The following is a 72,089-nucleotide window of genomic DNA, read 5'->3' as shown; positions in this document are numbered from 1 at the left end:
TTGTCAGTGTAATGCAAGACGGATTAAATACTCTACATATGTTGCTTAGTTCCCAAACGCAGATATCATGCCTTAGTTGATGACAGTAAGTTACTGCGGAATAAAGCTCCCTGTTTGTATCGGCCTTTCATTTTTTTTACTTTACAAAAATTTGTGAAGTATTGCAGCGCTAGTAAAGTCTTCTTCTTTGTGCCTTACAAAGAAATTTGGCAGGCTCAAGTGTAGCTGACGTCTGCACAATGCGAAACATTCACGATTTGTAGAGAATGGTTGCATGTATAATGTAAATGTTGGTCGCGAACACTTATGTAGATATTTATAGCTGTAGTGTAATAAGTCAGGAAAACGTTTGTAATGGCAAGATTGAAAGCAAACTAAGCTCCAGGGGCACATACGTAGGCAATGACACATACTCAGAAGCATGTACCCAATCGCCCCTGTGGCACATCATTTTAGACTGCACTGTCACCGGGATCAGCCTACCAAGACGGCGAAATATACCCCTCACAATGACTTCGCACTAGTTCTCCGAACTAAAAAAAGTTGCTGTACATGGACAGTAATGCTTCGCATTAAAACAGTTCTATAGAGACACTGCGACGTGAAAAACTAAGAGCAGCTTCAGTCGTGAAGCAACTCCTGAAGGTCGATAAACATTTGCAAATGTAATCTTCAGCCACAGTGATGCTACTGCGGACTTATGATTTGGAGTAATTTTTGGAGCACCAGAAATGTCATTTTGGTGCACTTTGGAGCAGGCATTTTGGTATTTGGGAGGAGCTTGGAGCAGCTGATTTTTCACATCCTTATCCTTAAGTATTTCGAAAAAGCGAGTGGCAATATACATTCAAAACCTGAATAATTCTTATGTTCTTACGAGAACCTTGGTAAACATTTCCATCCATTGCAGCTCTTGTGGCAAAAAAAACTCCAAGGAGCACTAACATTACTTCACTCAATAATGCAAAAATAAAGGCAGTCATAGGAATAACCTCTGCAGCCTTTTTTTTCAACACAAGCAACAAACACAGAATACTGGATCAACAAAATTATATTTTATGAAATAACACTGTAAATACAATGGGGTGATTGTCGAAATGTGGAACTACTGCCCCTATCTTAGAGTATGGATGGTAATAAAATATGGCACCTTAAATCACATATAGCACTCTTGTTCATATGCAGGCTCAACACACGAATTTCTGAAACTGCTGCAGCTTTTTGTTGTCTGCAAGTCTTCTCATGTTCTCAGCAAGAGCAGCATTTGCCTCGCCCAGAAGAACTTGGTCGCATTCAATATCCTCCTTGTTTTTGTTATCCAGGCCTCCTTTGATGAGACCCTGTGCTCGCTGGAGCATTGCTTTCGATGACTCTAGGCGCCTTTCTAGGCAATGTTTCTCTTCTTCATGCTTGACTTTCTTATGAATGACCGAGTCAGCCGAGGCGGTCCGTTTCCGTCTTTCCTTATCCTCAGCCTCCAGCTGAAGGCGATCCAAGTATTTTTTGTGTGAATGTTTGGCAGCATTTATCAGTTATTGTATTACGGGAACCTGGGAAACATCACTGTCAAAACGTTTCAGGTAGCTCTTGACATGTCTGATGCCATTGAGGGTTACAATTCCAAGGTTTGTACGATTGTCTATGATGCGCTTGTTCTCACTAAATCCCCGTTCACACTCGGCATTTCCATGTGGCAGGGAGAGCAATGCACGTATAAATACAGAGAGCAATGGATACTGACCATCAGCGAGCACATCAGCCCAATAGCTGTCAATGCTGCTGTTGCTGGAAGCAGCACCTTCATCCATTGGCTTACAGTGAAGAGAATGCTACTCATCCACTAGAGATGTTACCTGCTTGCTGTTTATCATATGGGGCACACTTGCAACAACATATTTTATGGATTTAACAGTATCTTCTATTGTTAAAGGCAGGGCAGGATCTAGGAAACCCAAATGAAGAAGCAGCTTGTCGAGTGGCAGCTGCTTTAAAAGGTGTCGCACTGTTGCAATGTAATATGCTCGAGCCCGAACCCTGAACAATTTTTTTTCCTTCAGGACTCCAACTGTGCATCTCTTGCTCAGTGTCAGATCCTATCTCTAGAGCCTGTTTCAGCCCTGTAGGAGCAGCCACGTCCAGGCATTTAAGCTCGGCAGCAGTCGAATTTTGGTAGGCGTCATGTCTCATGAAGCGACTCAACAACTTCTTTAAAAGACTGACGGACTCGGAGTGCACAATGTGTGTAAGGGGTTCTTGCCTTTGGAAAAGTGCTTGAAACCTAGTGAACAGCTCAGCTGTGTTCCTCAAGAAGAGCATCTTTGCGAGCAATTGCTGCTGCCAATCGTCTTTGAAGTGCAGCACTTGACGGCCTGTTGTCAGCCGCATTGTGAAAATATGCCTTCAGTGCATCATATTGCTGGAGCACATGCTCTAGGCTGCACTGAAATGTAAGCCACATGTTGTTCACATGTCTTAGAAAAATGTGTTCTGGAATACCAAGCTCCTTTTGCTGATTGTTAAATTGTGAAGACCGAACAGCATGTTTAAAAAAAAGTACACACCCATCACTAACAACTTCACATCTGCACCAAAAGCTGTAAGGCCTGTGCCAAAAGCATTGTGCACCTTGTTGAGGTTGCACTCTCCAATGTCCAGAATATTTCGGTGAACAGCATCTTTCAGTTTCTTCTTCACACTTTCATTGTGTTGGGGCTGTCACTGAAGAAGCAGAGTAGCTTTTCCTTGGGAAGCGCTCTTATACTCCTTTCGACACAGCCAACTATTATATCTTCTGTCGCACGACCCAGGTTATAGGACTCCAGGTGTTCGATGACAACTTTCTGCTGCTTCCTTGAAAAGTAACGCACAAGCACGTCCAGTTGTTCAACTCTTTGTTCGGGTTTTGGGGTCTCATCGATTTGAATAGAGTTAGTACACTTCTGGCCAGCTAAGTTCCTCAATGACTTTCTTCTTGAAGTGCAGCCCTAAGCCATCTGAAATCATGTAGGATACTTTTGTCCTTCCACAAGAAAACCTTCCTGGTATTTGAGAGTCATGAAACATTGGAGGAAAGATCTTCGCTGCCACGTCCGCGTAAGAAAATGGAATTCCTTTAACTGCCAAGGACATCGCAAATAATGCTTCAGCTCGAATAACACTGTCATTCAATGTGCTGACTCCAGTACTTTTACTGAAGCTGATTGTAGACTGAAGAGACTTCGGTCGGTTCACCTTCCTATCAGCATCGCAGTGCTTTTTTCTAGCTGTTAGGTGCATCTGGGATGAGGCATGTCTTTACAGCAGACGTCCCATGCTGTGCACAGGAGATCAACAGGTCGCATATGACACACTTAGCTTCAAAGCTTTTCTGACCCCTTTGGCACCAGGACTTGGCAACGTTGCGATTGCTGTCCGCTTCCTCCAGCACAGACTCTTTGAAGCTCGTGAGTCTAGCTGCAGTGAAGAAAAAGAAGCTACTTGGTTACAGGCCGCTTGAAATCCGGAGCATTTGTAGCAATAGCATGTATTGGTCAACTTCACGAAGTAAGCACCACACTTTTGTTGCAGTTCACATGTATTTTAATTAAGTCAATAGTAAGTATGGTGCTATGGACGTTCTGGCAAGCATGGACAGATCACTGAAAGGACTGGCTGTCATTGCAGTGGCGTAACGAAGAGGGCAGCAAAGGCATCGCGTTTCCTCTCACTTCAACACAGCTCCGAATCTTTAAAAATGAGATTTGCAGCACTACACGCAAGGAAAGGTACCATTCGTCCTGGCTCCTGATTTTGCAGCAGAGCTGAATATCTCTAGGCTTCCGTGCATTTTTGTCGTCCTAAAGCGAAAACTGTTGGCCGATGCCGGAGGTAGTAAAAATCATGTTAGGTGCAGAAAGCTTCAAGCATTTTGCACTTAATAATAGTAATAATAATAAGCCAGACAAGATCGAATTGCTTTACCGAGCTCATGCTAGAAAAATTTGGTTTGAAGTGCCACACCAATTCAAGTCACTGAACCACTCAACAGCAGCAGTCTGAGATTTAAATTTGGCCAAGAAACTAAGGTTTTAACCGAGCCAAGCAGTGTACATCTCAGTAATCACAAAGTTATCATATACCAGCAATGAATTAGCACCCCGGGTACCAGGGTTCAATTCTTTCCCAAACTGCGAAATGTTCTTTCGAAAACCATGATTTGGCTTAGTTTGCAGAAGCCTCCTTGAGAAAAAAATATTGCATCGACTCACGTCATAATGTAAAAGATGCCGTTTGAACGCATCGCGAAAGTCGCATCGCGTGCTCTTACGATGCGACTCTTCATGACGTCATGTTATGACGTCACCACTTGGTTACATGGCTTTTGTTACCATTCGTGTTCACGTAGGACGGCAGACGCCGGATTTTTCGACTCATGCGCCAAATCTTTCGCATTAATAATGAGAGTGAATACGCGTACCCTTGTCTAACCATGAGTCGTATGCTGCACCATCACTAGTCATCCACCTTCGCTGAGTGGAATGGCCAGGGGGGTGAATCTTCCTATACCCCCTATTGGTTCTCCTCAGTCGACGCTAGCGCCATGGCGCACTTCAGTTAGGCCCTAGCGGATGGATGACGGTACTACGGTGGCGAAAAAAAAGTGGCGCGATTTTGTTTTACCCTCCCCTTTTCACTATTGACCCTTTTCGCGGCGATCTCGTGGGCGCTGCCATGTTTGATCACGTGGTGATGCGCCCATTGCTTGCCTCAACTGCCTCCGTTGCCTCCTTGTTTACAATGGAAGTGTATGACGCCGGCGCGGCTTTCTGTTTTCGGAGATATCGTAGACGGTGACTAGGTGGACGACACGAAGCTTTGATCACAGCTTCAGAGAACATGCAAAGGCGCTTTCGGAGCTGATTAAGCTATGTCCAAACGGCGCAAGCAGCGTATATGCGGTGCGTGTTCTAAAAGCGGGTCTAAATATGTATTTCAAGCTATCAAGCTTTCCGATTATGAATTCAGTCAGGATTAGTGTGTTTTGCTCGTTGTTCTTTATTCGGCAAATATTTTGAAGCAGTGGACCTCTTCGATTATGCAATCCCGAACTGTCCGCAAACCGTCCGCGGCTTCCGGTTTGACTAGCCCTGAGAAAAGAGCGCGTCACAGTCACGTGATCCAGCTGTCGGGGACTGTCCGAGATTTCGGTCGAAGCATCGCGACCGAAAGTCACTCTCCTGGCTGCTGTCGTCCGCTCTTTGCTACTCGTAGATAGCCCCCTACCCAGCGTTTTTATTAGCGTGGCCTCCGCAATGATGCAGTCTCAGAGGCGTACGCGTCGCCGACGCAACCATGAAGCTAGCACAGTGTAATCGTAGCCTGGGCGCGTAGAACGTTTTCGCAAAGCGCAGTTTATTATGTCGATCGCGCTAGCCAGCTCATTGCCTGAGAAATTTAAGTGGAATTCCCACACGGACGTAAGAAAAATCGTGGTGGTGGTGAAATATATTTATTGGCCCCAAAATTGCTGTGGAGAGACTCCGAAATCATGGTCGTGCTACGTCACTGTTCATACAGAAAGCACCCGCCTACATCCTCAAAGCTCGCGAGACCGTCTGCTAATTAAAGGCCCGACGCATGAGGGAGCGCGTGTACACCGTCTACTAATCCTGCGCGTCAAAAATCAAACGCTCGAACTTGGTAGCAGAAGGGATCAACATATATGTCAACAGCAATCCGCGAATATCACCCCAGCTACCGGCATGAAATAGCCACATGTAATATATGATTCCTTGCACGTACGCTAGTTTCACTTACCTGAAAAGCAAAATTTACCTGCCATGAGCATGACAGATTTCGTGAAACACAGTAAGAAAAGCAAGCATGTGCGCCTGATCGCTGTGCTTCTTTCTTAAAAAAAAACGCGAAGACTAAAGCTACAGCAATTAGACGGCTCGTAAAAAACTTGCATGATGGCACACAAAGCACCGATGTAACAGAAGCGATAACTCAATGCACAGTAGTTGCCGTCTGGAGCGCGCAAAGTACGCAGAAGCACACGGAATCTTTCACAACATGGCGTCAAACACCACGCGCGCTGCCGTCGTCTGCTAGCTACTTGCGCTTGTCCGAGCAAACATCTGCTGGCAGCTCCAACAGTCCGCGGGCTGTCCGGAACTTCCGGTCCGTGAAAAAACGAACGCGCTTCTGACAACATTCGGACTAGTGGGCGGAGCTTCGGAAGCTGTCCGAGCAAAATCGAATGCGGCACAGCAGTCCCAAGCAGTCCGGGACTGTCAGGGACTGATAATCGAAGAGGCCCAGTGGCTAGTCAGTTTCTGACTCCGTGAAGTTCCTCGGTGCGGCCACTATCTGATTATTTCCTGTCTAATCGCTCGCGGGTGTGCTCAGTTCCGATAGATTTGTTCTTGCTGCGCACAAGGCTTGAAACATAGCTGTTTTTACATTGTAATACCTTGTAGCAAATATATATTACAGCTAGTAACTCGCTTACTCTTGTGGACCGTGACGAAACATTCAGCTTCGACCATTCGTGCGCCATAGGTGTAGTCGGTCATTTATTGTGCTTATGTAGTGCGCATATATTCAAGTGTGCGCCCATTCACTTATTCTTCATACGTCGGCGATATAGTGGGCGTAAGTTTTCCTGCCGTTGGGACAGATGTGTATAGATAACGTGCGCGAAACTTACTATGACAGGAAGCGGCACTACTCCCTTTGTCATTTTTTAACGAGTGGTACTCACTCTTTCCGTAGTTCTGGGGATGAAGCCGTTTCTTTGAAAGTTAGCGATACAAAGCTGGCGGATGAGCAAATTTCTGTATCTTCGAGGAAAGCCGTACATCACGAAGTGCCGGTAACACGTTCGGACAGTTGCAGCAGCGGTCGGCGAACTTGGCCACACAGATTCATTCTATTCCTTAACATGCTAGTCACTATTTTTGCAGCCAACGTCTTCAATCCACATCATTCAATCTAGCATGATTGGAGCACAGTGTGTTAGCGAAAAATCATTTGCATATCCGACAGCTGATCGCACTGAAGCAAGGTAGAAGCGGTAATGGTTTTGTATTCGTGCGCGGTCGCTGGGGAGAGGTATGGCGCGCCGCCGTGAGCGCCATCTCGTTTCTCTAAAACAAACTGCTCCGCGAAAAGGGTCAGTAGCACTTTTTTTCTTCCTTTTTTATGATAACGTTGTTCCGCTCGTTTCTCCTTTCCCTCTTGGCTTTCCTACTCTATCCCATGCCCTCACGGTGGAAGAATATTTAGGTGTTGACACTGCGCGCGAGCGAGCGTCCAGATTATGTTCGGCCGCGCGCGGGCGCACCGAGTAGCTCTGCTGCGAGCAGATAGATGGTGCCGCGGCCAGCGGTCCCAGCTTAGCGGCGCCGGCGGCTTGGCATTCCTCCGCCTCCGCTAAATTTTCGTTGATAGTGGAGTGAGTAAATCTCAAAGCGCGAAAAAAAAATCGTTATTTCACATTACACTGATAAGTGTACCAGGCTTCACTGGCATGATGGTTCCTTGTGCAGGGCGTGGATGACGTGAACACGGATCAATCGGGCAGCACTCAAAGCCTAATGAAGTTACCCTCTCGCGCACCGTTTGTTTCGTCCGGTCTAGCCGCTCATCCGAGCATAAAAAAATGAATGTGTTAGCCCACGTGCTACCCCTCGATCAGAAGAGAATAGTGACTGCACCAGAAAATGTATTTCATGCTTATCGCTGCTTCCATTCACACTCAGAAAACCGTTCAGTCATCGTTGCGCGAATTCAATGTGGCCGCGATATAAATTAAGAAATGAAACGGCGCAAGCTTGCGATATGCAATGCAATAGAGCAAAGTGGCTGTTCATGGCTAGAACTTAAGATGAGAATGCACATCAGCTATGTAAAAACTCTTACAAATGGGAATTTAATAGGCGGGAAGAAGGCAGGCGTCTATCTTGAATTAGAGCATCACTACCACAATTTACTGATGAAAACCTGAGCAAATGCCTTTTTATTCCAATTCCACTTGACATAGACCGTGTATATTATTCATTGGGCTTTCGTCAATTGAGGACTGAGTGGCTCTTGCAAGATCTAAAAAAAGAGGTGACTTTCTTTTTTCTTAAATTGCATATGAGAATGTGCCAATGTAAACGTGTTTCACAATGCATGCTACAGCCTGTCCACAAATACACTTACACCCACCACACAATAATCCCATAGACTTTTTTTTTGCATAGACACAATACGAAAAAACTTTTGCATGAAGCAGCTCGATAATTTTAATAGGGGATAACCATCCCAGAAGCTTGCGGTCTCATACACTCCCACAATGGAAAACATTGTATAAAAACGTGCAAGCGTGTAATATACACCGCACGTGCATTGTAAAAAAAAATTCAGTAGCCAGGATGGAACAAATTTGAAAATCAGGAACATATCTCCACAGAAAGCAGCAGTATTTTACAGGGTGCACAAACATTTCAAAGTATGCAAATGTCACATAGCTGGACAGAACCATAGTAACGTTGTTGCCGTCCCTTGGAGATACTCAGTTATTTTTTACATTCCGCCTAATTAGATAATTAGTCTTGTTTATTGATCAACTTCTCAATTATTATAGCTAGATTAAAAGTGTTAATGAGAAAATTGTTGAGAAACATGAAAGACTCCCGATACAGCTTTCTATTGCTCAATACGCGCTACGTAGAAGTGTTTTTCCGAGCATGAAAGAAGCTCACGAATACACGCAAAGTGCCTCGAGCGGCCAGTCGAGCGGCAATATTGCTGTATTCGCGGGTTTCGTTCACGCTTGGAAAACACTTTTATGTATTACGTATTGAGCAACAGAAAGTTATAGTGGGAGTTTTCCATGCTGCTGTACAATTCTCTCGTTCACACTTTTTATCCAATTATAGCATTAAAAAGTTGATTATTCAATTGTGAAAATGATTATGTAATTGAGCGGAATAAAAAATAATCTGAGTATCTCCAAGCGACGGCAGACAACATTACCTTGGTTCTGTCCAGCTACGTGACATTTGCATATTTTTAAATCTTGGTGCATGATAGTAAACCACCCAGTATATATCTTGTACATGCAGCAAAATTTGCACAAACTACTGTGGCACACAGGAGGTTCTATCTTCCGCAGCGGCTTTCGAGGTTTATTTGACCGTACGAGGTTCTTTGGACAGTTTGGAAATAAGGTGGGAATCCTTTTATCGAGCGCTCCGCGTAATATGCCATCGATATCGTATCCTCTGAAACATGGCTGGTGCAAACATGGCCGGTAGGCGTTAGAGTTTGGTCTACCCTCAGATTTGCACGGCGTCACTGCTCTAGACGACCGCTGTCGGACGGTGCTTTGAATAAAGGCACACTCTCCGCACAAGTCAGGTATCCAGAATTGCAGTTAGGAACGAAGCACTTTCCAGCCATTTCAAACGCCCCTCAGAAGGCCGCTGCCACCTTCGTCGAGGGCCCGTGGCGACAATACGCAAGCACAAGCTCATGAAACGAACGCGAACAAATATCGTGCCTTCAAAACAGCGCAACCGCACAGCAAGCAGGAAGACGAAGCAGCGGCAGCACGCGCCTTCCCGCAGAGGCTGGGACCGCATACCGCAGCGCCCTCTACGACGGCGCCGAACCAGCTGCAACCAAGCCGAACATAATTTGGACGCGAGCGAGCGGCGCTTTCGCGCGCGTTGGGGGGAGAGTGTCAGCACCTCTTCTTAAAGGGCAACTCCGGCGATTTTTCGATGTCAACGGATGTCGATGAAATTCGCTGGGTCTGTTCCTCTGAATACCTCCGCCATGTCCTAAAAAAGCAGGCTTGTGAGTTGCACAGATTTTTTACAAATGAATTTAATTTATTGCCTCGAGCCCCCTACATTACCTCCTCCTCAGTTATAGGCCACATTGTGTATGACGTCAGGAATAGTCCACGCAGAGCATGCCGGGATCATGCAGACGACAGCGACGAGAGCGTGCAGGAGTCGACGATCGTGAGCTAGTGCTTGGCGTGAGATGTTGCTGTCGCGAGAAGTTGTATTCCCTGTGGATGGGCAAGTAATGCGGGGTGGCAAGCGGTGTTGCGTTGTTGGCTGCACGAACTTCAGCCCTCGCCATCCGCAAACACAGTTTGAGCCGATGCCGATCGCGTTCAGCCGAGGTTAAGCTTATCACAGTGGCCGAGTTCGTGCGTCTGCTGCTGGCGGACCAGACCCACTGATATGAAGCTAATTAAGCTATTAGGATGAGGAAAGCTGCTTCTGCACAGTTTTGACCATACGGATTTGAAATAAACCATTCCTCATTTCGTACAGTGCACACAAAAAGCTAGAAGCGACAACACGACGCGCAATCAACATCCGTATACGTTGCCGTTCTCGAATGCGGCCAGTCGCATGCACTCGCCGGCGCTTCCCTAAATGAATTGTGACTACGCAAATCCATGGGTGTATTATTGCCTATTGTTATGCTGACTAATTATTTAGCTTACGAGGTGCACTGTTTGCCTCGTATCCCAAATGGGCAGCAAGCGGAGGCCCCTTCGATACAGCATGCGTAAACAACCGTCTCGTTCAGCTGCCAACGATGTCATACTTCACGACATCGGCGTTTCTGCGAGAAAACTATACATTCTCTAAATGAACGATCATACGTGCAATGTCCTAATCTATGTCTACTTTAAGGAGCACTAATTGTGTGCATGAAGAGAATACGAAGAATGATAAGCAGGCTGCACAACGCTTGCCTACTACGGTCTCCCGCTCGCTGTTTCCGAAGGTGTGTGGTCGCACGTATCAGCGCGACCCAGAGTGATGTAACGGTGCTTACATGCACGAAATCTACGTGTTTTGAGATGTTCTGACATTAATTGATGTCACCGATGAGCGGCTATCTCAAGCGAACGACGTACGAGTGGCCGCTGTATCTGCAGATGTAAACAAATGCACCGGTCGGTGCTTTGGACTGTCAGCGGCGTTGTTGTGGGATACAAATGCGGAAAGTCGTGCTCCACATTTTACAGTGAGCATGCGAAGCGGTTCCCTGAGAGGGGTAAAACACCTAAAATAGCAAGCAGCGCGTATATCAGTGGTAGGGCTATCCCTTGGTCTTCATGTCGCAGCGCGATATGTTGCGCATGGGTGCTGGCTCTAGTGGTGGAGGACGGCGATTCGTGGCTATTGAATTCGTCTGAATCATAACTGTCACTGTTTGACAGATCCGAATAGGTGGTGCAGCTTGCAATGTAACCCGAAGGTCCCCGAAAGTCCGGCGCGGTCACGAATAAGCTCAGCGTCTGCTCTTCGCCGGTTTTGTTCGCCCCGCGGGCGAGACCGGCATGCGTTGCGCGCCTTCCCCGCCGGGGATACATTCGTGACGTCACACGCAGAGGTTCGCTCGGCTGCTTGCTCAGGTTTCGGTTTCGTTTTTGCGCTTTTCTGCTTATTAAAAATTATTTTCGAATTTGCGGAACAATTCTCCTATCAGGTGCGTCACAGAAGGGTCTCGGGAAGCTAAATATTTTATTAGCTCGACATGGTCAAAAAATCGCCGGAGTTGCCCTTTAAAGCCCCTATATAAAAAAGTAGCGACACTCTCCTCCTCCACCTTCCCTCCTCCTCGATTCTCCTCTCTTTCGCGCTCACTCCGCGACCGTGGCGCCGCCTACACCGCTCGAGCGTAGCAGACGACCTTTCGCAGAGTGAATGCGCGCTTAGCAAGGCGGTGCGTTTGAGCGTTCGCGTTTGCTTTCTAGCTTCGAGTAACTTCGTGTACAGCATAGAATTTCTGTAAGGAGGGTTATATAAATTCAGTGACGGCAGGTTTTCGTTTATTCCTGTTTTGAAAACTTCTTTTAAGTACCTAAACGAGCGCCAACGCCGTACCATGGCGACTCCGAATGTATCGCGTGCGCTACAATTAGGTACGTAACATTTGTCAAGCGCGTGTCGCAAGATCTTGTTGCGAATTTGTGTAAATAATAAGTTTGTGATCGACTGTCAACATCTTGGCGTCCAGCAAGCCCTCGGTAACCTAAATAATCCGCACCGTCCATACCATGTGAATTCGCGACGCGTATCAGATGACGTAAAAAGGCTGATAGAGGACACAAACAATCGCTGCTCTGAAGGTTCGATGGGGCATTACAAGCTACAAAGCTGCCTACATGCGTGCTTGCCAATCTTATAAGCACGCGCCAAGGCTCGGGGTGGGCGCTGGTCCTATTATGTTTCTAGTGCCTCATACTCGACAGAATTTTGCGCGGCCGGTCATCCAGTCGGGACTCTGCGTACATAGAAAATGAAATCACTTTTTTAGCATTCGCTCGCGAAGCGGGAAGGCGGTAATAGCGCTTCACTCAGTCTCAAACTAGAGCATAGTGAGCTTACATTCAGTAAATTATTTTTTCAGGTTTGTGACTTGTCACGTTAGCTCGTCCGTTCACGAAGTGACGTACTTGTCGCGAACAGAGTTGCATTAAGGTACATGCTTTGGGAACGGTTGCGAGTGGGTGACCGCACGTTTTCTTTGCGAGTGCTCCACCGCCGCTTCTTAAAATTCACACACTTTAAAGCTCACGCGAATTAGCATGTATGTGCGTCTCAAAGCCTTTGATGCTGTCATTTGGCGACGAACGCACCCTGTAACTTGATTTTGGTAGAGTGCGCACGTTTTTCATCGGTGCCTTTGTATCGCTTATCAACCGCGCTACACTCTAAAAAAAAAAGGAGTGACCCTTGCTCCTTTAAAGGAGGAACGGCGATGTCCCCTATGTTCGTCTTTAAATGGAGGAACTTTCCTCCCTCATGGCTGGGAGCCACTGTTACTCCCTTTCCAAAACCAACATGGCCGACTCCAGGCAAGTGAAGCCAGCAACACGACTATAGGCTTAACAACTAGGATTGAAGCTACTAGGGGCACCAATACAAGGCTTCGAGATTCGCACGCACTGAGCAATGGTCTCGGAGGCTACATGCAATAAAAGATTTTAAAAATTGTATGTACAAAAAGATTTTTCCCACACGCGAAACATGTGTGAACGTATTATTATAATATTATGACACACATTTCTTATATAACATTCTATTAATTCGCAGACATATAATATAACACTTAATTAATTGAGCTTACACTGGTCATTCACCTAGAGCAGTATTCGAATGTACACATACGCATTCAATTCATAGAGCACTTGACAATCAACACACGCACATAGTCACACTGTCCGGTTTATATAATACACATGGTCATATTAACAAGCATACATAGACATTTTTTACACACACGTAATCAATCAGATTCATTGACACAACAATTCATAGAGCACTGACAGAACCAACTCGCACACATTCGCATATAACGACACGGTTCACCTTTTTTTTTTTTTTACATGCCTTGTGTACCTGCGTGCGATCTTATATAGTCACGAAATGAGACCCCCCAATTGTGCCGGAATGCAAATCAGTTTTCTGCCAAGTTAAACAATTGCTGGTAAGACAAAGCTAAACGTATTAGGTGGTATTACAGGTGCAGGCAATGCACACAGACCTTTTAATATAAAGATGCAGAATTTTGAACGGTTTAATTACAGGGTTTTAATGTAGTCCCGTGGCTACGGCGTTGCGACGCTAGCCACCCTACCGCTGGGCTCGAGGACGTGACGGCCGCTTTTAGGCAGGAAGTAAAAACGCTCGTACAGTGCATTGAATGCACGTTTAAAGACCTCGAAAATACATTACAGAACTAACCGTTTTGTCTCGCAACATAGTTGGGCGCAACACGGCTAGTTAATCATGTATCACCGAGGCCACCACAGCCTCACTAGTGTGCAGGTGGCGCCGTTGTCATTCCTCCGTCTACAACGTGCTTGTTGGATGTGCGAGCGTTTGATCGTGTGTTTTTGTGTTTGCGGTAATGAAATGTGACGTAGTTAGCTTCAATAATAGTGCGAGAAGATAGCATGTGTCTTGCTGCAAACTCGCCGTATGCGTGGCGCGCCAGGCAAATGTGGACCAACGATTTTCGTGCCGGGTAGTGCGTTGCCTTTGTGTCATGGTTGCGGAAAGTTGGGTGCATGGCGCAAAGAAAGCATGCGAATTATTAGCGTGCCTGAGCTCGTCCACTACGCAGCGGCATGTATGCTGCGACAGCGTCTCCTTTATTTTTAGAAAAATAGAGGAGGCGCTGGCTGGGACTAACATCGTCGATGCAGCACCGGCAACTTGGAGAGCGCTTTTAGACCGCGTCGTACCGTTTGAAAGGTAAGTAATCGTGCTTGCTAACTACACGCGTATTGTGCGTGCTCCCCATGTGTGCACAGAATGCGTGAACGTAGGAAATGGTACTCCCACGACAACAGTAATACCTGTGCTGATGCTTGCTGAGCGCCGGTTGGCAGAATTTAGTTATGCGAGTTTATTGCCTCAATGCGAAATTGAAAATCTTGATAAGCGTCTTCTTCCGATGAGAAATATTACGTTCGGAAATAATCATGATCATCATGTGCACCTGTGCTTTTCTGCTGAAGTTGCATAATAGCGACCCATGTGCTTCACCGATTCTTACTGCAATCCCGTTTCCTCGCTTATAAATGCTTCGACGTCGTAAATAATCTGCTTATGAGGTTTTCGGTTTACGAGCAGTTTATGAGAAAAAAATCACAGCTTGCTACTAGTACAGCTTACTTTTTAAGACAAGGTTTGTTGACATAACTTATACGCAACTAAACATGACAGGAAAGTTGCTTATGAAAGAAAAAAGAAATGAATTGTTGTGTAAACAAAATTGGCAATTGTGTCATTTATGGTTGGCTCTGGCGTCTGTATTTATTTTCAGAAGTCATGCAGGTTATAGAAGCAATTAAGTCGCGTCTTTTGATGTGCTGAACTTCCACTTCGATGATGTACATATAAAGGTCCAGTGCTTGTTCCAGTTAGCCATGTATTCTAAAAGGAATAAAAAATTGAATTGTGAAAATGTCATTCTCAAATGCAGTAACGCATGACACTGAAAAAAGTGGACAAAGTTTTTTTCAAACCGAATATGATGTAGCATGGTGCATGAAAAACAAATCAGATCACTTGGCCTTTGTTTTGAACCACGTAAACAACATATAGTTAAATAGCTGTAGAATAATATGTTACAATTTGCATACAAACTTGACAAGAGACTACAGTTGCTTTCAAATTCCGCCCCCACCGCAATCGGCCACAGGAACCAGAGTCGAAGCCGCGACCATAAGGAAATAAAGCACCATAGCCACTGCGGCTATAAATTTCAGTGGCGATCGATTTCGGGATACTATCGGTCACTTTCTGCACCGCTTTCATTACACGTACGCGTTTCCACATATTTATTTTTTGTTAACGCAACTTAATAGGCACTTTCGCACTAATAATAATCGCACGACAGCCGCATGTACCGCGAGAATAAAGAAAAGAAATATCCTTAAGCATTATCCCCTACATGAGCAAGAAGATCTAGATTACCAATACATTTTAAGGTCTTGCTTGCATCTCGGTGCAGTAAATACTGTCTAACAGGACTGCGTCTAAAATGTATATAGCCTATTGCTGAGAGCAATTCGTATGCGCATACCAATGATCGAGAATAAAATAACTTGCCTGTTTTGCGATCAACCTTCCTCCACCGACGTTCATGATATCGCATGCGCATCGTTGCGCGATGAAGTATCCACGCAGCACATTGAAGGCACTCAAACACAGTCAGTGGGTGAAGTGATCGCCTATGGTGCTCGTAGAGATGGAACCGATCGGTCGCAGCCGATGAAATCGCAATGCGCTACACGGGATCACGGCGCAACTCATTTTCAGGTCCCGGGGTGCTCGCGCTAAGGGAGGAAAGTTCCTCCATTTACGATTGCCGCAAGAGGGCGCAGCGCGTGAACCTTGCTCGAAGGAGGAACTCGCTGGCCTGAAGGAGGAACAGAGCCCGTTGCTCCCTTCTCACTCCCTTTTTTTTTAGAGTGTATACCACATCTGAACCCATACTGCGATGCGGCTATAGCAGAACTGACATTTAAGAACTTAGATGATCTTGTGACAATAATCTTTATTGCGACAGAAATTATGAGGACACTCCAGGCATTAATTCGCGTTAAATGTTGTGTGATTCATTTGTAGACTGCAGGAATGCGACATTCGATTTCGTGGCGGAGCCACAGCGTTGAATGCTCGTGGTTTAAAGTGCTTATACAACCTTGAGACTTCCGTAAATTTTTGTGAAATACTTCAGCCTTTGACTACATTTTGCGACCAGCGCGGTTACCTGAATTTGACTTTTTCGTTTTAATGCGACAGATTTCGCCGAAATTGGCTCAACGATTAACTAGAATGTGATCATTTTAATGAAAAAAAAGTCTTGCTTTAAAGACAGTTTGCAGATTGTTATTGGTGCCTGGCGCAAATGCGCAGTTGCACTAGAAGTGCCTGGTGCAACTGCGTGGTGCTGCATCTTCACACCGCTCTGTACGTCAGCGCTATTTGCAAGGGTGCTTCGATAGCAGCAACGAAGAGATGCTGCATCAGGCCCCACACCTGTGTCCCTATTGTGGGGATGCGCGACTCTCACGCGGCCCCTGATGTTGTTTTCCTCACATGGCTCCCGTCTCCTGTAATCCGGCTTCGCCGCGTGGCTTTACGGTGGCGGCGGTCGGTATGGTTGCGGCGTATTGCGAGAGATGGCGCGGTTGTTGCGCTGCTAACGCCACCTAACGTCGGGGTTTCTTGGGCGCAAAAAGGGAGAAGGCTGCGCCTCTTTGGTTTGGGGTCAGCGTGCGGGGCGGACGTTCTGCGCGTGCTCCGACACGCTCTCTGCGAGACCGTCTCACGAGGCCTCGGAGCGGGGCACCGGAATGGACGAACACAATGATTGTTCGAACGCGCCACCGTTCGTGTGACCCTACACGCGAGCGACTATATAGGCGTTGTTGTCCAGCATGGGGCGAGCATATTCGCTCGCTATCCGGTCGCGGTGCGTCGGACTTCCTCGATTTGTCGGGCGCCCATTTGAATGTTCTATGGGCATTAATTCGGCTAGGACGCATTAGTGTATGAAATGTGCAATAAATACCCCTTTGATTGTTTGCACTACTGTGTTGTCGTTCCTTTGTCCCAAGAGCACGTGTGAGACCCCACACTGTATATGCCACATATGCAGTAACATGACTATGTACTAAGTAGAGACCTCATATTTGACGCAGTGCCACTCCTTTTTTGTACGGATCTCTGACTAGAATCAGGCATTATACCAACCTGCGGAGCATGGTATCCGTGAATGCCAGCAGCTGAGCCCGCCTACTCCGCTCTCTCCTTTTGTAAGGGGCAATTTTAACTTAAGTAGGGTAGAAACTTGGGCCGGTTGCTGTAGCATAGTTCAAATTGTAGAAGGCCAGCGCTCATACGAAGTACACAGAAAAGTACGCGATTGGAATTGCTGAAAAATTTTGTGACCGCTTCAATCGTGATTTGTCCCTTAAAGTCATCTCTCAGCATACAACAAATGTGAGGCTTCTAGGAGGGTTCAAAGTTTGTTCGCTTCTTGAACGCAGGAGTGGGTATATAGAAGGGGCCTCTCACCAGCTGCTTGCGTGTGACCGGTGCCATATCGTGGAGCATGACGAGCGGCAGGGACACTGGCAGGATGGTGTTCACCGAGGCGCCCACCGCCACCGGCAGACCGAAGTAGAGGGCGTCGTGCTCCGCGTCCGTGGACTGCGAAGATGCCGCATTTATCGACAGGCGCGATATGTTGATTCGGTAAGAAACGGAGAGAGAGAGGGAAAAAACTTACGCGACAGTTACGAGTGTGTAACGTTTAATAAGCGTTAGCTATGGTGCGGGCTCGGCGTTTGCGCGCTTCCGATCTCGAGCTGGTCGAATCGCTTGAATGGGATAGTATAACGAATGGGCTTATCGTACAATCATCTGTACTACCCCGACCTATGTGGCGCTGGCCGACTCTGTTCTCTGCCGAATCACGCAATGAAGCAACGAACGTCACCCGGATATCCTCGGCGCAAAACAGCAACAACAACAAACAAGCAGGCAAACAACCAAACAAACAATTAAGTCTTCAAACGCATGATTATTTTATTAAGCCAAGCTTTTTGTGCCTGCTTTCACGGTGTTTGGCACGTTTGCTCTGTTGGTTGCTCGCCGAGTAAAATAAATCGATCTCAAAGGCAATGTAATTCGCGGTTGGTTGGGTCGCGTGGTGGGCGTATCCATCTTGTCGATTTGCCTGACAGACTCCTGTAATCGCTAGGCTACAAACGGGTTTCAGAAGGTGTACAATTTTATAGCATTTAATTAACCGCTACACGAGAGCGTTGCTTCACACAGATGTCGTGAAGCAAAGCGCCACGTGTCTGTTGGATCTGCATTCTTTTTTTCTGGGGATTAGAGGGTTTTCTGGGGAACTTTTCTGGCGAACTCAGGCGTATTCGTGGCTACGTTTTTCCCCCTGCAGCGCTGCCTTATCGAACTAGGCGATTCATTCGATTCGCCCTGAATTTCGCGAAATGTACAGTTTGCGCCACTTCAGTATTTACTCTGTGCTCACGCTGAGCAGGAGCAAGCGGCGGGCCGCGGCTGCTTTTTAATTTCATCGCACTAAAGCGGCAGCTTTCTTTTTAAGGTTTCGGGGACTTTCTCTGAAGCCCGGAAAATCGTATACGGTAACGCGTCGCAAACAACTTAGAGTGGTGTTTGCAAATGTGCTCTAGAAACATTGCGGCCAGCAAGTTAATAATTACAAAAAGTTAGTGAAATAATATATAGTGTTCACTAAATTATTAAGAACACACAACAAAAGAAGTGCTGGAGACTTCTTCTGGAGGTTTCTAACAACATATATGCGATTGGTTCCATCCGCACAGAGAACTTCGCTTCTTAAAAAAATAAGAAAGAAAGCTTGTTCCGTGTTAGATGGAACGCCTGGCATGTGCAGTTTATCTCTGTACAATCGATAAGAGCTTAAAGCGCACTGACAAGGTTGATGACGATGGGCAAGATGGCGTTGCACAGCGCGGCCGCGGTCATGAACTCGGCCATGAGCGACGAGGCGACGGTGAGGAGCACCTGCTTCACCAGGTCTGACTGCTGGCTCCAGAACTGGTTGTCGAACGCCACCTTGGCCAGGCCCGTGGTCTGAGCACGAGGAATCGGGGGTATACAAAACCTCGTTTATCCGTTCCCGTTTGATACGTCTTTCTCGGCTATCACGCTCCTAAACACCGGTCCCCTTTAGTTCGCACAGAGTCATGTGTGTTATCTGCCGTTTATTGCGTTTCCCTTCCCGGTTGCTGCGTCCAGAAACTGCGAAGGCACATCACCAACGCGGTATAGTCAGTCGGCGGCGCTTTTTCTTAAATTTTTAATTTATTCACTCTCTAGCTCAATACATTACAGGGAGGAGGGTAAAACATACAAAAAAAAGAAACAACCGGCTAATATAGTTATACAATGGTGCCAGTAATGACAGTTTTGAAGGCATTTGTATCTGTGATTGAGGCAATGGCGGCGGGATTGTGGTTCCAATCGGAGCTTGTGGCGGGAACAAATGAGTTAAAGTAGAAATTGCTGTGGCATTGAGGTACACAGACTTTCGAACGGTGGTCGATGCGTTCGGAAATATATATGGGTGGTAAAAAATGTGAGTCACGTATAGGACAGAGTTAAAGTGATAAATTTTATGGAAAGGGCAGAGACGGGAAATTTTACGACGAAGTGACAGACCAAACAAACTGAGAGATGATTTCATTAGGGTGACCCTAGCTGTTCGTGAATAGTTCGATAAAATAAAGCGTGCAGAGAGATATTGGATTACTTCTATAGAAAGGAGGATGGAATTAACATGGGGATCCCAAATAGAAGACGCATATTCCAATTTAGGACGCACTAGTGTTTTATAAAGTAGGAGTTTTAAACTGCTAGGAGCAAGTGAGAAATTACGCGTTAAGTAACCAAGTGATCGAATTGCGCTATTGATGATGGCTTACGTTAACCGATCCTTCGATATTCGGGGTGATTATTTTTTTAATGTTTCTCGAAGTTTTAAAATATCACCTGTAGCAGGCATCATAATTCTTGTCATTGAGCTAGATTATTCAAAGAGGCGGACATTACTAGCACGAGAAATCGAAACACATATTCAGCTCATTAAAAATAGTTACCTTCCTAATTAATTACTTTTCGGCACATATTGAAATTTACGAATTGTAGCGGGTGAGCTTACAAGGCGTATCCCCTTGGAGTGGATATCCAGAATGGCACCAGTTTGGAGGTATGTGCCATGAAACCCACCGTAAAAATGCTGTTATACGCTTAATTAAAAAAGAAAAAGAAGCTGTTTTATACATTGAATCACAAAAGTAACTCTAACGCTAATGTACTTTGTCCCACACTTTGGGAAATACAATCTCGACACTGGTGTCATTCTTATATATAATCATGAGCATATAAATATGGCTTTATAACAAAATCGATCTCCTCGGTAAACCTTGCCTCGTATATATATATATATATATATATATATATATATATATATATATATATATATATATTACTCTAAATGAAGGCCGGACCCCGGCCGAAACGTCAGTAAAGTCCTGTTATTTTTCCCCCGCTTTTGACATCCCTTAATCCCTAACGCTAACGCCGCATCAAAAGTGTGCACCGACTCACCTCGGCGACTCGCGTGATGACCGATGCGGCGCCGTAGACGACGATGACCCCCCACGGCAGCCGGCTCGCGACCGACGCGAGGCACTGCGAAGCGTCGAAATCGGGCGTCTCGTCACCGTCCACGTCCACCTTGGCCCGAAACTGACTCGGGCTCGGCCTCGCGGCTCGACTTCCGGCTCGGGGCAGCGCCGCCGACGCCAGCAGGACGATTGCGCCGAGAAAGCACGTGCTCAGGTCCCTGCGTGGCAGGCACGGGTCTGTGTACTCACTCGCACTCACATGCACTCGTTTCACAGGCCGGATTGTGAGTATGACTGAGGGACGAAGGACTGCCAGTATGAACGTCAGTGAGTGACTGCTGGAGTGTCCCGAATAAACGTGAGTGTAAATGTGAGTTAGCGGCAGTGAATGCGAGTTTAAAAAAATAATGAAAAGAAGAAGAAGAAAATAGATGCTAAGCGCATATTTTGATATCCTGTAAGGTAGGCTTCACCAGTAACTGTCGTGCATTAGGCGAAGTATCAACTTGAGAACGAACGAACGAAAGAAAGAAAGGAAGGTAGAAATGAACACTCACTGTCTTTGTACGAATCTGCATCCGAGTATAGTTCCAGAGTATCCAATCCAAAACAGTATATTTAGTAGTTCGAAGAACCTGCAGCACAAGAAGACGGCGATATATAGCAGACGTAAACGCGGTTGCCCTGTGTTCGTTAGCCTAGTGTGACCATCACATCAACCGTTCAGTATGAATGTTTTTTTTTTTGTAATGTAAAGTTAGAAGAATGGCTCTTTGTAATTTACCCAAACATTCCTGATGAGGTGCGCCACTTTGATTAGAGCACACTCGGGAAAAACCGCGCATCGAAGGCTGACAAGTGACAACTAGCGAAAAATATTATAGCAGAGAGAGAAAGACGAGAAGCGAAACTTTGGGGTTATATTCGGTTTATTTGCCCAACAGTTGTGGTCGGTGGACTACCCTTTTTCATATATATATTTTCTGGCAAAGAGATGTGGCCATCTTGGAAGGTTACGTTAATCGTCTTAAAGGAACACTAGGTAGCAATATATATAAATGAGCTGAGAGAATGGTAAAGCTTGCTTTCAAAACTAATTTTCTCATTTATCTTGTGGAAAAATGTTGATTATTACTGGCAGAAAAATGAAGTCCAAGCTTTTGCTTCTTGAATTTGTAGGTTCGCCAGCGCGTGTCGCCCCTCGAGGAAAGCTGCGTAAGCGCGTATAGTCGCTCCATGGCGTGACGCGTGCGGCATGCCTGAGTGAACGCTGATGAGATAGGGTGCCTCATTGAGCACTTCCTTCCCCGCTAGGCGGGCGAGGAGGACATCGAGGCACCCTAGGAGGGTGCACCACGCGCGATCATGGCCACACCCTGCGCGCCCTTTAATCTCGGAGACCATACGGCTCTATTCTCCCGTTTACCACCGTCAATGCGACGCTCAGGACAGTACCAGATCTCTCGGCGAAAGAACACGGCTCTCTCGCAGGAAACGGTAGGTGCAGACGACCTCAAAAGTTTGCGTGAGACAGGATTTGCGGAAAAGCTGAATTCCCGCTAAACCTTGACACACAGCCTCGAATTCAAAGTTCCAGTCTGTGGTAGTTCTTTTTTTTTTTTTTTGCGAGCTACGCAAAGATCCATTAAATTAAAACCACCATGTCTTAACAGAGCAACAACTCATATTTGCCGTGGGAACCGTGTCTCGCTATCTCTTGTCGGTTGACAGCACACACTAAACGCAGTTGCTTTGGAAATTTTGGTTGTTGTTGATATCGATGGGAGTAATATTGGCTGCAGCAAACTATCGGTAACTGCGGCGGCAGCTGTCATGTGACAGCACATGTATACTATACATGTATATATACCACGACGTTGGTCAAGAAGTTAAGTGTGTAATGATTCTGTGAATATTAATGACACTGATGGCATTGATGACGCACAAAACAAATCATTCGGGTCCCACGCGGCTGTTACCCGTATTTCAGCTAAAGAGTACCGGTTATTTCGAAAAATGTGAAAGTGCGCTTATTTTAGAAGAAGTCGCAGCGTTTATAGAGGAGTAGCGTACCGCGATTATGACGACACGGCGCCACGCACCGTTCGAGGCTCCTGCCTCGAGCCATCAAAACTGGAACCGGCACTGGATTAGCCATCGCAATGGCGATCTAAGTATTTAGTCATCAGCAACCTTTTTTATGGTGTTGATTGTTTGTATCCTAGATACTTTCGTGGAAAAAAATGTAATCCACACGACAGTATAAGCCACGTAGCTACGTGTACAAAGGAAACCCCTACGGTTTTCTCAGAAGCTTCATAATTGAAGAAGCTTTACAATTGAATAAAAGTTCGTTTTAGTCTGGGAATCGAACCTTGGACCAAGGCGTTAAGACAACTGGAAAGGTCGACTAATTCGCCTTCGGTCTGCCATTTCCAGCCTTTTGGTTAGCTCAGATGGTAGAGTGACCGCCATGGAAAGGTGTTGGTCCCGTATTCGATACCTGACCAGGACGAATTTTTCTGCAACGACAACACTTTCTGAGAAGCCAGTGTCGATTTCCTTTGTAGCTAATTGGTAGTTTGCCTCTCATGATGTCTCGAAATGGTAATTGTACCTTTCACGAAGCATCCTTCATCTTAGCATTCCAGCACCACTGATTTACATAGTTTCTGTACCAATCACGGCGAGTCACGCACTCTCTGCAGTGTATCGGCTTTTGGCCTCTGTTAATGAATACCTTCCGTGGCCCGCCAGATAACTCGTCGCCCAGTCACGTGGCATGAAAGGTCAGCTTAGCACCTTTAATTATAGCATCGATTAAATGAGTGCCCCCCCCCCCTCCCCCCTCTCTCCGCCTATGGTACGTTCGATTGGTTCGTACTGCACTTCAACTCTGTTTGCAGCGAGCCCTTTTAAGATTCGGAGCCAAATAAAGCCTGCTCCAGCCGAACGTGTTAGCTGCTCCTAAAGCAATCGGTGAAGCCACGTGATCGATCGAGTGTCTGTCGGATCCCAGGTTGAAAGTGGGAACGCTTCCGAGTACTCTGACCTGGCGCAGCGCTCTAAATGAACCAGGCGAATTTACTTCAAGAGCTCGATTTCAAACTGCTGCATGTAAACCGCACCGCGAGAGCGCTCTGGAGCGGTCTAGAACGGTAGAAAATGACCAGTCAAATGTACAATTATTGTCAGTTTTGATGTTTTTTTCTTTCGATCGAGGCTATGTTGTTGTTTTGCCTTATTCGCCTGGGTCCGCAGTGGTTACGGTTCACATGCACCATGGGTTGGGCGTTAAAGTCGCATTACTGAGGCGGCTGTGTATACGGATAGACAATGAGCTCGCCTTTCGTGATAGCTGCATTCAGAGCCTACCTCATAAAATTTGTGTAGGGTTTTGTTATTCAATTTTTTTCTTTCGATCGAGGCTATGTTGTTGTTTTGCCTTATTCGCCTGGGTCCGCAGTGGTTACGGTTCACATGCACATGGGTTGGGCGTTAAAGTCGCATTACTGAGCGGCTGTGTATACGGATAGACAATGAGCTCGCCTTTCGTGATAGCTGCATTCAGAGCCTACCTCATAAAATTTGTGTAGGGTTTTGTTATTCAAGTAATAATTGCAATATATGTCTGGAATTAGATAGGGTCTATGTCTGGGAATTAGATTAGCCGCCACACAGCCAGAAGTGCTAGCACAAGACGAACCTTTGAAGAGCGTTCCAACTTCTTCAACGGCGAAAGCTGCGCTAAATGCTCAAGTTGCGTGCGGATAAAGCATGGGTGCGAACGAAAGAACACTTGCCTGCATTTTTCCAGTCTGTTCAGCCTCAGCCTGGCGTAGCAGCAGATTATCTCCTCTGCTTGGGCGTTGAGCTGGTTATCACTAAGAGAAAGAAAAAAGAACAAAGACAGCGCTTGTATGCATTGCATCTGCAGGCATTCCCGCTAAATTTAATACAAGCGCCAGTCAATATAATTCAAGCACCATATAAATTATTCCAACTGCCAGTCACTTTAATCCAAGCGCCACTCAGTTTAATCCAAGCACCACTGAATTTGATCCAAACGCCAGCCGAATTAACCCAAACGCTAGTGCACTTAATCCACGAATCGAATTTAAGGGCGACTGAAATTTTGAGAGAATATTACGGGTTACTATGTTTTCTTCAAAATAAGAAAGCAAGAGTAGGTCAATAAAGGTAGATAAAGCTAAATAAATTAGGCCACAAGAACGTACCGAAACCACAAGCACGAAGCACGATTCGCATGGGTGCAAGGCGCTAGCAGCGCTAGAGCTACTCCTAGTAATTTTTGTAGAAACCTCCATGAGCAGTATTTCGTCACACGTGACTAATACGAGTCACACGTAACAACTTTTGAAGGCTTCTTTATTCTTTACTATGAGTGCGACACAGCAGACGGCAATGCTCGCAAATAATTGCGAGGGAAGTTCAGCATGAGATCGTTAAGAGAGTTAATGACGCACGTACGATGTGGTCATGGCTATCAAACGAAACATCAAGGAGTGATTCAATGATAATCAATAGGCACTGGTGGGTTTCGGTCACTAATGAATACGATTCACTATTTTACTGCGATATCCGTAGCCTCCGATCAAACACCTAGCCATCGACATCACTCAAAGGCTCATGTAGTTATAGCAATTAACTGCATAATACAGCTAACGTTCGAGTCACTAGAGATCACAAGTAAAATACGACGCGTATTCCAGTGTTCTCGCTGTTTTACACACAATAACGTCATGTATTCGAATGAAATGCCATAAAACACATGGAGGAAAGAAAGAAAACAGGAGAGGCCCTGACGTCCTGTTTTTGAAGCCGGAAGTGCAGCCATGTTGGTGTGCCATCGCCCTTTGCGCCTCCAATCAGGGGTTCTGCAGCTCGCCGGAGGAGATGGGCGCGTACTTTGAACTTGCATTGTTACGAGCCGCCGGAAGTGTGTGCTGCCGACGCGCGTCAGAATAAAGCCTACGAAACTCCTCTAGCAGTTTTACTGAAGCAGACGCGCTCCTGTGTTTTTTTCGTGGCACGTTGAAGAAGACGATGAAGACCCGCGCCGTGATTGCTTGAGTGTATCTGTTGCTGGCAGACACTCGCACTCACAGACCCAAAACGCAACTTTCAAGCTTACGCACCACACTACGAAGTCAGCTTTTCTCCCGAACTAAAGGTACTGCGAGAAAGACACCGGCGCAAAAATCTTATCTCACTTTTCAGAGACCGAGAGCAGCAGCGAAAGCTTCAGGAGCGCGGTTGCTATGTCAACGTTGACATTTGGGGTACCCGTCCCAGTGCTCCTTTGCGAAAAACAGCACGTGACTTCCGCCACACCTTCTCCAATACGTCCGTGCTGGCCGGGGCCTCTCCTGGGTTTCCTTCCCCCATGCATAAAACCAGTGACACAACTATAGCTGCTAGGAAATAGTAGGCTTAATTCACTAGTGAATATTAATAACCTATTTTACTGTCACGGTGTTAGCTTTCATTAGTGAACACCGTCATTGGTATCAATACAAGCTGTTATAAAATGAGCACTTATTTCTTACCATCGCTAACTGATAACGCCGAGTAATTAGTGATTACTTATTCTTTATGTTAGGAACATAACCACACAATTTGAGTTTGTGAACTTTCATTGTTCCCAAATCGTGCTAACGATGTTATAGCGTTCACAGCACTCTTGATGATTTCCACTTGCTTGGCGTAGGTGTACAGGGTGTCCCAACTATCATGCACACCAACATTAAAAAAATATGCAAATGCCACGTAGCTGGACAGAACCAAGGTAATGTTTGCTGTCGCTTGGAGACACTCAGATAATTTTTTTGCATTCCACCTAGTTACATAATTCATCTTTATTAATTAATCAACTTCTATTCTTTCAGTCTTCCATGCTGCTGGGCTGCAATTGAATTCTTCGAAGTGCCAGTTTGGTCGCCGCCAAATTACTATCTTCGGTGATCTCGTCGACTCATCTGGCGTCCGCACCGATCCCACTAAAGTTCATGCTGTTTTCAATTTCCATGTACCGACCTGTGCCAAAGACGTCCGCAGCTTTGTAGGCTTATGCTCTTATTTCCGTCGATTTGTCAGAAATTTTGCGTGCATTGTTCGGCCTCTGACAGACCTTCTCAAGAAAGGCGTCCCCTTTTCATGGGGTCCTGATCAAGCTGCTGCTTTCAAACGCCTTATCACCCTGCACACTACTCCGCCAATTCTTGCTCACTTCGACCCATCTGCCCCAACAAAGGTCTGTACAGATGCTAGTGGCTATGGAATTGGTACTGTTTTAGCTCAGTGTCAACGTGGGCGTGACGAAGTTATTGCGTACGCAAGTCATCTGCTTTCACCCGCTGAACGAAATTACTCCATTACAGAGCGCGAGTGCCTCGCACTCGTATGGGCAGACAGCAAATTCCGGCCTTACTTATACGGCCTACCTTACGCTGTTACCACGGACCATCACGCTGTCTGTTGGCTCTCGACACTTAAAGATACAACGGGTAATCTACGTCGCTGGGCACTACGTCTTCAAGAATTGACCTACATAGTGGTGTACAAGTCCGGTAGACTACACCAGGATGGAGATTGCTTGTTTCGGCACCCCATCGACGCTCCAGACTCCATGCAGTGATGCACCTGCTGGAATATTCACGCTCTCCGCCTTCCACCACACTGGCGAGGAGCAAGCACCTGATACATCCTTGCGCTACCTCTTCAGTCGCCTCCGTTCTGGCCCGTCAGACCCCTCACTTAGCATGTTTCTAATTTGGACGGCATCTTATACCGCCGAAATATGTGCCCAGGACACGAACTGCTGATAGTCGTTCCCTGTCATCTCCGGGCGACTGTACTCGCACAACTCCATGATGTCCCCAATGCTGGCCACCTGGGTGTTTCCAGGACGTATGACCGTGTCCGGCGATTATTTTTCTTGCCTGCACTCTACCGTACCGTGCGACGTTGTGTCTCTGCTTGCGAATCGTGCTTGCTTTGCTTCCGGCTGGAACCTTTCCGCCAATTGATATACCCACCGAACCGTTTCATCGTGTTGGCATCGACCTGTTGGGCGCTTTCCCTACCTCCAGAGCTGGAAATAAATATATTGCTGTTGCAACGGATTATTAACTCCGCTACGCCGTCACACGAGCCATCCCAGACCAGTTGCGCTACCGACGTCGCAGACTTCCTGCTCCAAAACGTCATCTTTTACCACGGACATCCTCGCCAGCTTCTCACAGACAGGGGCCTCTACTTTTCATCCAGGGTTATCGAAGATCTACTTCACTCTTGTGCCACGAAGCACAAGTTCACGACAGCATACCACCCTCAAACAAACGGCCTCACTGAACGCCTGAACCGAACACTTACATATATGCTCTGGATGTATGTCTCCTCAGATCATCGTGACTGGGACGCCGCGCTCCCATTTGTGACGCTCGCGTACAACTCGTCCCGTCATGACACTGCTCTCTACTCCCCCTTCTATCTCCTCTTTGGTCGTGACCCGACATTGCCTTTCGACACGCTCCTGCCAACTGCTCTCGAGTCTCCGTCAGCCGCCAAGGCACACCAGATTGCCCACCGTCGCCTTTCTGAGTCGCAGGCAAGACATCGCAGGCCTCTTTATGACAACTGTCATCGTGATGCCCAGCTCTCTGCCGGCGACCTCGTTCTCCTTTGGGCTCCTTCACGGCATGTGGGTCTATCGGAAAACTGCTCTCCCGGTACTGTGACCCTTACCGAGTCATCCGACAGCTCAGTGATGCCACTTATGAAATAGCTCCAGCCGATGCTTCCCCGTCGTCCACGTCATCTGATGTCGTCCACGTGGGTCGTCTCAAGCCATACCATGCGGCCGCCATCTAGCAGGCGCCGGGTGGGCGCTTTCGCCGCCTGGGGTTATGTCATGGTGCCACGAGAGCGACAAAGAAGACCGTCACCAACAAGACGAAAGAGACGACGTAGTGGGGCTAGCCTAGAGTTCGGCCATGCTGGTTGCACCGGCCATATTTTCTGCAGAGTAAACACGGTCCCATTTAACCTGATATCTCTTTCCGCATATATCGTGGCTTTCGAGATCGCAACGCACTCATGTGATCTTGAAGGCCACGAGTGAAGCTATAAGTGAAGTATTTTTTTTAAATCGATAAGTGTCTAGAATGTTCAGCACACTATACGCCGACGCACTCACTGGGCTTGCAGGCTTCCGTAGTAGACGCAGACGGAGGAGAGCGCCGACGCAGCCAGGGACACTGGCAGCGTGATCAGCGTCCAGCTCCAGAAGGACAGCGACGAGCTGCGTGTGAACGGCCGAAGAGACGTAACATGAGATTGATCGATCAGTTGACAGAAACGGTTGAACGCCCCAAAGCCGGACTCGAGCGCTATAAAGTGGGGAGCTATAGATGGTTAAATTCTGACATCTTTTGCTATACTATCGATGGACCAGAAGGCGACCATGGCAATGACAATGCAGCAAGACGCGTGTCTAAAAATATATAAACGAAAAACGAGCATAGCAGGGATGCACGGTTATTATAGGGGGGAGAGAAATAATAAACAAGCCATACGATGAGTCACAAAGCTCGCATGCAAAATAAGACAACCTGATCGTGCCGATGTCGGCAACACCATTAGTCAAGGCTGCGCCAGGCTCAGGCTTCTCTGAACTCTGCGAACACTGGCAATGGTCACGACGAGCCGCGGTGCCTAAAGAAGTACTCGAGGACCTTGAGCCGTCGACGAGTTGATAACATTTTAATGGCACCTGCGGGTATACACGAGCTCGCAGAATGCAAAATGCTCTAAAAACGAAAAAAAAAAAAGAATGGAGAGAGACGCGATTCACGCAGCTATACAGGGTGTTTCACATAGCTTGGGCCAAACTTTGAAAATATGCAAATGTTACGTAGCTGGACAGAACCAAGGTAATGTTGTTAGCCGTCGCTCGGAGATACTCAGATTATCTTTTGCATTCCTCCTAGTTAGATTAGTCTTAATTAATCAACTTCTTAATTATTGTAATTAGATGAAAAGTCTCAATGATAAAATTGTAGAGCAACATGAAAAAAAAAACTCCTGATACAGCTTTCTGTTGCTCAATACGTGATACATAAAAGTGTTTTTCCGAGCGTGAAAGAAGCCCGCGAATATACGCAAAGTTGCCGTACGTGCGACTGGCCACTCGAGGCAATCAGGTCATGAAGGTGTAGTGACGACGACTGAACGACTACGACAGCATCACTCTGACTAAGTGACAACGAATGCAAGACGACGATGGCGCAACGATGACGGCATGACCGAGTGTCGGAAGGCAAAGCTTGAATGACGGCAGGGCAACGACCACGACAGCATGGCGATCACGAGCCCGTACCTACTGGCCCAAGCTATGAGACAACTTCGGCGACTGGGTCGGGGTAGAAGGCGTGGCGGCGATGGCATTATGATACTAAGATCAGAAGTCTGAAATGGCCACAATGAAAGGACCACGTCGGCATCACGACCAAGAGCACATACCTAGCGGCCCAAGCAGATGGACGGCCCAAGCTAGATAGACAGTCTAGCTAGCTAGCTAGCTAGTTAGATCGGGGTAGAAGGCGTGACGTTCATAGATAGCTAGATAGCTAGATCGACAGATAGATAGATAGATAGATAGATATAGATATATAGATAGATAATAGATAGATAGATAGATAGATAGATAGATAGATAGATAGATAGATAGATAGATAGATAGATAGATAGATAGATAGATAGATTCAACCGCTTTTCTTCCAACAGTGCACCGCGCTCAGCGTCTGTCGCTGTTTTTTCTTCTTGACGCGTTGAAGTTGTCGGCTGCAAATGTGCGGCCAACTCACGGACCGTTGGCGTTGAAAAGAGCACAGGCAACCGTGTCCCAGCCCCAAAAGAGGACGATAAAGTGTATGGTGCCCTCTATCTGCCTTTTGAACGTCGCCATTAGAAATGACAAATAAAACTTCAGCGTACTAGAAGTTACAGATTGAGTGACATTCTGAACAAACATTAGGAGGAACTCGGAAGCAATATTTTTTGTAACTTCTTTGGGCAAAGACTAGCGTACGTAATGTGTTTCTGTACAAAGGGTTGGGGGCCAGAGACCGTATTTTCTTAACTTTTGACTGGTTTCCCGGATGATCCCCCTTTGTTCTCGCAACGATGCCCGGATGTTCTCGTTAGAGTGCCCAGATAACGGCTCTGGCTTTTGGCTCAAGGTCACTTGAAGGTCGCCGACAACGGGAGCTAATCATTTCATACTTAAAATGCATTTACTGCCTATACCTGTCCATGTTGGCGGCGATAGCTTCTGCGCCCGGCATGAACCAATAGCTGGCGATGCTTCCCGCCACGCTGGTCATGTTGCCGCACACGCAGAGAGCCGCCAGAACCTTCTGGTTACGCTGCAACCTGCGGCGGTAGACATTGCACGCTCTAATGAAAGTGTGAACTGGCCTTTAGGAGGTTGTGGTAAAATGCTCAACTACCAAAAGCTGCAATAACAGTCGGTGAAGGGGCGGCGAGGAAGCCGACCGCGTTAATCATTTACAAACGTTTTCTGAAGGACGTCCTGTGAACAACTATAGACTTGAATTCCCTCAATGAATTCTTTCGTCAGCTAAATATTGCATCAAAAAAATCTTGCGGGGGCGTTAAAGAAACACTAAAGGGAAAATTAATTTGAGCTGTTAATAGTAAGTTACTTGGCTGAAATACTGCAGAAGCCACTCTTACCGTGACGATGTGGTTAGTGAGACAGAAATTGGCCAAAAATGGAGGACTGGTGGCGACCCCTGTGGGAGGTTCCCGCACCAGTTCGCCGTGACGTCATAAATTCTGACGACAACTGCTACGGCCTCGTTAAATTCTTATCGATAAAGATGGACTACATTGTATTTGAAGAGAGCCAATGACTGAACTTAGCAACAAGTTTCAACAACTTTTGCTGAGCCCCAGCGACCCACATGCAAAAAAAAAAAAAATCCCTTGAATTTTCGTGACGTCACACTTCGCGTGACGTCACGCACACAAATAAAAAAAATACATTCGTTTTCTTGTGTACTAATCCAGATTTTACCGCGGAATTTATGAAAATATACTTTTTGCAGCAGTACTGCCATGAGTCCACACTTATTCAGTGTTTCGCTCGCTTTAGCGTGCCTTGAAGTGTTCGGCCTCAGCTGATATTCTTAATGTATGTTATAAAGCTACGAAGTTTGTATAGGTGAACTAAGTTTTGAGTACATATATCAAGTGCTTATAGGCTTCTTTGACATAGCAGTTTCCAAGCAAGCGTTAGCAAGTGAGGTGTGAGGTCAGGCTGCTGCGCTGCTCGTTGTTTGAGTGCTGACTAGGTCGTCTTCTTTCATGTTGTAGGCGCACTCGATACTTTTACGCCGTCAACTTTCTTGTCAGCGTTAAAGCGGTGAGCAAAGTTACGCTTGATTCTCACTGTCGTTCTTCGTGGTCCTCGGGTTCGTCTGGTTCCTTGGAACGGAACGACGACGCTGAAATAGAAACAAAGGCAGAGTTAAAAGTTGCGTCGATTCGCTTTCTCTAAGTGGCGTTGGTATAATTCCCTGGGTTTCTGTGTTTTCAATCTGAAGCACAATAAAAAAAAAGAATAGAAATTGTCGAATTTTTTACAACGGGATTCCGAAAAAAGATCAGCCCGCCTCCAGAACAGTTCAGCATGGGAGAAAAAGAACGAAATAAAGAATTGTAATCGGGAGTGCAAAAATTAACGCTCGTCTACTTAGATTTAGGTGCACGACAAAGAACCACAGGTGGGTCAGAATTAATCCTGAACTCTGCTTTGCAAATTCGAAACGTTAAGCTCCACAATTTTTAAGTCTGTGGAGTCTCTTTTCTTTACCTACGTTCGCGGCCTCAGTAGTGCCGCATGTATTAGATGCTGGTTTGGGCTCTCACGTAGATGGTGTCAAGTGAACATACTTGATTTTGAATCGAGGTACTTTAGACCCTCGATTCACGATGTGCGAATTTAATTTTGCCGGTTCTGTCCAGTGAAGAGAGAGAGAGAAAAAAAATGGACGCGAAGCTGCGGATAAACTGAACTCTGCTTATACAGAGTTCAATTTATGCACAGCTTCGTGTCCATGTTTTTTTTTTCTTTTTCTCCACTAGACAGAACCGGCAAGAACAAACTGCCACATCTGCTTAAACGAATTTGCACATCGCGAATCGAAGGTCTAAAGTCGCCCTCTCTAAACTTCAATGTATTGCTATAGTATTGCTATACACAGCCTCTTTGCTGAACACGCCACCATGTTTGACCTACCATGTCGTTCCGTCAACAACGGAGAAAGAATAAATACAGTTTTTATTTACGACAAAGAAGACGGAGAAGCCGACCTCAGCTGGTGCGCTCAAGCCCGTTATTCTGGGCAGGCGAAAAAATTGCTTTTCCTTTCTCGTAATGCCTGCAGTCAATAATTAACCGTTGCACCTTCTTTGAGCCAGCGAGTCGACCCATTTAGTGAAGAAAACACGACCTGACTGACTGTGCAATAGTTCGAAAATGAATTACTTGGTGATATTTGCGGCTCACAAACACATAAATAAATAAATGAACGAAAGACAACACTAAAAGATTGTTCTACTACCTTATTATTAATTAATTAATAGTAAATAATTGACTAGCCAATTAATCAATTAAGTACAGCAGTCGCGGACTGCATCATGAAATGCTCTTCGATGGTGAACTTGAATTGCTGGTGATCCGTTATCAAAGCGATGCGGGCAGGAAGATCGTTCCAGTCCTGGGTAATATCGTTTTTTTTTCTTTTTTTGGTACGGGGTGGATAAATGGCGTTTTAATGGTTTTGAGGTAGAATAAAATAGTTGTGTGGTGCTAGGGAGCCAGAAACATTTGTGAAAAAGGCACATACGCGCTATTGTACGACGAGATGCGAGTATGGAAACATGAAGTTGTGATTTCAGGGCAGTAACGCTGGTATAATGGCAGGAGTAGACCTTGACTTTTAGACGTAGTCGGCAGTGCCTTAGAACAAAGTTAAGTAATTTTGACACATTTATTGACAGCCATTAACAAATCGTGTCTGATGTATACCGTGTCTCCCAGCTAACGTTAGGCAAGCTGCTCAACGAAAAAAAAAAAATTGGAGAACGCTTAAGCTTCGCCTTTAAGAGTGGAATGCGACAGCGTTATCGGGACCCGTTCGCATTGCATATTTCTTTATGAGCAGGCTTCACTGCAACCCACAACGTGGGAAAGCCAGCTTACAAAGACCAAGCTTACACCGATCCCTTTAAAGTCGGCTTCACTTTTAAACACAAATGCATTGTTGGGAATGCATTTTCCAGGGGCAATACAAGCCGTCTTATATCAATATGTAAAGACCCTAGGAACTCTTTTTAATTGTTTTATTAATTGTTTGCTATTGACCCGAGGCGCGCGCGTGTTCAAAACGCATTAGGCAAGCTAAGTCCCAGTTTGACCTGCCGAGGACGCGAGCGCCATCTCAACGGTGTTTTAGCAAGTAACCTACCCGGGCGCGCCGCTGTTGTATGGTAGAAATGCTGGAAAAGGGGTTTGTGCTTGAGTTTCCGCGTAACAGAATTATGTTTTCTCGTACATTCAAATTAAAATCCGGCGCTATCATGTCTGTATGTTGTTGTTAAGTCGTACTTTACTATTTTTCTGGCGGATCTTACTTTGAGAAATTCAATTTTTGTTCACTAACGCCTTGCGCCACGCAGAGGAACTGAGCGGTCGGAATGGTTCGGAATGATTATGTTGGCCGAGCAACGCCCCCGACGCCGACGCCAGATTATTAGCGACACGGGGCCCTTAGCGTTATCACGTTAAAAAAATGAAAAACGCGGTGCGAGACACAATTATAAAACCTACGGTGTTCGGCTGTCGCAGGTCTGTCGACCGTATATCTTATGATTATATCTTGCACCGTGTTTTAATAATCTTCTTTTCATTGAACAGTTTGGCTAACGTCAGCTGAGACACCCTATGTATATATGTATATGTATATAGGTTCAGCGGCGGACACTCACTGACGGCGGCCACGAGAGACCGGTCGTCTGCGCGAAACCGCTGGAACTGGCCGGCGCGCTTCGGAGACTCGCGGCCGGGCAGCACCACCTGGTTCTGGTGGCGGATCAGGATCCGAGGCTGGCGCCCCGGAAGCGAGAAGCGAGCGCCACTGCCGGCGTCTGGCTCCGGTGACACGCTCGCCACAGCCAACGATACGCGGCGCTGTAAGCGCTGAGAATCGCGGGCATGCGAGAGACATGAAAGAAGGAGATTTAGCTCGGGGCCCATTCTCCGATCTGCTTTCTACTGTCACTATAGTACAACTCTTTAATTTAAATGTAAGAAAGCTCACCAAATTTGGAGTGTTCCGAATGCTGCAGTTGACGCCGAAAGAAAACACGATTTCTTCAATGCCATGTGTTTAGACAGACACTCGGAGATAAAGCTTTCCGTTAAGAGGAAGCTTTAACTCTTCAGCTCCTATCTGGATACTAGGGAACGGATAAATGGTTGTTCTTGGCAACCACTGCGCGCATTTCGATGAGGGTTGTTGCATTTGAAAGAAGAGCGTACGCGGGGAGAAAGGAACCTTTCGACTAATGTTTGCCACGTGTAAAAACATATAGCTATTTGTAATTAGTTTTGGCTTGTTTATTGTTTGTTTACTTGTCGTTTCTGATGTTTTTGTGTCTTAATGGAGCTACTGTCTATATATTTCTGCACGGGACAATAAACCTTTGCAGAATGTCTTGTCGTTTTTTTTTTCGTTTTTTTTTCTCTCGTGTACGTATTTCCTTGCGCCGTTAACTCACAATGAATTCATACCAACTAGCTCAACTTTCATTTCCTTTAAAACAAGTCAAAAAGCAGTAAGTTATTAAAGTACCCAGGAACTTGGAGCTTTATTACGATATTGCTGAAATTTGTCCAAGATGTTCCGGAATAGGTATTCGTAACTATAAAATCTTAAATGAAAACTATGTCCTTTTTTTAAGATTATTGCGATAGCAATTATATGGACTCTCCAGACGAATTTCCGCCATCGCCGTCGCCGTGATGTTCTGTATAAAGTCCAAGTGCGATAACATCGCGGCCCCGCGCGCCATGTGTTGTACGTGCGAGTGAGAACTTGCGAGGATGAGCCAAGAAGGATGGTGGCTTTATGCGGCGGTGTCTTCTTGCGTTCGTAAGAAAGCAAGGCGGGCAGGGTGCGCGCAGTCTTCTCACGCGCGGAAGGGGGGGGGGGGGAGGGCGGAGGGGGTTACGTGGGGAGACGTGCAGGCGCTAGGAGGCGGGGGGGGGGGGGGGAGGGGGCAATGCGGCAGGTTAATGCGCATCTATTCCGGCTGCGGCGACCGCGCACTTCCTATCCTGAATTTGAATTTGGCTTTATCTTCCATAAACATATACCATTTATGGGGGATTTAAGGGAAAAGTTGCACACAGTAACTTGACGGGCCTTAAAACCCAGTCTGAGGGCAGCAGCGGCAGACACAGGCACTAATTAAAGACCGACAACACAAACAGTACATTAGAATACAATACAATGTTGCCTTAAACTTGTGCCAGCAATATATATATATATATATATATATATATATATATATATAAGAACACTACAAACCAAGAAAGCCAAGCAAATCAAACTTTTACACGAGCAACAAAAGCAGTGTAAGAACAACAACCAATCGATCATATTCAAATATCACTGAAAAACTCATACAAACGCGGAACAGGGCAAGAAGTGACATCGATGTTATTACGGCATGAGTGTGTTTCACAGGCGTGGTAAGCGATGATGTAACATTTGAAAAGCACTAGTTAGTGGTAGGACGTGGCACATGCTAGTGTTCAAGTGACCATGTGCTGTATTCTGTTCTATATATTTCTAATGAACTGCGTTAAGGGCGTAATGGAGGCCATCTGAGGTTGGCTGGAATGTTAGCCGACCTGAGATATAGCTGATGGCTTCGCGTGCGCTGTTTTGTCGCACGCCTGGTTCCCTTTGAATCGAGAGGCCGCACGAAGGGAAATTCGCTCGCCGCTGCTGCCGTGCTTCACAACGCCAGCGTTCGAGTGTCCAGGGTCATCGTGTGAGATGCGTTCGTGTTTGCCTACGCGCGCGTGACAACGTGAATGTTAATTTAGTTGGTAAGCGAATGTTTACAGCAGTTTACGCAGTTGACAAAATGACTAACTTTACTTCGTATGTCTGTCTAACAATATGATATCGCAATCAATGCTTCGCCTTTCGGGAGAAACTGTGACTTTCTAGTGACGCGACGATCAGCTAAAGCGCTACCAATGAAGGTCGCCGCGTGCGGAATCGACACGTCATACAGAACGTGCTAGCGTGCCGGAATGGACTCGTCAATCTGCGGCTTTCTGGGATCATCGCCGTCATGACTGGCCAGGTGGCCTGAAGAAATGGTGGCCGCCGCGGTTCCCTCTTCGGGTCACCTCCACAGCGATTCGATTTTAAGTGAGAGAGCATTTATTTGCCTTCTAGTGGGTTATAACCTACCACTTTGGTCTATCTGGCCTGGACACGATGACCACGTAAAAGAAAAGAGAGAAAAAAAAGAAAGAAAGCTCAAGTAAATCGAGGCATCGAACGCGGGCCTGCAGCATGGTAAGCGAGAGTCAACCCTCAGCGCCAAGCTATACAGTTGAGCAGTGTCGCGGAATGCGTGTGACAGTAGAGCGGCAGAAAACTGCCATCGCCGTGCTGTCACGACATCGACGCGCATGCTCCGCTAGCGCGTGGTTTGGTAGAAGGTCTCCAACGAGAGCACTATGGAGGGTCTTAAGGTCTCCCGAGCCGAGCAGCTATAGGCGGGTGAGTACGCTTTGGGTTAGATATATGCTCTGACAATTTCATTTACTTTTCTTTAAAACTTAGACGCTAGCAAAGTTAAAACCAAGTGTATTTGTCGTTCCCTGTCGTGGCGTGCGCTGTAATTCGCAGTAACGTGTAACCCCAACTAGCTCGGTATCAAACCTTGCTGCAGTTAGAAAGCATGACGTTGTACCTGTAGGGCTCTACACGGGCTCCAGCGCCAAACAGGCCGTTGGTGTTTGCGTGCCTCGAGAGCGTCGTTGGTCGTGAGGGAGGTGTTATTCAGCTGCCATGCCGTGTTATTGATTGTGCGCATAGGGCAGCGTAAGTGTGTTGCGTTACTTCGTTTTTTTTGTTGTATTTAGGTGTGTTCAGCGTTAATGGTATCGTTGCCAGAATGTGTGCTCGCTCCCGCTTATTCGCTATATGTACCGCTGTGTGTAGCTCGGGGCATGCATCCGTAAATGTTTGTATTTGTCGTTCATGTGACGGGGGGGGGGGGGGGGGGGGGGGCATCATGAGAACGTGCAAGTTTCAGGCAGACACATTTGTGGGACATGCTCGTCACTTAGAAAACGAGAGCAGTTCTTCAAAAAGTACCCTGCACTTCTGCTTTCTGCTGTCGCAAAATTGTGGCTTACGCTGCATTGACGTGTTATATTTTTTCGCATTTACAGAAGCTAAGTTCACGATTATAATTTTTTTTTAGAATCCAAGGTCTCTGATTGAAGTTGCGAAACAATGAAAAATGGTCTATGCCCGGAAATCCAGACATGCTTTGAAAATTGATGCACCGGAAGGAAACATTTATTTTTGCGTCTTATCGGAAATTAAGTTTAAGCCAACGTCACTGTATCAAGGCAAATTAAACTAGGTCTCTTATTTACCGGAAGTAGTTTGCAGCAGATGCTGCGAGTCCAGCAACGGCGTATTTTTACAGTGTAGTTGGCGCTGTTCCTTTTCTTTTTTTCGGGTTATGTCCTCCCGTATTGTTTTTGTTTCAATTTGTTTAGACATACATTGCCTGGAATGAAGAAGCTAAAGTTTGATTAACTCTGCCTGACTAGGGTCCTTCCACAAGTACGCTGCTAACTAGCAATGAGTAAGCAACGACTTTCATTTACGTTTAAAACGATAGCTACAATCACACATACGTATGCAATGAGAGATCAGCGTCGCGTTAGACACGTCATATAGCAAGAAATGCAAAAAGAGAAGAAAAAAAGAAAGTCACACATCACACACTGTACCGCCATTCATGCTCAACAGGAACCCACTCACGCGAGAGGCAGCCATTTCGCGCCGCGTCCGTCGAAACAGCGAGATTCAGTACCTGGGCCTGCGAGTCAATCGACGAGCCTGAGATGCGCACGCCAGGTGCCATGCTGCCCTGCGATGACGTGCGGCTAGGCGGCCCGAATGCGGTGACCGCCCCAGCCGCAGGTGGTCCAGCTCCTACGGTTACAGGTAAGCCCGTGGCCTGCAACCTGGAAGTAGAAACGCGCCGATGGCTGATGCCATCTACGACCGGCTGCACCCATATAGAGAGCGTTGACAGAGTTGGTGTAGGTTTAGGATTGTATTTAGTGATAGAATCATAAACCTACGCAAGAATATTGCAAATATCCTTTAGTGCCCTCCCCCCCCCCCCTCCTTTTTTTTTAAGTTTAAAGGAATGTCATGCTAGAGCACATGGCCAAGATTTCACTCAGCCAGTTGCCCTCAAATATCCCCTATAAACTTCGGGATGTCCTTCACTGCAAATATCGAACCAGAAAGTTCTGTATAGTCGATAAGTAGCTGCAGACATTCTTGCTGCGTGGAGTCCAGAGGGAGATATAAATGCTTAGCCTCAACTAGTCGGCATTGAACGCGGGCTGCTTGCTCTAAAGAAACTATAAAATATCGCCTACTACCCGTCGCTAATCATCCCGCGAGCCTTCTATTCAAGATATGTATGTGAGGTTTAGCGGCGTACAGTGCACGGCTAGGCCTTTCTTTCTCCAAGATGCACCAGCGGTTCTCCTTGAGAACGCTACCGGTAGAGCTTCGACTACAGCGCGCGGCGCTGGCCAGCATAGGTGCATAGAAGGCTTATAGCGGTAGCGCTGTGAGGTCGCCGAGCGCAATCGTTTGAAAGAAACGGCACAGGGTTTACTTCTTCCTTGTTACTTCGGCGCTGTAAGTCAACGGCGCATTATGAGAGCCCCGCGAATGCGTTCGGTCTCAGATGTCGAGCATGGGTCGCACCTGGCGGCGGCTGAGGGTCGTCTGGTGCTGGCGTCGAGCAAGTGCCGTGGAGGAGGTGGCACCTCGTGGCGTTGGTCCTGGGGCACGTGGAACCGATCGCTGTCCTTGAAGACGTGCGCCTTTTCGGCGAACGATTGGCGGCGGTGCCTCCTGGAGCCGAACACTTTAGTCCGTAGCTTCCTGCCTGCAGGATGCTTGCCCTTGTGGTGCTTGCCTTGGGGCCCTTCGTCTTCGGGTTGTTTGCCTTCGGGCTGTTTGCCCTCCGGTTGTTCCGCTTGCGGCGGGGTCTGGAGCTCATCGGCTGGAACGGCTGCAAACCTGGGTCCGCTAGCAGCGCTGTCGGAAAAAAATATATTTTTGAGCATGGCATCTACTACGACGAGAAATGCATGCAGTATGGAACAACGAGCGTTGAGAAATATTTCAGAGGGTGTACCATGCAGTAGGGAGCTTTTACCGAATGTTCCAGATTGTACGTGCGACTCTCTCGATCTCACAGTAGTGCTGTATCTGTTCTTGCGAAAGAATTCAGACCGATCGTGGTGCTATGCGTCATTTTCATAACAGTTCTACAGGCGAAATAACGTAGCCTTAGCAATGCATGACATACGGAATTCTATATAAAACCCGCGCACTGATATCGGGTTATTGGATATGAAGGGTATGAAGTATACGGATATTCAAAGTGGCGTTTTACAGACTACCATTATGGCCGCACGGCCGCATCGTGGTCCATCAACAATACAAGAGTGGTAACTAAGTGACACGTCTAATGGATGAGCAGCGTACCTTGGCGCGACTTCTTCATTGCCTGTCAAGAGAGAGACGCGCCGCACTTCCTTCATGATGGTCCTCTTAGGCTGCTTCAGGATGGACGCCTTGCGTCGCAGGGCCCCGAAATTCGGTTGCTGCATGTTCAGGCGCGGATAATAGGTTTTTAAAGCGCTCAAGCAAAGATTCTTGAACACGATAACAAAGCTTTCGTGATTTGTATGGACAATGCTACCGCGAACATGCGAGCCAAAGTTTATTTCGCTCATTGCAGCAGGTATAGCCCACAATCTCGCCCGATAGGTTGTAATCAGAAGGTTAGCCCTCCTGCGGCATTCGAGGAACCCTTTGTTTTGCCGCTGTCAGTGACGTCATAGCCAGCGCGACGGCTCATATATGTGAGACAGTGTGCTTTGGTTCATGATCGTGGATTTCTCTCGAGAACCTCGCGTACACACCCCTGCCGTATCTTATGGGGCGGCGGCGATTGTTAATGCATCTAGCCCGTTCTCTCAACGCTCGTGTGTTGCTCTCCAGTATACCCTTCTGAGACGCCGACCTTTAAAGTTTACCATGAGGGAACCGCGAGAAAAAGAAAAAAAAATGTCAGTGAAGCGGAAATTAAATGCCATGTAACCAAATGCAATGTGTATTATAGCGCTTATTTTGATCCTATAGTACGTGTAATCTCATGCAATCTGTATGGTTAAGTACTATGCACTGTTCGCAGTTAAGCTATATGCCTAAATGCAAACGCCAAATCAGGTGTATGCTCAGTGTTAAACGTCGACGCAGTGATGTCTCCAGGGCGAAGACGACGCATGATGCTTTTGGAAGGAAGAATGGTGGTGAGAGGCACATTAAGGAAGATACGTGCACTGAGAAGTACGATAGCTATCTAAATAGGTTTAAGGACTCTATTGTTCGGGTCACACGGGCATATGCATACCCCTTCTAGAAGGCTGACCATGCAAGACTGGGCACATGGTCAGCGGCACAAACCTAATTACCCAAGAATGGGCTGGCGAAGCATAACGCATTTAGCAAAATCAGAGAAGCTGTCGAATGTACACTTGCTTTTCCAGTGAGAGGTGCGTGTGCTATAGAGATACCTGTGAGCATGAATTATATGTACATGTTCTGCGTCGTAATTTGTGCTTTGATTATTGAAGAAGAACAGAGGCGCACCCATTGTCGGTCAACATGCAATGCTATAATCAGCCCGTATTCTGGAGCCTGACTCGGCTGCCTATCAGGCCAGAAATCGACGACCGAAAACCGCCGACACACACGCCAAACCACGGGCAGGTAGACAACGAAATCGCTTTAAAATCATGCGTGTAGGTCTCGCGCACGGTGGGAATACAGTAAAACCCGGATATAAGGAACCCACGTATGACGAATTATTGTCAACAACCAATAGCCGTAAATTGCCCTTGAAAATTTCTCTACAAAATTTTTTATATCAAATAACCTATTATCGAACTTTTTTGATATCGTCTTCAGATTCGATATATCCGGGTTCGACTGTATAGGCGTAAGCGAAACCTTAGTGACAATGAGGGACGCGCAGCGCACATTTCGGCGCCGAACGCGTACCGCAACCGTTCTCAGCCATGACGGTGGTGGTCACAGCTTCGTTAAGTTATCGTCACAACCAGACGTGTTCGCCTTGAATTATGCTCCAAGCTCTGTAGAAAAGGCTTCTAAAACGTCCACCACAACGTCAACGGACGTTTTAGCAAATAACCGCTCACGGATCTGCGTCGACTGTGACAACCGAGTCTGACACACCGCCTGTTGCAACCGTATAGTCCGAAGGTAACCTAAGACTTCGGTCTAGGATACTCAATTGAGAAACGGACGTGGCGTGCTTGAGAACATCGAAGTTGAGCGAGCTGCTTTTTTTTTAACTGACCGCCAAAGCACAGTGCACAGGATGACCAGGGGGTATGCCAGTGTCTGAAGTACTGAGCACTGTATTGAAACACATTGATTTACGTTGATACCCATGACATAGGCGCTGGTTTTTGCCTGCATCCTCACTGACACAGAGTTCAGTGAAGGGACGTACCTTGGCGCAGTGTCCAGCGGTGTCATTGGCGTCCCAGCACTCTGTGGGGTCCGGATCGTCGAGGCCCGCACGATGACGCTTCCAGAGGGCAACAGCAAGTTCCTCGTACAGCAACAATGTGTCCACCTTGAAAACAGCCGTTGGGTACGTGTCCCCATACAGATTCTTCTACATGGTTATAGTCGCTAGGTTCGTGAAACATGTTACCAGCTCAAAATTGAACGGGACACTGGTAGCAGGCAAGTTGGTGTTGTTTATGGTGCCAGTGTCTTCCCATCGTGTCCTGCTCTATTTGCCGCTGCAGGGTAACGTGTTCCACGAATCTCCATACAAAATTCACAGATGTGGGCGCTACTTCGAAATAAACTACAAACTAAAGTTGACGTCACATGCAGATGAATCACGCCAATAGCGTAAGGTAATATATTTTCAGCTACTGCGTATGCAGAGCACAGAGCGCTGACCGCACGTACGTGATTTTCCCTCAGTTGTCGAGCTGCCAGGCATTTCGTAATGAGATAGCATTATAGGCGGACATCAACCACTTTAGAGGTAGCACTGCCTGGCCTGAAAGTGGAGTGAATTCTCGTTTGTGTTCTTTGTATTTTTTTCCCTTTCAAATGTTAACTGCACGGATATTTATCATTGAATGCAGTGCCAATAAATTCTTGCAAGTAGCCTGTGTGTGTGTTTGGGGGGGGGGGGGGGGTTGAGAGAGCGTTTTTGCACTCCGCTCCTATCAAAATGTGGCCGCCGTGGTTGCGATCGAACCACAGCCACTGGGCAACCGCGGCAGGTCTCCACGGCAAAGCAAGTCGCGTACGGTATTGGGGAATGGGATGCGAACCTCGGTCGAGTGCCCCACCGCATCATCAGCCGCAGCGCTCTCCAGGCATCGCTGAACGTCCTGGAGTCCGTGCTCGCGCTCGAACTTGCAGACCCGCTCGGCGAGGCACGTGACAAGCACAGCGACCAGGCTCTGCGGCAGCACCAGCGAGGCCAGGAACGTGACGGCCGTGAGGATGGCCAGCACGGGCCGTGCGCGGCCTCCGAAGCGGCCGACCAGCGCGCAGCTGAGCCGACCCACGGTCGCCGTGTCGTCGCCCGCCAGGACCAGCCAAAGCAGCAGCGCCGCCGTCAGCACGTCCATCTAGCGATAGGGTCACGAGAAAATCTTTATCTGAAACTGTCACCCTCGAGAGACCCCTTGTAGAAAATATCCTTCCAAGACCCGAAGACATGTCGGGAACATAATCACTATTAAAGTCCGTTCTTGCCACCAATTCATATATGTTACGAGCGTGAAAAGCCAATTAAAAAAGTGGTTTGCTATTACTTTTACTGTTTCATTCCTGCGTTAATAGAGAGTTTTAGATTAGGGGGACGCAAGCGTGCGCATATCAGCCGTATACTAGAGCCTGGCTCCGCTCTCGCGCTTCCCTATCTGGACGCGTTGCGCCGTCTAGCGGCGCAGTCGCGAAGTTCGCACCTGGCCTCCGAGATGCGTGGCACGCCAGTGCGTGCGAACGCTGAAACCCGAGAACTGCTTCCTCGCTGGTCGCGCGCATTCGCGGCGCGGCTCGCTAAAGCTTCGGGCTGCCGTGCTTATGCAACTACTGTGATGGAGGTTCGATTCCACCCAGCACCGAATAAATCTTAGAGGATTTTTTTTATCTGCTGAAGGGTGGCACATACCCAGTCATCTACTACTTCAGACAGCAGCCACTAGCTAGTTGTTTGTTCGGGCACACACCCAGTACCCAAGCTGTATGCTCGTCAGCACAGCAGCCAGTTCATACACAGTCATCCAAGTTGTTTGTGTACATTCCCAAATATATACAGCGAGGAAACGACACCAAACACTGGGAAAGAGGCGACGCAAGCTTGGCTTTACAAAGTGATTTTCTATGCGTAAACACAGATCAAGATGCAACATACTGTGGTGGGTGGTCTTTTCGATACCGCATCCTGGTTTTTCCAAGTAATTTTGCGCTATTAGCTAACGCACTTCATGGTTGCTTTTCGTCATCTGTAACGACCCAGTGGCCTGTGCCAAATTAGAGCCAGTCTTCTCGAAAGCTCGCTGCAATAATGTGATGATGCAGTTGCGCATGCATCTGACATCATATCCGAGGTGAATATGTTTGAGAAGGATAGGAGGCAACGTGCTATATAGTGTACAAGGGGTCTCAGGATGATATATGTTGCCCAAACGATCACGTAAACTATGCATTCAGGATAGAAAGTCATAGAGGCATGCATGCTTAACCATCTGGTAATATTTCAAGGAACCATGACAGAACTCTCCTTTCTCATTGGTGGAAGCCCCCGTGGCGTTGCGTTCGATTCCATTTATAGAAGCATCTTGTGGCGCCCACCTAAGTCTCTTCTGTGGAGGCCGACACAAGATTGAGCAACCACCTAAACACTAACGTATGAAAAGATAGATGCGGGTGGCGAGTCACGACTCCATGATTGCTTGGTGGCACGAAGTGGCCACAGGTACGAAATCCGGCGCCACAACGGAAGTGCGCCAACATTTGGCGGTCCTTGACCCCAAGGACCGCCAAATACCCCCACGGCACAACATACTCCTTCGGCACTACCATCTCTCCCATCGGCCATATCCCCATCCACACAATTCTCTCAATAGAGATGAAACTGCTGCCTGGCTGGAGCTTGAGACAAACATCTGTAGGAGGGACGTGACGGCGGCTGTACGAGCCGTGCCGTCGTTCCTGATCAGAAGGGCGAAGGCGGCGAGCCGAGCAACGGCTGCGACGACCAGCGTGGCTAGCTTTTAGAACGACACTGCGCGTGCCGAGCTTACGCCCCGAGCACGCGCTGCGCTTCTTTATTTTTCTCTTTCTTTGATAGCCGGCGCCAAGGCACCGGCTGAGAGCGCCGAACAAAGCGCTCCGCGCTGCGGTGTCGGTGGGTGCTACACATCTTTTCGCGTCTAATGCTTTATCATGCTATCCAATATGCCATCTACTCGTACAAATCTCCCCATTACGATGAGTATGCGTCACTGTGCCACTCCACATGGGCATGCCCTCACCCACCCAACTTCCCTTCAATTTCCAACCGCAGCCCTGAACAGTGGGAAGCCGTACCGTCCAGATCGGAACCGCGTCACCAGAAACAAATGGCGTGGCGGGCTAGGCACGTGGCGGGCCAGGCACGTGAGGAATACGGTGAGCCCTCCCCCTCCCCTCCCTCGCACGGGCGCAAGCCGGAATAGAGCAGAATAAAGTTTATTCCTCCTCTTCCTGACCGAGAAGCATAAGGGGATTCTAGGAGCTCAAGTTTTTGGAACTCACAGCAATACGAATAAACAGACAATGAAGCCAGCGAAAGCATAATGGAAATTGTTACGTTTAAACTGAAATGCAGAAAAAAGAATAACGTGAAGGGAAATATAAGTGCATGAAAAGAGCGCACGAAAGCGGTAGGTGGGAGTCGATGCTACGCCTTCCGAATTACGCTTGCGGTTCTTAACACATTAAGGCTATATCACAGTGGCCGCCCACATTTTTGGGCACTCGTGTGTGCGTGCAAGAATAGTGGTAGCCAGTTCAGCTCACGGCCAAGTCGCCGGAACATCCCCTTTAACCGCAGGCGTTCATTGTGCAAGACAGCAGTGCACATTTGCGAACGATATGGTAGCGAAATACGAAACAACCGACGCGATGTGTCATGTGTGCTCTACTGGAGGTCATGGGTTTTGTGCAACCGGCGTTCAGGCGCTGGTACGTCAGAGCCCACGCCCAACTGGTACTGTCGTCATCCGGTCGCACGCGTCGTATCACGCTGATAATGCCATCGAACTTATCCGTGTGCTTAGCACGGGTGACTTCCTCTGCAAATGTCATCTCTTGTAGCACCAAACGAGCAGGTTTTATTTTACAGAGGTGAACTATAACAGTCTAGACCAATTCAGTGTTTGCCTTTTGGTATGTCCCCGTTAAAGAGAATAACGCGTACCGAGAGGTAGTTGGAGGCGATCTGTTCGTGTCCCATGATTCCGAGCAAGGGCAGAGCGATGGCGGGCAGAAAGGCCAGCACAGGTTTGGGCATGGCACGCAGCAGCCACCAGGACATCATCACCAGGACGCAGTAGAAGCATTTGCTCTCCTGCGTGGTAGCGAGCTGCTCTTTCGGATTTGCATGAACCCTGACGGTGCGCGGACCGACTTTCGCTTTCACGACGCAACCAACCTTGGTGCCAGGGTAAAGTACTGGGCACAGGTAGAACGGCATCAGGTAGCCGAGAAGGCCCGATGAACGTCGATCAGGCTCGGGTTCCGACCTTGTCGAGCTCCAGCGCCTGCTCAGCTCTGCAGTCAGGATGTTGAAGCACGCGGTACACATAAAAAAACGCTGCTTTCATTTAAAGCGCGGAGCGTGGTGGCAGCATCTACAATACACGCATTAAAATCCAACTGCAAGAAAATTCCGCGTAAAACGCGTATAGATATGAAGTTCAGAAGCGTAGACTGGTGGGCAAGTTGGTGCATCATGTAGTGTCGTTGAGCAGAATTACGTGCAGGAAGATACGAAGTGGACGGGACCAACACTCCTGGACAGAGAGTCTGTCCAGACCACTTCTTATCTTCCTGCACATAATTCCGCTCAACGACACTACATGTATAGATATGGTGCTGTTTCCGTGCAAAAAGAAAAAAAAAAGCTTTTGAAATACGAGTGCACGCGTCACGAAAGGCTCGCACAAGTAGATGTTTTTGATACCGAAACTGAAGTAAAACGAAAAAAAAAAGAGACATGTCACCATTATCGCTCACTAGAAGTGACGCACGACTCGGAACTCGCGGCTCTTCAGTATTATCTCCGAGGTTAGGTGTCGCACGCGGCTACCGGCGGAGCGCTGAAACATCTCGAAGGCGACATGCTAGAACTTACGCCATATCCGCCAGCCACCAAGTGCACATGCCAGCTTAAGGTATACTATTTAAAGCTCTGTGTGGGCTCTCCTCTTCTACCAGAGAAATGACGGGTGGTGGATAAACGGGGAGTGAGCCTAATTGGGCGCGAGATGCTCTAACGAACGTCGCCGACACGCTGATGATAGCGTCTGCACAAAACGCGTTTACAACGAGAGGGAAACGGATTAAAGGTGTTCACGCTGGCGATGAACAATTTGCTCAAATTAGGCGGGCGTGACGCGTTGAGTTAGGCAGAGAGAACAGCATGGCGTAGGAACAGGATGTTGGTTTAAAGTGTAATGTAGCCAGCGATCGATTTACGGGACTGCTCAAGGACGGAAGGCTGAGAACTCAAAGAAAGCGGATAAAAGAAAGCGCTGATTTTAGCTATACTACCCTGGGACCAAAAATAATATAGTGTTGCTCTCTCGTAAGAATAATTTGTGTTTGATCGGCTGCCACTACTAACAATATGCCCGCTATCACAATTGACCGGCCCCAGATTTTGCGAAACACTCCAGATGTTGCTAACTGGTCTCTGAACAAGAGTCTTGAGGCTCTATCGCGTATTCGTACACCATTTCTTACGTTTGAACTTTTTGTAAGGACACGCCTCAGCCAGTCGTTTATAAAAGCTTACATAAGACTGGAAAGCGGAAGTTGTTATGGACAATGTTATTCATAATTTCGGCCACCGCTTCTTTACATGCTGTCTATAGTCAGAAATATAAGCCGAGTCTATACATTCACTCTAACAGTTAGAAGAAAGACATTCACGCAGAGACTCGCCTGCGAGTCGTTTAAGTATGCGTTAAGAATTGTGCCACTTGCTCACCTCCACACATCCCGGTGTCATTATCAAAGTTGTGAAACTTGATCCGACCAATATAAAGGACAGCGCTGCGGCGACACGAACCGCTGCGGACGGCGGCGCAAGGTGAATTGATGAGGTAAGCAAACTATACTGCAGGTGGCGGCGTCACGTGCGTTGATGACGTTCTTGTCATATAAGCCGTTATCACTCTTTAGCGCATTATCCATCCCCGTCGAACCCTTATCAACCGTGACCGATCGTGCTCCGGCGGCAGCTGTGTATGGCGCGTGTTGTACCGGCGTGGCGGCCATGGATACCACGCCGGGCACGCGGGAAACGCAGGGGCACGCCGGGACGGCGGCCGGGCAACTCACGCAGACGCAGATGGGTACCGAGGCGAAGAACAACACTTTATTAATGGAGACAGCTCCTTAAATAGGCGGACTTAGTTACAAACAGCACCCCCTGGTTGCGGAATATGTGGGTTTCGAAACCGAAACCTATACATCACAGCGCGGCCGTGCGGGCCCCTATCTTGAGAGCGATCTGCGATGGGAGCACAGTTCGGCGAGTGCTGATAGCTTCGTGCACACTGTATTCTCACCGCTTAGTTCGCGTTGATGCGAGAGGCAGTACGAAGGTCTATTCGCTCGCTGCTGCGGGCCCGATCTGAAAGCGATCGTTTTACTTGGCGGACGGTCGGATGGACGGACGGACGTTCTTTTTTTTCTCGTTGGGTAGGAATAGAAATGCTCACGCATTTAAAGAATAACATTAACTGCTTTCAAACGTAAAGTTTTAAGGAGCTGTCAAGCCAAAGACGATTGAAAAATGCGTGACCCTCTCTGCGAGCTATGCATCCAATCGCGATATGAAAATTTTATGCCGATCGGATTCGATGGCGATCAAAACTGCCTATGCGACAACCACCCCTCGGGCTATAGGTGAAGAAAACGCAGTCCGCGGACAGCATACACTTGTGTGAACATCTCAGCCAAATTTTGCAGTCTTGGGCAGCGCGTAGATCTCACAAGCGGAGCGCGAAGTCACACATTTCTCAAGCACTTTCTTTTCAAACGAGACCTTCTCCTCACCCGCTTCGAAGCTGGCGGCGGCTTGCATATGTCGTCGTATGCAAGATTCTCATAAACGGCTGCTATCGGCTGATAGCTGACATCCGAATCCAGAAGGATGTTTTGACCAGTTTGCTTCTTCCTACTGTTACTGTGTATATTTATTGACGAAGATTAATATACAACCTGAAGTAAGCGAAAATCTGCGTTTCGAATTTCGATAGGAATTACGTAATTTCAGAAGTAGGACTATCATACCATCGCCGCCTATCGTCTGCTAATACTCGGCCGGGCCTACCCGCGTAGGAATGAAACTTCGGCCACAGTGCTTCTCCTTGTCTTAGCTGTTTGGTGTCGGTAATTTCGATTAGTTTTGAACACACAACTAGCCTCGAATAACGCGAAACTAAGGTGAGACCACACGTACGGTTGCCAACGCGTGCTCACTCCTGGCAGCTCCAGGCTAGACGCCTTGCGAGACATCGCTTCGTATTGAGCTGTTGACAGCGCTTCAAAATGTGCAAGTTGAATGTAGCTATTGCAATCTGTTGGTCAAGCTGGTGCAGGACGAAGCCGGTCCGCACTCCCTAGCACGGCCAGACTGGAGCACTTGAACGCGAGAGCGCATTACAGCCCTGTCGTGAACAAAGCAAACGCTGCGCATAGGCACTACAGTTATATATAGCTGCGGTTTGCTACGAAGCATAGACACCGCGGCCGTCGCGGGGTGCCGCGACTAGTCCGCTCGCTGAGGACAACCGCGTTTGGCGCGTCGTAGGCACTAAAATTGTAAATTATGGTGCCTACGTGACACGGTGTAAGATATATACTCTTTAGGTGAGGACACTCGCCAGACTCGATCGACCAGATAAAGTAGCAAATGCGCGCGCCGATCGTCCCGGTGACGGCAGCGGATACCTATCGGCAGTACGACGCAACTTCAACACAGAAAGCTTTTTATTGGTTTAATCTCCCGTTGTTATAGCAACCGGCGGTTCGCGGGAAATCAGAAATGATTGAGTGACGCACGAAAGTACGTCACCGGGATGAGGGAATTAAAGGAAAACTGAGACTTCCACCCAAATGTAGCAATTTGCTACAATGGAAACCCAACCGGGTTCCTCGAAAGAAAGCCTCGCAGTTGAAGCGATCATGCGGCATGCACGCGTTCCTTGTCAGCGCACGCTCTCGCCTGCGTTCTAACTGAAGTTGCGTCGTTCCGCCGATAGGTATCCGCTGCCGTCACCGCCCCGATAGACGCTCGCCCTTGCTACTTTATCTGGTCGATGGCGTCTAGCAAGCAAGCCGAAAAGTGTCCCCACCTAAAGAGTATATATCTTACACCGTGCTACGTGAACACAACACAAAAAAAATCAAATTTCGACTGCGCACCACGGAGACGTTCAGTAGGCGAAGCGTTGTGGGCACATCACGCTCTACCGTAGCCTTCGAAGTTAGAGGCATTGAAGAAGGAGCGGGAGCACTATACGAACTGGATCATAGGCGACCTTTGATTTGCATAACTCCGCTTCTACTGAACGCATTCAAGTACATTTTGCGCCAAAGCATTTCCGGAATAGTCTATTTTACCTTCAGATGCATTTCTCGACTTCGATAAATACTGCTTCAGGGCCCCTCAAACGCAGTATAAACGACGAGTATAAACGACGAGGCGGGGACAGTAATATGGTTCGGTTTGCTGTCTTTCCACAGGGTTCTCTAGAATTCTGTCGTGATATATATAGGCGGCAGTGAGCCGTCCCAGTTGTTCTTAAACACGATACGGTGTCGCTAACGCTAGTCTTGTACCTTGATGTGGTTCATCTTTTGTCATACACTGTTCTAAGGAGTCGCTGTGAGCCGCTCAGAATTGGCCGTCTGAAAACCTTATGGGTCACTCTGTGCAGGTTGTCTCGGTGACTCACCGCTGAACGAGCCGCGACTGCCCTCCCCGCTTCTATTCTCCATGAAAGTCCTAGAGGTGTCCGACCAAGGGTGCCGTGAGCCTATGTAGCTTGAGCCCGCCGAACGAAGATTATGCACCAGACCCGGAACGTGCAAAAGCGATGATGATCATAACTTCTTAAATGCTGTGGCAACTAGCCACTCTGGGGGATTAGCCAATAGAGTTAGGCGGCTTTCAGAAACGTATTAGAGGTGTTAATTTATAAATATGCAACTACGATAAATAAGTGAAAAGCAATGACTTCAAAGGCAGTAGTGAATTATGCCGACTAAGTGTAATTGTTCTTGTTGGCAAACAATGCTCCTTGACCCACTACGAAGGATATGATGATGATGATGAACCTCGGTCATGGCTCGTACCCACTAATGGGACAGAACAAGAATCGGGCGGCAGGCGGTACGTAAAGAATATTCTTATTTGAAAAAAAAAAAAGATTTTTGAATAACTAGACTAGTATGCGAGCGAGCAGTCATACGAACTGAAGGGCGAATTTTAAAAGAGGTTACAATCAAGGAGAGAATCAATACAATGTTAATAAAGAATTTGGAGAAACCAATTTCAGTGAAATGAATGCTGATCTGATAGGTAGAATAAAGCTACAATAATTAGCAGTGTAATCGTTTTGTTTCAGTTAAATTATCAAACACTGCGCGACAAACGGCTCTGCGACTATAGCTTAGGGTCGAGCAGTCAAATGATTATATTACCGGTATGCTCAATCCTAATCCAATTTTTGACAGTGGAGCTTGAAGTAATTTCTTTTTGCCGATTTGAATATAATCAGCATAATAAGAAGTAGTGGTTTATTGATTCAATTTCCTTACAATTGTGCCATAGAGGGGCCATCGCCAGACCAGCTCTATATAAATAGAATTCAATTGCGGGATGCGACAACATAATCTGGTGTATGTAACTTTCAACTGCCGAGAAGGACGCCACTGTTTATTCCAGCAAAAAACGAGATCCCGAGAGCGTGCCAATACTAAAGCCCCTTATATTGGCACGCTATCCCGTGGTCCGTATGCGTTTTCTCACGGGTGTACATTGCATACTTTAGCTGCAAACACAGGAATGATTACATTATATACATGTACATGCATTTGGAGAAAAATCCGCTGAACTTAATGTGCTACTGGAGCCAAATTGTGTACCCCAATGCTTCACGCTTGCTATTCCACTCAACTTGCAAACATTTGCTGGACGTTAATGCGGATCTTGCCGAAATATTGCTCTTTCTCACATCTTGGAAGTTTAGAAGAGAAAAGCGCTCAGTCCCATTTCAAACGCAGCACGTTGCTTTTAACTAATGGTATAGAAATAATTACGGACAAGAACTCACAATCAGGATTTTCGTCTTATACAGTGGTATGGAGGAACACCTAAGTTAAAGAATGGTAGCACACACGATGACATCTTTTATTGCGATAGCAATTATATGGACACTCCAAAGCAGATTTCTGCCGTCGGCGTCACCGTCGTCGTCGCCGTGAGGTTCCGTATGGTGTCAATGGAGATGAAATCGTCGCCGCGCGCCGCCGAACGCTGTATGTGCGAGTGAAAGGGGGCGAGGGACGCGCGCTTTCACGGGGAGTGAACCCACGGCGGAGAACAAACGCGCGTTCTGCGCCGTGCGCCCTTAAGGGCTGCAGAAGTAGGCGTCTCTTTCCTCCTTTACAATCACCATATATGTTTAATGGGCACTGCGGTCTCGAACATATTAACGTATACGGAGATGGTATCAGCGATAATTTGCTTAAATCATTTTGTAGGTAAAACTTTCTGTATCCCGATGCAGCGACGTAAGCTGTATCCGGTGAAATAAGGTTCAAAGGTCCACTTAAAGACGTTCTCGTTAATAAATCTGCCATTTCGTGTAAGCATAAACCGCGGTGGCCAATGATCCACAACAAATTAATTTTATTGCGATAGCAATTATATTGAGGGGACACTCCAAGGGCATTCCTGCCTTCGCCGTAGTCGCCGTGAGGTTCCGTATAAAGTCCAGCGGCGATAAACTCGTCGCCGCGTGCCGTATGCTACATGCACGAGTGAAAAGCGCGCGAGAGACGAGCGCTTTCACGGAGAGCGAACGCACGGTGGAGAGCAAACACGACGTCTGCGGTCATGCGAAAGGCCGTGGGGGGGATGGGAGGGAGGGAGGCGACGTTTAGCTGCGGCACTAAATACGTATCTTGCGACCGGGCGCAAGGGGAACTGGCGACTCAATCTCCCACGCGAAAGGAGGAAAGCGGGAAGGCAGCGCGGGAGGGACGGTGCGCGGCTTCTCTGCCAGGAACTGCGTACTTTGCGCGACTGAGGCTGTCGCGCGCACCGTATCTTGAAAGCGATCTCCACACGGCTCTGACCTTTGTTTCGGCTGTGCTTTTGCCGCTCAGTGTTCGTTGAAGCGACAGACCGCACAAAGCTTCGGTCAATGCTCCAGCCGCGCTTGCACACGCCAGCGTCTTGACAGTGCTTGTTTGCGGTCATCGAGTGTCATCTATTCATGTTTGCTTGAGCGCGGTGACACCATGCTTGCTAATTCAGTTAGTAAGCAAATGTGTCCAAGTTTATGCAGCTCATAAAACTACTATCCTTACTCTGTATAGTAGACTAGTAAATTTGCTTTCGCAATTGATGGTTCGCCTTTCGGGCAAAACTGCAACTTTTTTTAGAAATTCTGGTGCTATTGGTTTGTGTTTTTGCGTTATTATCTAACCCAAGTTTTAAGGTTAAACGTTTGTTATCACTACCCAGGCTACCTTTTCCGTTTTAATTTATCATCGCCATGGTCTGGTGGTTCGTAGACCGTTTATGAGACTAAGGCGTAATCGATGCGTGACTGACTGTTTCCGCATTGCCGCGTTACCTGTCCATGACACTTATTCTCTGTTCATCACGCAGATCCAGCTTAGAGAACCGTTGTAATCAGTATATCCGTCTAAATCATCTATGTGCGCGTTCATATGTCCCTCTAATATCACCTGGCCCGATTACTTGAACTCATTATTATCGCTTCTAATGCAATCAATCAATTCCTTATTTTTATCTCTGCTATGAGTACCTGTCCATAGGTAATTAAGCTACTCCGAGCCACGTCTTTTTGCCTTGCATGCGCCCTTAACCCATAAATGCTCCTTAGTCCAAGAACTAACCCATAAATGCTCCTTTGCCCATGGTCCAAGTCCCGTCGCGATGTCGTGGGCCCTCGGGACACCCTGGAGTTGAATTTGAAGATTGCTGCTCTTGAGGAATTCCTCCCATTGCTCTTTCGTGATAGGTGGAGAGGTGGATGGAAAAGCTTTATTATGCTCCATTGGGTCGCGCTAGTTCCCTATAGCCCGAAGTGGGCCGCTCCCACGGTGGGACCGAAAGGCCTAGCCTATCGGCCGCTTCGCGGGGAGCATGACTCAGAGAAAATGACAATGACTAAGCGAAAAAAAAATTAACACTTTAAAACCACTGGAATGGGTTCGGACCAGGGGCGGATCCAGGTTTTTTCTGAGGGGGGGTCAGCTTCTGTCAATGATGATGATGATGATGATGATGATGATGATAGCCTTTATCATTTACCGAAATTCACCGTTTCTGCTCACGATAAACCCGCGTTTTATACGGCTAGAGCAACACCTGTAGCCCACCGTGGTGGCTCAGTCAGTTCAGGCGTTGCGCTGCTGAGCACGAGATCGCGCGATCGCATCCCGGCCGCGGCGGCCGCAGTTCGATGTAGGCGAAATGCAAAAACGCCCGTGTGCTTGCGTTGTAGTGCACGTTAAAGAAGCCCAGGTGGTCAAAGTTAATCCGAAGTCTTCCACTACGGCGTGCCTCATAATCAGAACTGGTTTTTGCACGTAAAACCCCAGAAAGAGGAAGAAGCCCTATAGCTAAGCCAGGTATCGGTTTCTCCGAGCTTATAGGAAAAGGACGTTACCCAATACAGCCATGTGCTTGGCGGCTGTGCCTGATAATACAGGTTGTTCAAAACTAAGTTTTATGGTTTTCTTAAAATTAGGCACTGGGAGGCACGCGAATACCACCTGTGCAAATAAGTTATGTGGCCAGGGGGGCACAAAGTGAGATGATAATTATCGCTGTGAGCAGTCCAATTAACTAAAATTGAACAATTATTTTTTGTCTACTGCAGTAAGTGGGTATGTTTGTACTGAAAACTTAGAGGCAGTCGTGTTTCTACACAGTATCAGTCGGAAGAATTATTCTAGCGTGTTCGCGCTCCGAGATATCCGACTCCAAATTTCAATTGTACTGCGCAGAGTTATCGACTCGACGCGAGAGCGGTTTATGCTTTGCGTTGCTGTGGAAGGGAGGCATTTTGAACATTTTTAGGGCATTGACATATTGATGGGTGAAGTGTTGTCATCAGATTTGTGCATGACAACACCAAAGTTATAGCGGCAGTATGAAATATTCGTTAGCATAGCTAAAAAGGTTTCTGCTGTTGATGGTGCAGTTGTTGCTTTTGATTTCAATAAAACTTACAATACTTGAAAATCAGCAGTCACTTTATTTGCATAGCCCAAACAACGACCATGCCCGGTCGTCTAGTCACCATTACGCACGCGCACTGCCCTCCGGCTTCTCCACTCGCGCCATTATCTCGGCACGGCAGCTGCCGCCATCTTTACAGGCTGCGCGGTCGCGTGTTACGACAGCGGTTACAGGTTCTTCGATTTTTTTTTTTTCGCCAGCCGTGAGGGGAATGGGGGGCAGTTATTATCTTTGCCAATGTCTCCGCCGCGTTGTCAGACTAAACGCTGCACCCAACAGCCGCGTGACATCAGGGAGGAGCTTTGCGCCGATCCTCACTCTCTTGTATGCGTAATCATGCGAACGACAATTAAAATTTGGAGTTGGATTTCTTGAAGCATAGACATGCTAGAAGAATTCTTCCAAGTGAAACTGTGCAGAAACACGACTGCCTCTAACTTTTGAATACAAACATACACACTTACTGCAGTCAATAAAAATTTAATTATTCAATTTTAGTTAATTCGGTTACTGACAGCGATAATTATCTCACTTTGTGTCCCCCTGGCCTTCACGTGCCTCCCAGCGCCGAATTTTAAGGAAAACCATAAAGCTTAATTTTGAGCACCCGGTATATCAACCTGTATTGTTTCTTAAAATAAAATTTGGGATGGTCTATCGCAGGTTCGTTATAAATGCGTAAGCACGGGTCCGTCTTTGGAGTTCTGTTGGGACACCTTGATTTCCTTAAGAAGATTATTTGTGTTCAGCTGAGACACCTTCGTTTCAACGCGGCAACCACTACGCTGGTTGTTTGCGATATGCGAATCACCGCGCATGAAGACTCACGACGCCACCTACAAGAAGAACGATGTGGCGTAGTAGCCGTGAGCGCGAGCCAGCGTCTTCATGTTTTGTTTCCCACGCGACGTCATCCTTTTACACAAGGCGCGCATCCGCTCCCGTTTCTCTAACCGACGCGACGCCATCAAGGCCCGCGCGCTGGCGTTGGCCGCTGCCGTCACGCTCCTCCACTTCGCAGACGCTGCTCGAGGCTTCGCCCTGCTCCGCGAGAACGCCCACTCAATAAATGGATCCGGCGGCTTCGAGCTTCCTATGCTTAATGTACGACAATAAAACTGCGAAGTTACAATGAAAAACTTGTAGCGTACGAACGGTACTGTGCTCGTACTGTATATTGTTAACGTGTAACTGTGATTACAATGAGTGCTACAGTTAAAAAAAAGTTACCTATGCGTAGTTCTTAGTTTAGCTGTTAGTTGTTACTATTTATATATGAACACTTCAGCGAGAGATCTCTTTCATTAAGCAGGTTGGTCGCGGAACCGATGACAGGCAAATGAGGCAACCGATGACACCCCAATGCGGAACTAAGTTGATCAGGCGCGAAGGCGCTCGCGCGGACATCGGCGTGCTTGCCAAAAGGGACCTCCCCTCGTTCATTCGACGCCACCGACGGGACGAGTAAGGCACGGCCGGCGTCAGGAGGTCCAAGGTGTTCATGATAAAAATTAACTACAGGCAACTTCGCGACACCACACCCCTACGGAGTACAACTAAGCTTGTGAGCGAGCTACCTTTACTTCTACATGGCTGATACCACTGGTACTCACGAAAAATAATTTTGAAGAATGCTGGTGGCCATATTTTTTTTTGACAGGGCCATCCCCCTATCAGCGAGGGGGCGATACAGAAATCTGAGGGGGGGGGGGGGGTCAGGACATCCGGACATCCCCCTGGATCCGCGCCTGTCGGGAATGCTGTCATTTAGCCATGTTTCCGTTAGTGCGACGACCGATGCAGAGCATGAATCGATCAGCGAGGAAAGAGGCACGCTTTTGGGCACTACACTTCGGATATTAGTAAACAAAAAACTCGTAGTCATGGTCGTATTAAGATGTACACGTGAGCAAAAATGCTGATTAGCCCTAGTAGTTGGGCGAAAGACTGCAGAGTGTCAATGGCTGTCGCTATTGCACGGTTTTGAAACAGGCTGAGAAGCACGTACAGCGCATTCAGCTTCAGTGTCCCAGAAATACGTGTCATTGTTAATAGTAAGTTTGTTAAAGTTAAGGCGCACGCCGTCACCATCTTTCTTTACCGTTTTAGAGAACTGCCACAGCTTACGTCGGATATCGCGAACAGCTTCTGAGTAGTCACGGGAAACGCTGAATGTCGTGTTTTTCAGCTTGAAGCCGTTGGCCATGACTGTTTCAACTTCCTTTTCGTTGAACAGCTTAGCAATGATAGGCCTTGGTTTAACAGGTGAAAAACGGCCTATGCGGTGCGCCCTAGCTATGGTGGATACGGATATGCCAAGTTTGTTAGGGCAAAATTCACGGGCGAGACGCTTGTAGACGTCCCATGCTTCAGATTTGTTCGAATCGCTAATACCGTAAAAAAGAACATTAGAGCGGCGTGAGCGGTTTTCCAGGTCGTCTATTTTTTCTTGCATTTTTGAAATGTCAGGTTGAAAGGAAGTAGAAGCCCCGGGTGATGCTATCGCCTGGCTTTTTGACTCTAGTTCTTCGACACGTTTAGTTAGAGCCTGTAAATCATTCTGCAGTGAAAGATTAATCTGTAAAATTTTGTTAACGCTTTCAAGTAGGTTATTGTTACTGGCCTCAAGCCGCTGTACTGTGTTGAACACACTTTCAAGCTTCTCTTCTTGGGCCTTAGTCATCGGCCCAGGATTCATCTCAATATCGCCTCCAAGAACCAAAAGACGCCACATGTGCATTGAAACCGCTCGGAAACGCTTCAAAACATGAGGGCCGCAGCGGTATCACGCCGCAGCGTGATACCGCTAACAGACAGACATCATTGCTGCGGTAACAACTGCACTCATAGTAACTGACCTGGAAGAACATGATGGGTGAGTGACACGGCATTGAATCAGCGATGCCGTGGCCCGTGTCTCCGCTGGAATCCCCGCGCTTTAAAGGTTCCGGGTCAGCTGACAGCGTAGCACGTTGCCAGACGAAGAAGCGCGTCATCACCTGAAGTGGCGGCTCGTCCAGTGGCGGAATCCGGGATAGGCCGTCTTCGGTTGGGAAAGCGGCAGCAGCATCAGCAGGGTAGACCGGTGGCAGGGTTGACGCAACGGCCGATAAAGAGCTATTCACAGCCAGCAGCACTATCTGGAAGAACATGATGGGTGAGTGACACGGCATTGAATCAGCGATGCTGTGGCCCCGCTATTGTAGTTCTTTCGCATTGCACGGTGAAATACTGGCATTTCTGCTCAGGGTTGTCTCCGTAGAATAGGCCTGGCTAGTCGAACGTTGTCACGCAGCAAAACAGCGAGTTTTATTATTGCAAAAAAAAAAAAAATCATAGAGCTTGCTGTGGCTAGGGTGGAACATTCTTTGTGCCTATGCACATATCAATGACACTTCACCTTGATACACTAGATATAAAGACAAGCATAAAATATTTCTTTCCGTGCTATTGTAAAATAATTTCGACTACGAGTTCCTAAATCATTTCAGAAGTACTTAAAACGTCCTAATAAAGCACCTGCGATGCGACGCTTACATTTCTGAGTTATTGTAATTTTTTCGCAGTGCACGGTGAAATACTGGCATTTTTCCTCAGGGTTGTGTCCGTAGAATGGGCCTGGCCTGTCGAACGTTTTCACGCAGCAAAAGAGGGAGGTTTATTATTACGAAAAAAATTCACGAAACTTGCTGTGCCTAGTGCGGAACATTCTTTGTGTCCTTGCACATGCCAATGACATACACTAGATAAAAAGACAAGCATAAAATATTTCTTTCTGTAATATCGTACAATAATTTCGATTACGAGTTCCTAAAACATTTCAGAAGTTCTTAAAACGTCCTAATTAATCACGTGCGACGCGGTGCTTACATTTCTGAGTTATTGTAATTCTTTCGCATTGCACGGTGAAATACTGCCATTTCTGCTCAGGGAGTTTTATTATTACGAAAAAAAATTCGTAATGCGTGCTGTGCCTAGGGTGCAACATTCTTTGTCCCTATGCACATATCAATGACACTTCACCATGATACATGTAAGCCTGCTGCTAGAAAGGAACGAGTTTTGTCTTTAATTATAGATCGGCAAGCTTGAAACCGGCATTTTGCACCCTTTTCGTCCTGTTGAAGGGAACGGCTGCAGAGGAAAGCTTAAGATACGGCTAGCGTGTTTGGTCAATGGTTCTTGCTTGACAGGCAAAGCACAATAGGATAATTGGTCGGCGGCAGATGCCTGTCGCGTCGACGGCACCGAGATGAGTAGGCGCACGGCTCATGACACTGCCAGATTAAAACCGGCACGTGGATGGGCGATTTGTGGCAGCAAGGTGTGACGCGTCAACGACCCTTGCCGGTTGTGGCGCACGATTCAGAAATTCATTCGGAGACATGCTTTCAAGTGGTGTCAAACGTGACGGACGCGATTACAGTTGACCAGATGTACTTGCGGACCGACTGGCTCTGAGAAATGACGGGGCGGCGCATGACGACGGAAGACCGTTGCCAATCGGCCGTCGCGAAAGGCTTCTTCGAGCAAGCATTTACTGAACAGAGCCTTTATTGACAAAGGCCCACAGCTACTGCGCTATCAGTTTTTCTAGTAAGTGCGAGCGGGGAAGGGGTCACACCGAAGGTCGAGCACTTTGGCTAGCAGGTGCTGCCTGCTTGTTAGGATTTTATTGAGCACATTGTGCTGGGCGCTGTGGCGGGGCCAGGGAGCACGCGTGCTATGCATCTGTCACCCCCCCCCCCCCCTTTCTTGGAACATTGTTGTTATTTGTATGTTGTTTTGGGGGATAGTGAGAAAGATACCGTAAAGGGCGGTAGAGGAAAGGGCGCTTGGAAGAAGCGCAATACTGGAAGCGCCGGCGAACAAGACGATCCTAGCACAGGATTCGTGATTGGTGCGTCGGCGGACCACTCAAAGCCACTCCGTGGCAATTGGGTGGTAAATGCTTATGGCGGGGCACCGAAGGGTAGAAAACATGGCCCCGCTGCCCCGTCCAAGCGTTCTGGACAAACTTCGGTGCTATGCACCATCGACTATGCCGATATAGGGTCGCCCTATGTGTACCAGTTCCGTCTTGTATGTGTTTTGTATTTGTACTTGTAAATAATTGTAAATAGAAAGTTTTTCTTTTCTCTCGTCATCTGTGTCTACTTCGATCAAGCAGAAGCATCCAGCGAACCAGTCGCCGCTATCGTTAGCGGCAGTACATCCTCTACTTGCGTAAACCGGCTCTGGCGGTGCGTCTAGGACGCCCAAGTAGAAGAGTGGTAAAGAAGAACCTGGACTTTACTGGCGCAGTCGACAACGATAGGTTCGCAGGACAAAGACAGACGAAGACGAGCAAGACATGGCCTCGGGCGAAGCAGGAATTTACAACGGAAGGCGTTGTTCGATCTCCGGTCGACACCGTCTAGACGGACTTTACAGCAGGAAGCTGTAGTGGCTGGACGCCGGAGACATCAGTGCCTTCTCTGAAGACAACGAGGCGCGGCTGGTTTAAGGCAGCCCTCGACGACTCTCCACCAGCGGACCACGGCACCACCTTTCACCACACATGGCGGAGCTGCCGACAACGGAGACAGACGGGCGAATGGGGTGAGTTGCTTTGGTCTCATTTTATCTCGCTCCTGTTGTCGTGTTCGAGCCAAGGGAAATGGCGGTAGGCTGTCAAGGACGTGTGGCCAGAAGGGATGAGCGACAGCGGCGTGGGGACAGGCGAGCTCTCGAGCTAGAAATGCAGCGCACTTTGGAAAAGGCGCAGGAGTACCGCCAGCAGCTACAGCGCAAGCTAGAATTAGCACAATTAAAGCAAGCGAAAGCTTTGCAGGAGGGACAGAGATGTAAGGAAAGGGAGCCAGAACTAGAGAATACACCTCAGGCATTTGAGGAGGGAAATCTTCCCGGTTTCAGGATCATACTGGAACGGGAAGATGTAGGAATAAAGTCGCCGTTGCAGAGCTGGAGCAGGGGTACAAGTGAAAGAGTTGACGCTAACCTTCAGCAGGACTCGCACGCTTCCGCTGATATGGTTTTAGAGGAAAAACGCTTGGCGTTAGTTGGCGCGTGTGAGACAGGGCGTGACAGCGCGGTGGTAGTAGAGGTGGACATTGAGGCACTAGGTGCGCTCGACGCAACGCAGGCCGTTGTGGGTTTTGAGGCGTCGGATCCTGGTTTCAAGGATGAGGGGAGCTCTCATTGTGATAGCGCTTCTCTAATAGATCAGCAGGATCCACAAGCACAACTAGTTGCAAGTCCTGACCCAGCCTGTGATAGTTATTGTGCCCATGAGTTACCGACAAGCGGGCCACCACCGAGATCACCTGTTGTCATCGTGAATGACCTTGAGTATGAGTCACGTTACAGGGATGACGATGAGGGTCTCGCGCCCGAGGCAGGTTGGATAACTGAGTCCGTTCAAGCTGTGGACATTGACCCCACAGTGCTGCCGCAGGGATCAGACGAAGGTCGCCCTGCGGGCTCGGACGGTCGACAGCTTTGCGATGGCGGGCTGGACGTAATTTCTCTGCGGATTACAGATCCGGCGATTCCGACGAGCGATACGAGCGACGGCGCAACCATGTCAGGCATGAGCCCGCCTGCGCGCCGTGGTGAGGTAGGCACCAGCTGCAAATTTCGGTGTCACGGGTGGCCGCAATTGCATACGATTGGTGGGCAGCTGTTGAAATACAACGGAGAGTATGTTCATCGATTTTTGGAGGCAATAACAGCGGTCAGGGAGAGCTGTAGACCACTAGCGCATTTTAGTGGTGGAGGTATTCCTTGTCCTTTCAGAGCTGCGTTAACTACTCGAAGGCAGCAGTGCGCGTCGGGAGCTAGCTCGCAGTGGGGGTTAAACTTTCTGTGTCGCTCGCTCCGCGTCCGCATGTTCATCGCGACTTTGTCCGCGCACGTATTTGACCCCGGAGGCCATTAAATGTGTGTAGAGTTGGCTAGCCTTCGTAAGGTTTAAATAAGGTAAGCCTGCAAAGGGCCGCCAATCTCGCCAGATTTCCCAAGATTAATTTATTGGGTCTAGCCAGGTCTAGAGTGCCAGCTTAGGCATGTCACGGCTCGGCCACGATCAGGGGCGAGTGGTGAGACTGGGGCAACTTCATTGTGTATGAAGGGGCGAACAATGAACACGGGAACAATAATGGTGTTTACAGTGTTCGATTTCTTGTGTTGTTGTGGCGTTCAACTTTTATGTTGTTTAATTCCCCGTATATGCATGTGGTGCACGACAAGTTGCGTGCATTGAATTGAGCAGGAGTTTATGAATAACTTGAATGCCTACAGGCATTCTGTACTTTGTTGAGTAAGCGCTAGCGCTTACACGTGCTCTTTTGTAATGTGTTTTTAGGAGTGCGATTCTATTTTCTTTCCGCGGCGTAGCGGGGTTCGCAGCTCGCGAGCAGTTGCAGTGTCGCACGAGTCTTTTCCTGAGTCTCGCGGTATTTTGTTGGTTTGTCTTGGTAGCCTAGCCTTGAGGTATGATACAGGTTATTTATAATTTGCGGAGTGCTGTTACATTAGCAATAGGGTTATTTGTGTTTCGTTCTTGTTTAGGCTGCGGCAACACTGTTAGCAAGTGGTTGCCTAGTCTTGGGTGGAGGGTGTAAGGCTGCTGCTAGAAAGGAACGAGTTTTGTCTTTAATTATAGATCGGCAAGCTTGAAACCGGCATTTTGCACCCTTTTCGTCCTGTTGAAGGGAACGGCTGCAGCGGAAAGCTTAAGATACGGCTAGCGTGTTTGGTCAATGGTCCTTGCTTGACAGGCAAAGCACAATAGGATAATTGGTCGGCGGCGGATGCCTGTCGCGTCGACGGCGCCGAGATGAGTAGGCGCACGGCTCATGACACTGCCAGATTAAAACCGGCACGTGAATGGGCGATTTGTGGCAGCAAGGTGTGACGCGTCAACGACCCTTGCCGGTTGTGGCGCACGGTTCAGAAATTTATGGGTAGCATTTCTAGATATTAAAGGAGCTTATGACAACGTAGACAGGGAATTGTTGTGGGATATTCTTCAATATGAAGGCATAGATGACGATTTCGTGGAGCTGCTGAGGGAGATATATCGAGACAACCAAGTACAAGTGGCATGGGAAGGCCGAAAAGGAAATCAAATGGTGGGAATTCACCAAGGATTGAAGAAAGGATGCCCTCTGTCACCATTGTTGTTCACGCTTTACGTCAAGGGCATAGAAAGACGACTGGAAAACAGCGAATTAGGTTTTGATTTATCCTGCATGCGTAATGGACAAATGGTGCAACAGAAGGTCCCTGGATTGATGTACGCAGACGACATTGTGCTACTAGAGGACAATAAAAAAGATTTACAGATACTTGCGAATATCTGTGGGAACGCAGCGACAAATCTAGGCCTTAAGTTTAGCATAGAGAAATCAGGGATTATGATCTTTAATGAACACACGAGTAACTTCGTGGTGTCAATTCAACAGCAAGTAATACCCATAGTGAAGCAATGTAAGTACCTCGGCGTACACATAAACGAAGGAAAGAATTACTCAAGCAACCACCAAGATAATCTGAAAATAAAGGGGAAGCGGAATGCAGCATTAATGAAACACAGAGCACTGTGGGGCCACAATAAGTATGAGGTGGTGCGTGGAATCTGGAAAGGAGTAATGGTGCCAGCGCTAACATTCGCAAATGCCATTATATGCTTAAAATCGGATATATTGGCGGGTTTGGAAGTTAACCAAAGATCAGTAGGCCGGTTGGCTTTGGGAGCACACGGTAATACGACAAGTGAGGCAGTGCATGGAGACATGGGTTGGGCCTCTTTTGAAGTCAGAGAAGCACAAAGCAAAATTAGTTTTGAAGAAAGGCTCAGGAACATGGATGAAAATAAATGGGCGGCTAAAGTGCACAAGTATCTCTACATGAAAAGCGTGGACACAGAATGGAGGAAGAGGTCAAGGAAGTTGGCAACCAAGTACAGGATAATCGAAACTGTAAATAGACAACCAGGGGTCATCAGAAAGAAAGTGAGAGAAATAGAGACCGTGAATTGGATGCAAAGAATGGAAACGAAAAGGACAATGGAGATTTACAAGAATGAGAAGAAAGAATTTAGAAGGGAAAATCTGTACGATAACACAAAGGGCAGTGCCTTGCTATTTGAGGCTCGAGCCGGTTGCCTAAGGACGAAAACATATCGGAACAAATATTCGGAACTAGATGAGATATGTGTATGCTGCAGTAAAGATCCAGAGACCACTCAGCACACCCTAATGGAATGCGACGGGATGCACCCAGCGAGAACCGTAGGTAACGTGCAACTCCCAGAAGCGCTTGGGTTTAAAGTGGAAGGAAACATAAACGGATCAGCCGTAGAGATCAGCAAGAGACGATTAGAGTACTGGTGGAAAAAAAGCAGGGAAAAGATGGATACGACCTGATCTCTTAAAATCATAGGCAGCGGTACAAGCTAAATTTTTGAAAAAGGTATACAAAAATGCTAGATAAAGAACATGTGTAGTATACCTGATTAAATCAAGCAGGCTAGGTGACTATTTGTCGCCACCCCGTTTCAAAGGGGATGCCAATAAATCATCATCATCATCATCATTCGGAGACACGCTTTCAAGTGGTGTCAAACGTGACGGACGCGATTACAGTTGACCAGATGTACTTGCGGACCGACTGGCTCTGAGAAATGACGGGGCGGCGCATGACGACGGAAGACCGTTGCCAATCGGCCGTCGCGAAAGGCTTCTTCGAGCAAGCATTTACTGAACAGAGCCTTTATTGACAAAGGGCCCGCAGCTACTGCGCTATCAGTTTTTCTAGTAAGTGCGAGAGGGGAAGGGGTCACACCAAAGGTCGAGCACTTTGGCTTGCAGGTGCTGCCTGCTTGTTAGGATTTTATTTAGCCCATTGTGCTGGGCGCTGTGGCTTTCCCAGGGTGCACGCATGCTATGCACCTGTCCCCCCCTTTCTTGGAACGTTGTTGCTATTTGTATGTTGTTTTGGGGGATAGTGAGAAAGATACCGTAAAAGGCGGTAGATGAAAAGGCGCTTGGAAGAAGCGCAATGCTGGAAGCGCCGGCGAACAAGACGATCCTAGCACAGGATTCGTGATTGGTGCGTCGGCGGACCACTCACAGCCACTCCGTGGCAATTTGGTGGTAAATGCTTGGGGCGGGGCACCGAAGGGTAGAAAACGTGGCCCCGCTGCCCCGTCCAAGCGTTCTGGACAAACTTCGGGGCTATGCACCATCGACTATGTCGATATAGGGTCGCCCTATGTGTACCAGTTCCATCTTGTATGTGTTTTGTATTTGTACTTGTAAATAATTGTAAATAGAAAGTTTTTCTTTTCTCTCGTCATCTGTGTCTACTTCGATCAAGCAGAAGCATCCAGCTAACCAGTCGCCGCTATCGTTAGCGGCAGTACATCCTCTACTTGCGTAAACCGGCTCTGGCGGTGCGTCTCGGACGCCCAAGTAGAAGAGTGGTAAAGAACAACCTGGACTTTACTATACACATGATACAAAGGCAAGCATAAAATTTTTCTTTCCGTACTATCGTATTGACACGTATACATGTACGTTTGTCTTTCACCGGTGGCCACTTTCCACCGGCTAACAAATGTTAAACGTTATCGCTCGGCGCAGGACGCGCCTGTATCGGAAGTTTCTAGAACGTTATCGATGATTCTTTCCATTGCCTGTTTTCACCGACGCTTCTGTTATCTGATTGCATGACTGACGCGAATTGTCTAGAACTTTCTGGAAGACACGCGGGCATCAGGAATTAATCTAGAACCTTCGATGACTCAGGTATAAAAGCCGACGCGTTTCGCCGCTGATCAGATTTTCGACGATCTCCGACTGTGTTCGCCGCTATCGTTGTGCTTTGAGTGTACCTTGATTTTGTGGGCACAGGTTCGCCCAATAAACTACCAGTTTCGTCGTACACAGTTTTACGACTGTTTTCTTCAGCGTCACTACTACGTGACATCTGGTGGAGGTGCTAGTGCGTTCATGCAGCGAACGCCCCCGCAACGCCGCGATCCAAGCCCGAAACCGGAGGACAACGCCAACGTCACCAAGGACCAGCGAGCTAGCCGTAGGCAGCAAGGACTTCTGCCGGAGTACGGACTTCTTCCCGAGAAGACCACAGCGATCAAGGCCAAGTCAACGACCTCAATGGCAGCCCCAGCGTCCCCCATCCTGCTGCAACAACCTCGGGAGCCCCCGACCTTCCGTGGATCATCGGCTGAAGACCCTGAAACCTGGCTGGAGACATACGAGCGGACCGCGACGTTCAACAAATGGAGCGACGACGACAAGCTACGCCATGTCTATTTTTCGTTGGATGACGCTGCTCGAACCTGGTTTGAGAACAGAGAGACCACCCTGGCTACGTGGGACCTCTATCGTGAAAACTTCGTGAGGACCTTCACGAGTGTCGTACGAAAAGAGAGGGCAGAGGTTCTCTTAGAAACCAGAGTGCAATTGCCGAACGAGAACATCGCGATCTTCACGGAGGAGATGACTCGCCTCTTCCGCCACGCCGACCCCAACATGTCTGAAGAAAAGAAAGTTCGGTTCTTGATGCGGGGTGTCAAAGACCAACTATTCGCCGGATTGATGCGCAACCCGCCCAAGACTGTCGCCGAATTCCTTTCCGAGGCTACAACGATCGAGAAGACGCTTGAAATGCGCGTCAGGCAATACAACCGCCGTGCCCTGACCAACTACGCCGACGCTCAAGCGCTAGGCGCCGACGACCTGCGCGAGACCATCAGAGCGGTCGTTCGCGAAGAGCTGCATAATTAAGCTCTTTCCCAGGTCGCAGCCTCACGTGGCATTTATCGCCGACGTCGTCAAAGACGAAGTTCAGCGCTCACTTGGAGTTCCCGATGTGCAGCCACAATCGCCGCAACCCCAGCCGGAAGCGCTGACCTACGCCGCCGTCGCCCGTTGTCAAGGCCCCCCTCCGCGCTCGCGCCAGGGCCCCGCAACGCCGCAGTTCCGTCGTCCACCGCCGCCGCCACCAGCACGCCCGCCCGTCGCCCAGCGCAGCTACCAGAGGAAGACGGACATTTGGCGCGCCCCCGACCACCGCCCGCTCTGCTATCACTGCGGGGAAGCCGGCCATGTCTACCGTCGATGCCCATACCGCGAGATGGGCCTACGAGGGTTCCCCGTCAACGCGCCGCGTCCCGATCGAGGTGAACGACCGCGCGACATCGCCGACTACCTCGCCGGAGCCCAGTGGCAACCACGACGATCCTCACGCTCGCCGTCACCAGGCCGCTACATCTCGCCGCATCGCCGTCAGTACAACGGTCCCACCCGGGGCCGATCTCCCAGCCCTTACCCGGGAAACTAAAGGCAGCAACCGATGGAGGTGCGGTTGCTGTACGACGCAATGCCGAAGATCCTCCGACACCGCCGACGACGACGATTCACGATTCATCACGACGAGATATCAGCACGCCGCCTAGCAACAGCCTTGACAACACTTCGCCGCCGAAAGAAGACCTTCCGACGCGACGTAGCAGCAGCAGAGCAAGCCGACGCAGCCGTGATCCGACGCCACAAATTAACCGCAACGCCAGACGCCGGTCTACCGATCTAGACGTGCTCATCGATGGCCATAACGTCACCGCTCTCGTCGACACTGGAGCCGACTATTCCGTCTTCAGTGGCCCGTTCGCCGCCAAGTTGAAGAAGGTGAAAACAGCCTGGCAAGGACCCGATGTCCGGACAGCGGGAGGCCACCTAATAATGCCGACTGGAATCTGCACAGCGCGAGTCACGGTAAACAACCGCACTTACCCGGCGAGCTTCGTAATCCTGCAGCACTGCTCCAGGGATGTCATCCTAGGCATGGACTTTCTAAATCAACACGGTGCAGTCATCGACTTAAGGTCCAGGTCGATAACGCTTTCAACGCACAACGCGATACCACCGGATACAAGCATAAGTTACCATGCCTTGAATGTGCTTGAAGAACAAGTCACCGTTCCGCCTCGCTCCAGCATAATGATTTCCGTCGGTACCGTAGTGCCTGCAGACATGGAGGGCGTCATCGAGGGCGATCATCACTTACTGCTCGACCGTGAAATTTGCGTCGCTAGAGGCATAGCTGAGCTACGTGCAGGGAAAGCAAGGGTGATGCTCACGAACTTCAGCCCCGAATACAAGCACATTAACAAAGGCACCACGGTCGCCTACATCGACGAAATAGTACAAGCCAGCAGTGCGTTCGCCTTCACGGATTCCAGTGCACCTGCAACGACGACAATAGTACCTGAACCAACTTTCGACGTCAATCAGAACCTTCCCAGGCACAAGAAAGAACAACTAAAGGCTCTGCTCCTGCAATACGAGGACTGCTTCTCGTCGTCGTCAAAAGTTCGACAAACCCCTGTCGCCAAGCACCGCATCATAACCGACGAAAATGTCCGGCCACTCCGTCAGAGCCCGTACCGAGTTTCGGCGCGCGAACGCGAGGCCATAAGGCAACAAGTCGACGAAATGCTACGCGACGACATCATCCAGCCGTCCAAGAGTCCGTGGGCGTCCCCCGTGGTGTTAGTGAAGAAGAAGGATGGAACCCTACGTTTCTGCGTCGATTATCGTCGCCTCAACAAAATCACGAAGAAGGACGTATACCCCCTCCCACGGATTGACGACGCCTTGGATCGACTCTACAACGCAAAGTATTTTTCGTCGATGGACCTCAAAACCGGCTACTGGCAAATCGAAGTCGACGAGAGGGACCGGGAGAAGACTGCGTTTATAACACCAGACGGACTGTTCGAGTTCAAGGTCATGCCGTTTGGTCTTTGCTCGGCGCCTGCCACTTTCCAACGTGTCATGGATACAGTACTGGCAGGCTTGAAGTGGCAGACTTGCCTCGTCTATTTGGACGGCGTCGTTGTGTTTGCCTCAAGCTTCGAGGAACACCTCCGGCGCCTTGAAACAGTTCTTCAAGCAATCAAGACCTCCGGCCTCACGTTGAAGCCAGAAAAGTGCCGCTTCGCATACGAGGAGCTCTTGTTTTTGGGCCACGTCATCAACAAGTCTGGAGTGCGCCCCGACCCTCAGAAAACTGCGGCCATCTCCAACTTTCCTGCGCCTGCTGACAAGAAGGCAGTGCGTAGATTTCTTGGACTGTGCGCCTATTACAGGCGCTTCGTCAAGAATTTTTCACGGATCGCTGAGCCACTGACGTATCTCACGAAGGCCGACGTCGAGTTCAAGTGGGAGACGCCGCAAGTCGAAGCATTTGAAGAACTGAAGCGACGCCTGCAATCGCCGCCAATACTTGCGCACTTCGACGAAAATGCCGATACCGAAGTCCACACCGACGCAAGCAGCGTAGGACTCGGCGCCGTGCTTGTGCAGAGGACTGACGGACTAGAAAGGGTTGTAAGTTACGCTAGCCGGTCGCTATCGAAGGCGGAAGCAAATTATTCCACAACAGAAAAGGAGTGCCTCGCCATCATCTGGGCAACATCTAAGTTTCGCCCCTACCTCTATGGCAGGCCCTTTAAAGTTGTAAGCGACCACCACGCCTTGTGTTGGCTAGCTAACTTGAAGGATCCTTCAGGTCGCCTCGCACGATGGAGCCTGAGACTTCAAGCATTCGACATCACCGTCGTTTACAAATCCGGGCGAAAGCACGCTGACGCCGATTGTTTGTCTCGCGCCCCCGTCGAACCGCCGCCACAAGACGACCAGGATGACGACACTTTCTTGGGACCCATCAGTGCCGACGAATTCGCCGAACAACAGCGAGCCGACCCGGAACTAAGGAGCCTTGTAGACTACCTGGAAGGCAAGACCGTCATTGTGCCGAAGGCGTTCAGGCGAGGATTGGCATCGTTCTTCTTGCAAAACGACATTCTCCTAAAGAAGAACTTCTCGCCTCTCCGAGCCAACTACCTCCTCGTGGTACCCTCAGCATTGCGTCCAGAGGTTCTGAAAGCTCTCCATGACGACCCAACGGCTGGACATCTCGGTTTTTCCCGCACTCTCGCGAGGATACAAGAAAAATACTACTGGCCTCGCCTCTCTGCTGACGTCGCCCATTACGTAAGGACGTGCCGAGACTGTCAGCGACTCAAAACACCGCCGACAAGGCCAGCCGGGCTTCTACAGCCGATCGAGCCACCTCGCCGACCGTTCCAGCAGATCGGGATGGACTTACTGGGGCCTTTTCCGACGTCGACGTCCTGGAATAAATGGATCATCGTAGCTACGGACTACCTCACCCGCTACGCCGAAACAAAAGCCTTGCCCAAAGGCAGTGCCGACGAGGTAGCCCGATTCTTCGTTGAGAACATCCTCCTGCGTCACGGTGCCCCGGAAGTCGTCATCACCGACAGAGGTACGGCCTTCACGGCTGAACTAACTCAAGCCATCCTGCGATACAGCCAGACAAGCCATCGCCGCACCACCGCCTACCACCCGCAGACGAATGGCCTCACCGAGCGCCTAAATAAGACCATCGCCGACATGCTGGCAATGTACGTCGACGTCGAACACAAGACGTGGGATGCCATCCTTCCGTACGTGACCTTCGCATACAACACGGCCGTGCAAGAAACGACGCACATGGCGCCGTTCAACCTGGTCTATACGGAAGGAACCCGGCAACGACACTTGACGCCATGCTACCGGACGTCGCTGACGAAGAAAATCTCGACGTTGCCACCTATTTGCAGCGTGCCGAAGAAGGTCGACAGCTCGCCCGCCTGCGCATCAAGAACCAGCAGAGAACCGACAGCCGACACTACAATCTTCGACGACGCTACGTCGAGTACCAGCCCGGAGACCGTGTTTGGGTCTGGACTCCGATACGCCGACGAGGACTTAGCGAGAAACTCTTACGTCGCTATTTCGGACCATATAAGATCATCCGACGTATTGGCGCACTGGACTATGAGGTCGTGCCAGACGGCATTTCGCAATCACAACGGCGCCGCGCACGACCCGAAGTCATCCATGTGGTGCGTCTTAAGCCTTTCTACGCCCGCTGACAAACTTAG

At 48.2% G+C, this 72,089-nt stretch overlaps 1 protein-coding gene across 1 annotated transcript; it reads right to left on the bottom strand.

Annotated features, from left to right (window-relative positions):
- Positions 1-17,603: 17,603 nt before the first annotated feature.
- Positions 17,604-59,199, bottom strand: LOC119434703 (uncharacterized; the record flags this gene model as incomplete). The annotated part of the gene is made up of 17 exons (XM_049659572.1): positions 58,906-59,199; positions 58,175-58,283; positions 46,730-47,082; positions 43,590-43,892; positions 42,743-42,868; positions 40,687-40,805; positions 39,898-40,233; positions 38,929-39,134; positions 34,829-34,987; positions 32,229-32,283; positions 31,061-31,186; positions 28,950-29,054; positions 24,535-24,615; positions 21,289-21,366; positions 20,712-20,949; positions 19,017-19,175; positions 17,604-17,738 (listed from the first exon to the last, which is right to left on the bottom strand). Coding segments are annotated over exons 1-17 (2,982 nt in total), but the record flags the coding sequence as incomplete, so codon positions are not given.
- Between the last annotated feature and the right edge of the window lie 12,890 nt (positions 59,200-72,089).

The sequence above is a fragment of the Dermacentor silvarum genome, unplaced genomic scaffold (assembly GCF_013339745.2).
Source record: "Dermacentor silvarum isolate Dsil-2018 unplaced genomic scaffold, BIME_Dsil_1.4 Seq179, whole genome shotgun sequence".
NCBI lineage: Eukaryota > Metazoa > Arthropoda > Arachnida > Ixodida > Ixodidae > Dermacentor > Dermacentor silvarum.
The sequence above is the reverse complement of the archived record's forward strand: the minus strand, read 5'-3'. Positions and strand labels throughout refer to the sequence as shown.